Genomic DNA, 60,948 nt, shown 5'->3' with positions numbered 1-60,948 from the left:
TGGTGTATATACACAGTTTAACATCAGCAATGTTCAGTATGAGTTTCTTAAAAAAATCACCAGATATAATTCTTCTATTAGTGGATTCAGTAGACATTTTCTAATGTGTACCTTCTATTAATAGTCTTATTCAAAATTACCCTATTACCACCTGCCAGGGGATGCAGGAAATCAATTTAAGCAAACTTCAGCAGTCCTGAAGAGAGATTTTGAGGTCCCTATGTGATGAGTCCCGGAAAGACTGATGACCAGGCTAGCAGTGCTCTCGCTGTGCAGCAGTGGTCTGTCCCTCACTTTCTCAACTGCAAAGTGAGCAACATGATTGACAAGAAGTTTAACTTCTCTCAGCTCCCTTTCCGCTTCTGTTTTACCAACTTCCTTTTCCTGGATCTCAGAACATGCTTCAGCTAAGACCTTGGGTTCTTGTAACTAGAAGCTGGTACAAACCTGGGCAGGTGTAAGATTAGACCCAGGCTAAGAAAGTAGGGCTTAGTGGCTTAAAAGTTAGCTGTGGTTGCAAGGAGTAGAAGGAGAATGGAGGAAGCAAAAGAATTTAGCTCTTCTATAAATTCAGTGACAGCTTGGATGGCACCTAAGAGGCCTAAGTAACCTAATGCTCAAAGGTTTCACAGTTCAGTCTGCTGGGGATAAGGTGTCAGTACCTTGCTTATGCTGAATTATGTTCCCCTGACCAGAGATTGAACCTGGACCATGGCAGTGAAAGCCCAGAATCCTAACCGCTAGGCCAGTAGGGAACTCCCCAGGCATACCTTTTTAATCTCTTCATTTTCTTATCATGGAAGTTTCCATCAAACGTCAGTCTACCACGAACCATGCCTGATGGTCAGACACTCCACCCCCACTGTCTTTATGTCTATCCCTCCTTCTCTAAAGCTCTGGAAAAAAAAAAAAAAAGCATTTTCTCAACTTTGACCAATATGTATATTGATTCATGCAAATAAATGAAGTAAATACGTGAGCCAGAAAGGACCAGTTCTGTTTGGTGTCAGCTAGGGTCTCCTACCACCTATTTAGAGACTGTTAGAACTGTCAGAGACCTTTCAATAGTTCAGTGATTCCCAGTCATGACTATGAACCACTATCAGAATTTCAGCTTCTAAAAAGTGCAGTTTCCAGGATCCCACCGTCTGTATTTTCTAAATGCTGGCTGGGTGCTTCTGTTACCCAGACGGGATTCTGACTCACCTTTACCCATTTATAGATGAGAATAAGGTCAGTGAGGCCTGCTGCAGGCTCAAGGTCCCAAAGCCAGTGATGGCAGATGGAGGTTCCGGTTTCCTTGGTCATAGGTCATATGCTTATATAAGTTCACACGTGTGTCAAAGAAACAGAAGCCTCTACGATGCTGAATCAAAAGTAATCAAAAAGTAAAAGTTTCAGGAACATTTTGATAAGGTAGGCTTTACTTTACCAGAATTATCCCTTGACTGAAAGACGAAAAGAACCAACAAATCCCAAACATCCTTTCCCCCAGCCCCACCTTCCAGCCTGCACTCAGCAGGCACCCAAAGCCTCACTGATTTGAAGCTGGGGAGAGACTAAGAGTGCGCTATGGTTTGAACAATTTCAGTAGATTCTAAATCTAGGAAAATAATGTATCTTGGAAGCTGCCAGATTCCATTTGGGACTGAATACAAATAAAACAAAACATAAAACCAGAGCAAACAATGACCTTAGCTCAGGACTCCTGAGATGACCTTGGAAACTTTCGTGACCCTCTAATTATGGGTGAGTGGTGGGCCCTTGCTTTTCCCCCTTGGGAGCTCTTTTCCTCCCTCTAGCTCAGTACTCATCTCTAGGCATGTGACTCTCAGCACTTCCCCTGCAGCCCTGCCCTCTCCCCAGTACACACTGCCACCAGGATGTCCTGTCGCCACTGCCCTCTCTCCATGAAGTCCCAGCAGAACTCAGTCCTTTCCATCAACATGGAGCATCTCCCTCTGCCCCCTTTTGGCTAGCATTCCCACAATGCTTCTCATCTCTTAAGGCTTCAAATTAGGGGAGATTTCTGCTTACGTGCTGCGGGACCCCATCTTTGTTCTTGTTTCATGAAGGACAGGAAGAGTTATTAACAAATCTGTAGATGGCACAGAGTTGGGGAAATCAGCAGATCGGAGTGATGGGATCAGGATGAAAATGGTCACAACAAGCTGTAAGGAAAGACTGAAATCAACGTGATTAAATGCAACAGGAATAAAATTGTGCATTGAGATAAAAATATAATGTGACAATACTATATTGTTCCACCTACATGAACTTTAAAAGCAATTTTTATTTTTGCAAAACTAATCTATGGGGCTAGAAATCAGAATAGTGGTTACTTCTAGGGTTTCAGGGAGGAGATTGACTGGAAAGGGGTACAAGAGAGCTTTCTATGGTGACAGCCATGTTCTATATTACGATTGATGTGTTGGTTGTAGGGGAATACTCATTGTTAAGACGTATCAGTTTTAATATTTGATAAGACTTGAGATCTGTGCATTTTATAAGTTCCGGTCCAATATAAGATGGTGGATTTTAACAAGCAGAACTACCTAAAAATGGAATGGACTGTATCTGATATGAAACTCCCTGGAAGCCTTCAGGCAGAGACTAGAGAACCAACTGTTGGGGATGTCATAAACTTCCAGGCTGGAGAGCTATGGTTTCCTATCTGTTACTTGCCAGGCACTCTGCTAAAACCTAGAGACAAAATTAAGAGCACTAATGTTCCTCTGCCCCTTCTTTTCCCTCCTTCTCATCTTATTACTATTGGTATTATTATCATTAAATAATTAGCTAATACCAAAGAATGCTTACTTTGTACCAGACAGCATCCAAAGCAGTTTACGTGCATTATTGCATTTAATCTTCACAATAAACCTGTGAGAATGGTACTGTTATTATCCTTGATTTCAGAAATGAGACACACAACTAATGTGTTAAAGTCTGAAGTTGAACTCTGGCCCATATTACAAAAGGTGTGGGAGCAAGAGTGGGGCCAGAAGTAGAAGCCCAGGGAGCAGATGACTGAGCTCTCTTCTCCCCTGCTGCCCTCACTTCCACAGTGTGGCAATCCTTGCCCTTCTCCTCGGTTCAGTGGCAGCAGCTATGGAAGGGTCTGGAGTTGGGGACATGGAAACTCCATGCAGGAGCAGGATTCAAATAACCAGGCAGGCCCCTGGTGACTGTTAGTACACGCAGGATGGTCCTTGAAGCTCTAGAACTTTGCTGTCCAATACAGTAGTCACTAGCCACACGTGATTAGCGACTGGTTCAAATGGAGATGTGCTGTCAGTGTAAATTACACACCAGATTATGAAAAAAGAATGTAAATACATCATTAATAATTTCTATATTGATTATGTGCTGTAATGGTAATATTTTAGATCTATTGGGTTAAAAAATACATTATTTTAACAGTTTTATTGGGATAAAATTCACTCATTTAAAATGTACTTTAGGGAATTCCCTGGTGGTCCAGTGAACAGGACTTGGCGCTTTCATTGCTGAGGGTCCGAGTTCCATCCCTGGTCAGGGAACTAAGATCCCGCAAGCCTTGTAACATGTCCCCCCGCCCCCCCAAAAAAACCACGCAATACTTGACAATGGCTTTTGGTATTTTCAGAGTTGTGCATCCACCACCATGATCAGTTGTAGAACATTTTCATTACATTTCAGCAAGAAACCCTGCACCACTTAGGCATCACTCCCCAATCCTCCCATCCCCCGCAAATCTCCAGCTCTATGCAACGAATAGATTACTCTCTGTCTCTAGTATTTGCCTGTTTTAGAAATTTCACAAAAATTGAATTGTATAGTATGTGGTACTTAGTGACTAATTGCTTTCATTTAACATAAGATTTTCAAGGTTCATCCATGTTGTACGTATGATTACTTAATTTCTTTTTCTCTTGAATAATATTCCATTGTAAGGATATGTCACATGTTATTTATCCATTCACCAGCTGATGAACAGCTAGATTGTTTCCACTCTTTAGCCATTATGAATAATACTGCTATGAATGTTGGTGTGTAAGTTTTTGTGTGGACATATATATTCTGTTCTCTAAGGTATACAACTAGGAGCAGAATTGCTGGGTTATACAGTAACTTTATGTTTAATCATTTGAGGAACTGCCAAACTGTTTTCCACAGCAGCCGCACCACATTATATTACTACAAGCAGTGTATAAGGGTTTCAATTCTCTACATCGGGACAGTTGCTGTCTGTCTTTTGATGATAGTCATCCTTGTAGGTATGAAGAGGTATCTCACTGTGCTTTTGATTTGCATTTCTCTAGTAGCTAATGATGTGTTGAGACTTTGCTAATGTGTTTGCATACCTTCTTTGGCAAAACGTCTATTCAGATGCTTTTGCCCATTGTCTTGTTGTGGGGTGTAATAGTTCTTTGTATATTCTAGATACAATTATCAGCTACACGATTGTAAACATTTCGCCCATTCTGTGGATTGTCATGTCGCTTTCCTGATGGGGTCCTCTGAAGCATCGAAGTTTTTAATTTCAGTCAATAAAAAGTCCAGTTTATTTTTTCTTTTGTTGCTGGTGCTTTGGGTGTCATACCCAGGAAACCATCACCTAATCCAAGATCATAAGGATTTACACCAAAGTTCTTTTCTAAGAGTTTTATAGTTTTAGCTCTTACATTTAGATTTTCAATCCATTTTGAGCAAATTTTTGTATATGATGTGACGCAGCAGTCCAGCTTCATTTTTTGGCATATGGTTACCCAGGAATCCCAGCACTGTTTGTTGAAAAGACTCCTCTTCCCCCCCATTGAATTGTCTTAGCACGCTTGTTGAACATGAGTTTACCACAAATGAGAGGGTTTATTTCTGGACTATTATTTCTATTCCATTGATCTGTATGCCACTACCACAGTGTCTCAATTACCGTAGCTTTGTAGCAAATTTTGAAATCAAGAAGTGTGGGTCCTCCAACTTTGATCTTCTTTTTAAAGATTATTTTGGATATTCTGGGTCTCTTGAATTTCCACATAAAGTTTAGGATCACTTTGTCAATTCTGCAAAAAAAAAAAATCAGTTGGGATATTAACAGAGATTGTGTTGAATCCATAGATCAACTTGGAAAGTATTACTATCTTTTTTTTTTTTTTCCCGTGTGCCACATGGCATGCGTGGTCTTCCCTGACGAGGGTTCGAATACGTGCTCCTTGCTGCAGAAGTGTGGAGTCTTAACCACTGGCCCACCAGGTAAGCCCTGGAAAGTATTACTATCTTAACAATCTTAAACCTTTCAATTCATGAACATAGAAAGTCTTTCCATTTATTGTCTTTAGTTTTATTCAACAACGTTTTGCAGTCTTCAGGGTATAAGTTTTGCACTTCTTTTGCTAAATTTATTCCTGATGATTTATTTCTTTTATTGTTTTTTTAGTTTTATTTTTGTTTAGTAAATATTACTAAAAGTAATTTTCTCTGTTTATTTTTACTTTTTTAAGGGTGGCTACTAGAAAATTTAAAATTATGCAGGTGGCTCACATATTTCTTATGGACAGTGGTGTTCTAGAATGAAGAGGCTGAGATTAGAGGAAAAAAGGAACATAAAACAATGGACTATGTCAAAGGTACACATGACATGATGCCTCTGGAGCTGCCTTTGTGAAATCTAGTGTAGAATTTTCATCCACTATGAAAATCACAAATCTTGAAGAGCTTCTGATTGAGCTCAGAGATACAGGTGTACTTGTCCCTACTCTGCACAGAGGGGATTTAATCAGGTAGAGTCTGCAGAGTTTTCTGTGACTTCTCAGTCCTTGGGCCCATAAGGGTAGTAAAGTGACATTGTCTGAGCCCAGGCATGAAAAACAGGGAAAGGGTAAGAAAAAACAGCTTATGCTGATGGCCTGAAATCCTTTCATATTGTATGCAGGAAAAGGAGCAACAGAGCTTTGCCATTGACCCTGGTCTGAAGTTGACTCCTTTCCCACCACTTCTGCTCCTCCAATTGGCACTCCCTCGGGAAAATCTTCCTTGATCCTCCAGGATTGCTATAAATGCCCATTCTCCATGTCTCCTCAGTGTTTCTGTAACATTTATTACAAAGATTTGAAGTTGCCTGTTAACTTTTCCTTCTTCCCTATAGACTGTGAGTTTCTAAAGCAGAGACAATACCTTGTTAACCACCCATACTGAACTGATAGGAATGATAAATATCGAGTGAAGGGATGGATGCCTGAGTACTATGTTCTTTCTTTAGAAGAGAGTAATGTCACAGCATTACATTAAAAAAGGAAAGATGCTTTGTGAGTATATTTTGGTGCAGTGGATAGAATATTAAGTTTGTTGTTAGAAACTGGTGTGAAAACTAATGTTAGTTCTGGGACTTCCCTGGTGGCACAGTGGTTGAGAATCCACCAGCCAATGCAGGGGACACGGGTCCGATCCCTGGTGTGGGAAGATCCCACATGCCATGGAGCAACTAAGCCCGTGTGCCACAACTACTGAGCCTGTGCTCTAGAGTCTTCCACCACAACTACTGAGCCTGCATGCTGCAACTACTGAAGCCCGCGTGCCTAGAGCCTATGCTCCATAACAAGAGAAGCCACTGCAATGAGAAGCCCGCACACTGCAATGAAAAGTAATCCCTGCTTGCTGCAACTAGAGAAAGCCCGTGTGTAGCAACAAAGACCCAACACAGCCAAAATAGATAAATTTAAAAAAAACAAAAACAAAACAGAAAAACACTAATGTGAGTTCTAGTTCTGGCTTTGTTACTTACTGGCTGTGTGACCTCGAAGAAGTCACTTAACTTCTCTGGACTGGATCCCTCATCTGTAAGTTGAGAGGTTGAACTATTGAGCTTTAAGATTCTTTCCAGCCCTAATATTCTGTGAGATGTTGAAGACGGCAAATCTGGCTTTCAATTGTTGGCTTACTTCCAGACAAGCAATTCAACAGAACAGCTGAGATCCCCAACCTTTTGCAGGGGCCTCTGCCTTCTCCCCCTCCTCCATGTCTTAGCAAATATTAATAGCCAAGGGCCTCACTAAGTGTGGTTTTTAATAGAATCCAATTTCAGTCCATTTAGAGGGGGACTTTTCATGCTGACTTGGTAATTTGAACTCTGTCATGCCTGATGGACTGAATGCATTTTCCCTGTCTGCTGCCCGTCCTGGGCCGGTGGAGAGAGAAAGTGCAGGCATTGGGAGTGCAAAGCAGGGGCATCTTAATCTAAGCAGCTGCAGATCAGCTATTTTGGCCTCGCAGCCAGTTTTGTCTTTCCTGCTCTGAGGCACGTGATGCGGATACCACGGCATTGGAAGCAAAATGGACAATGGCTCTCCTCCTTCCTGACAACTGCCTCCTCCTTGCAGCCCAGAAGCCGCCGGCCTCTGGGAGCCACTGCAGCAAGAACACTGTGTTCATCTTTGGATGTGACTAGGAAACACTTTGTTCTGAAAACCATCAGAATTTCTCTAACCGATTGCCCTGGAGTCTGATATGCTTGGAGAAGGCATGCGATAGAGTATGGGGCTTCCTCTGCTCCCCTAAGCCCCAAGTATCTATACTTGTCCTATTTGATCAGAGAGTAACCCAGGGGCCCGCTGGAAGTTCCCTTTCTTCTAGAGCGCAGTGTGGGGAAATAAAGAAGATAAACGTACAGGTATTAGTAGCCACACTATAAATGAGGAAACTGAGGCTGAGGAGGGTGGGGGGAGGAAATGAATGTTTATACCATGCTTACTCTGTGCCAAGTACTGAGCTAGGTGACAGGTATTTCTTAGTCCTCCCAACAGCCTTTTAAGGGATATGACATCATCCCATGTGTAGGTGAGGCAAATGAGGATCAGAAAAGTCAAGCAATGACCCCAAGATCACACAGCTAGTAGACACCAAATCTGGTGTTCAAACAAAGCTCTATCTGTCCACACTGAAAGATCACGTGATTTGAAATAGCGGAGCTGGGTGTTCTGATTGTCTGCTGGTCTACCTCAGCAGTGGCTCCCTTACCTGGCTGGTCACTGGAAACCGTTCAGGACATTAACAAACTATAGTATCTTGAGCATCATCCCCTGATTCAATGGATCTGAGGCAGAGCCTGAGATTATGTATTTTTAAAAAGCTGCTTCGAGTGATTCTGATGTTTTTGGAAAGCACAGCACTGGAACATGTAGCTTTTCTTCTAACCCAGGTCTCCTAGGATTTCTTCAGTTCTCAGAAGCTCAGATCTAGTCCAGCCCTGCATTTATTTCAAGTAACATTTGCCACTGAATCCATCATTCATTGCAGGTTCAATGCTCAATGTTTATTGGCCACTTACTATGTGCCAGGCATTGTGCTAGGCATTCTAGCTGCAAAGATGAATAAACCACAGTGTCTGCCATGAGGAACAACCAGATAGTGGACCAGACAAACAGAAGTAGGAAGTTCCAATTCCCATTTGCAGCAAATGCTAGGCAGTGGTAGGCTTATGTTCTTTTAGGAATGCAGACTAAGGTCAAGGAAGGCTTTCAAGCAGTAATGACTTGGACAAGTCCTATAGGAGTTAGCAAGGCAGAGAGTGGGTTGGAGGGATGAGGCATAACCAACTAGGCAGAGGGAACAGCATGGAAAAGCCCAGAGACCCCGGAACAATGGGTTTGGGGAGTCACAAGAAGCTATGCAGTAGTGGAATGTAGGGAACCTTGAGAAGAGGACCAGGGGGTGTCAGCGGAAGAAATCACATGAAAGACCTTGTATGTTATGCTGAGTTTGGCCTTTACCCTAAAAGTGATGAGGAGCCACTACAGATTTCTAAGCTGTGGAATGACATAATCAGATTGTGTTTTAGAAGGGTCACTCTGATAGAAATGAGAGGGTGAACCGTAGGCAGAAGAAGCTGGCAACAGAGGAACAAATTAATTGCAGAATTAAGAATTTATGTATGTCAAAAAGCACCATAAACAAAATTTGAAAGCAAAGCACTTGGAAAGCATATTGGCAATGTTTCTTGCCAAAAATAATATTCTTAATAAAATTACATATTGATAATAAAGATAAACATACCAATATCAAACAAATAGAAAAATCCCAAAGAAAGAAGTACAAATGGCCAATAAGCATATGAAGATGCTATTCACTAATAAAGAAGTGTGAGTTCATATAACATTGATAAACTATTATTTTCCTATCAAATGGGTAAAGATTTGGTAAGTGATAATACCCATGAGTAGTGAGGGTGCAGGGAACAGGGCACTCTCAAGCCTGCAAATAGAAGAGTGCTTTGGTACAAACTTTCGGGAGGGCAATTGGTAACATATATCAAAATTCTTAGAGCCGAACAATTTCCTTCTTGGATTTTATCCTGAGGAAATAGTCCTAGATATGTGCAAAAGCTAGCTACATGAATGTCTGTTGCAACATTATTTACCATAAAGATTGGGAACAAACAAAATAATCACTATTAGGAGATGGGTTACCAAATGAGGGTCCACCCACATAAGGAGGAGGCTGTTGAAAAAGCTTGGGAGATGAGAAAAAACATGTTCTGTTCCTGATATGGTGAGTGAAGTAGCACAAGTGTGTCCAATATGCTCTCATTTGTGACAAAGTGGATACATACATTTGAAAATGTGTCACTGTCTCTGGAAGGATATACAAGTAGTTGGAGGGAAACTAGAGGCTGGCAGACAGGGCGGGAAGGAGATCTACTTCTGACTCTAGAGCTTTTTGTACTTCTTGAATTTTGTGCCTGTGTACACATTACATATTCTACAATATAAATACACATTTTGAAAAGTAAGTTATTAAAGAGTATGTACAGTATGATCCAGTTTTTGTTTAAAAAATGCATGTGCATGTGTACATTTATACCAAAAAGAACCAAAAGATACATCCAGAAGGATAACAATATCTGTCTCCGGCAGTAGGATTATGGGGTGGGATTTGTCTTTTTTTCCTAATATTTCTACAATATACATGTGAGGCTTTCATAACAATTACAATAAAAGTATTTTTTTTCCCCAGAAGAGTCTATCACAAAAGTCCAAGCAGGAGATGACAAAGCAGGTCAGATCCAAGATGAGCACTCCAAGTATAGCTCAGCAGTGACATCTGCAAACAAAACGTGTAATTAAACAAAAGTCCCTGTTGGGGGAGGGATGAGGAGAGAGAAGCTGGAGGTTTGGTGAGGTGAACAGGCCTGATGTTGCTCACCAGCTCTCTGAAGTGTCTGGACAAATGCACAGAAAATTCAGTCCCACCACCTCAAACATCTCCCCAGGCCGCTTTTTTCTTTGGGATCATTTAACTTGGGTCACAGTGAATGGAGTTCCCAGCATGCGTATCTACGTCACCAGACAAGCAGACGGCCTGGTCACTCGTTCTAGGAGGTCCCACCACGTTGTCCTCGCCTACTTCTGGTTTTCAACCTTTTGCTTTGGAAGGATGGCACCAATCTTATCATCCCCAACTGTCCAGCCCTGCCCCAACTCACTCAGCCGAGGCAAGACCCCTTTCCTGCTCCTCTCTGGGAATAGTTACTCTGATCCTTCCTCCTGGCACAAAGACCAAAGGGACACCCTGCCAGCTTAAACTGCTTCTGCAGGCCACCCCTACCTCATCTTCATCCTTCAGATCCTAACAAGCAGTCTGCCAACCCACAAACTTTCTTGGCTGGAAGAGGGGATTTTGCACGTTTCCCTATGCTCTGTGTGCTGCAGGGTGGTTTTGAGCTGGGGTCATGTTAAACCATTTTGGAGGAAGAGGGCAGAGAGAAGGAGATGGTAGGGGTGGGGGAGAATGTGACAGCAGTAACAGCTTTTTCCCCTTTTTCCCTTCTCCGGAGGGTAAGCTATAGGCAACCAACCAGGGGCCCCTGGATATTTCTAGCACCTTCTTGCAGCCCCTGTTGGAAGCCTTTGAGGAGCTATGTGAATCTAACCTGTGCTGCTGGCTTCTGGGCCCCTCAGCAGTGATTGGATCCTGCAGTGTTGGAGCCTCTGATTAAATAAATGACCCATAATTAACTCTGTGTTTCCTTTCAATCTCTACCTATAATTGTGACTCTTCCTCCAAAGCTGGAGACGGGGTGAGGGATGCTAGATGGATTGTTTGGATACGTAACGGCCCATCAGCAAGTAGAGTGAACAACACACAGAAATAACTGCTGGGTCTCAGCTGCCTTTTCTGCTACTAGGGAGTCAGGCATTAGGGATCATTTTTCCACCTTGGGCTAAATATGACAGGTGGCCCATTGTACCATCATTGACACAGTCAAGGCTTGTCACACACACTGTCCTGCTTTCGAATGGTTGTAACTACCCAGTATAATACTTTTTAGGGCAGCAACTAATGACAGAGTAGTTAACAGCTGAAGCTCTGGAGTCAGACAGACTTGGTTCACATCCTAGCTATGCCACTTAAGGCCATGCAACCTTGCGCTACTTTTCTGTTTTCCAGTTTTCTTATCCATCAAATGGGAATAGTAAAAAAAAAAAAAAAAAAATGGGAATAGTAGGGTAACTGCACGAAGAAATGAGATTATGCATGTAAAGATCTGAGGAGAGTGCATTTAATAAATGCTCAGTATTAACATTATTGCATTGTATATACTTTAATTTGTACAATATTGTCTCACTGATCACAAAAAATACATGAAAGTGCTTTGAAAATTTTAAAGCATCGTATAAATTAAAGGTGTCATTGGTAATAATCTCCTACGACTATTTCTCAACTCTTCCAACACCTTGAAGACTGGGACGACATCCTATGTCCCAGGGCATATTGCACAATGACAAGCAAACAAGAAGCCCTCAGTAAATATTTCTCATTTGACTGAAGCAACATGGCATCGCAAAAAGAGCATAGGTATCAGGAGACTAGGCTGGGATGAAATTAGTTTAAGGCAGGAGAGCCAGTCTGCAGTCACCATTTAGTCATTCAACAAATATTTGTTGAACACATTCTATGTGCTAGATATTGAGTCCAGATAATTTCATCAAATAAGAGGCTACAAGTTCCCACATAGCCAAGTGCCTGGGCACTCTCCATAATCCCAGCCTCCTCTAAAAGCACAAAGGTGCAGCCAGCATTGTACACCACTGGAAAAGGGCCCATTGCTTTGGGGGAAGCCCCATCCTGCCTGGCTGTAAGCAGCTCTTATTGAGGCTTGGGGGAGGGAGTAAAAGTGAGGGAGTGGGCTGCTTCCAACAGAAATGACAGGAACTGCTGCCTGTTAATTTATTTTTATTTACACTTAATTCGTCCACAGTTCATTCTCCCAGTCTATACAATGCTCTTTGCCCTAGGTGTCATCTCTCCCTCCCCTCATCCCTACGTGGTCAGCCCTTGGCCCACTATACCCTACCCTTCGGCTGTCACAGCTGCCTGCTGGGTGGGAGTCTGGGAGAATGGTATGTGTGGTCACCAGAGGGCACTGAGAGTGGGCTTCAATGGCATGTGAATCCTGGCAGAGTCTCAGATCCCCAAGGAGGAGAGGAGAAAGCACAAACCAAGACAACAAGTAAGGGAGGGAGGCAGGGGCTGAGCTTCTTGGGGGTGGGGAGTGGGTGTGTGTTCGCAGAAATCCAGTGTACAAATTCTCGGCCTCTGTTGGCTTAGCCAACGCTTCTGGTGTCTGTCTCATCCCTGGATTTGTCACAGTTGCCTTGAGATGCTCCAGTCGTCAGGAAGCTGTGGAGGGGTCCAGCCCGTGGGCTCCGTGCCTGACGCCTTTGGGATGGTACACCTGCCAGGCTCTGCCTCTGTCAGAAGCACTGGCCCAAGTCGAAGCTGCAGTGGCATTACCAACCTGTGACAGTCCTCTCCAGCTGTTCCCGCTGAAGTTAGGTATCTCTCAGCAGCTGCCCTACTGAAAAAGGATGTCTCCTTTGTCAGGGCAACCGACCAGATTCCAGGTCTGCACGTCTCCTTCTTTTCACACCAGGAGTCGACAGAGAGTTGAGAGGCAATAGGAGGAGGACGTGGGAGGAAGGAAGAGAACGCAGGGAGGGGCTCTCCACCAGGGGGTGCCTGGACATCCCGGGTCCGGCTCAGCTCTAGAAAGGTGTTCGGGTTACATAGCTTCCTTCTCTCTCTGGGAGCATCTGCTGAGCTTCATCTCCGTCAGCTGGATATATCGAATCACGTTGGTGTCTGTGAGGAGAGAAACACACCTTAGGGAACAGCTGGTGGGGGGAACTGTTGGGTCTACGAAGAATCAGATCAAAGCCGTATCTGCAGATCAGGGACAGGCCAGACTCAGTGAGCCAAGGTCCAGCGTGTGAGAGGGCAACCAGGATGTGTCTCCTCTCCCTCACCGCCTCCATGTGGTCAGGTCCTTGTGACCCTGAGAACAGATGGGAAGGAGAGGAGAGGAGGGGGAGTTTCTCCCCTTATTTCTATGGAGCAGCAGAGCCCAGTGGTCCTGAGTCAGCTCAGTTAGTTGAGGCTTAGCTGGAGTTTAAACCTCAGGCAACTTAGCAGTTTCTCTCAGCCTCCTGTCTTGTCTGCAAGAAACAACCTTTGTTTTTGAGTGCCTACTTTGTGCCACGTTTTTAACTTGCATTGTCTCATTTAACCCTCATTATAATCCTGTAAGGTATGTCTCATCATCCTCACTGTGACCAAAGTTAAAACTGGGCCCCAGAGAGATTGTCAGATGCCCAAAAAGACACAGTTGCTGCATCTGACTGCAAAGGCTGCCTCTCTCCCGGGGATCATAATACCTTCCTCATAAAATAGCTGCGAAGACCAAAATAGGTAGGTCTAAAAGTGCTTAATCCAAATGATCAAAAAAATATTAGCTGACTGTAATTTTTTTTTAATTGGAGAGTTTAAAAGGACTTTGCTTCACTGTCTTATTTTGTGTTTATAAGTAAGGTTAGGCCACCACCTTACCACAAACTGGGGAATTTCCCCCCATTTCCAGCCCTTAAATTAGTGAATAGGGAGGGACATAGAACAGCTGTTTAGCCCTGCACACACCAGAGTATGAGTTTCAGGGCTGCCTGAGATGTTTACTTCTGGAAGTAGAAATGAATGCTGTATAATATTCCAAAATGCCAGGCAGGGCATCCAGAACAGTACAGGCATACAGTAGGTACTCAAGAAAATTATGTTGAATGAGTCCCATTCTTGGTCCTCAGGTTGCTTACAGTATAGTTGGGGGAACATGATTTATATACAGAAAACAAATCAACAACACATAAAAATAAAGATATTAGTGTTCTTTAAAAAAAAAGGAGCAAAAAGTATCTTGGGTATTTGCAAATTCATCCTAACAAGACTCCTTGGAAGGAGGACTGCATTAAAAAAATCAGCCATATGAACAACCATGGCAACAGTAAGTCAAGATCATGGTTTAAATGATACCTCCTTGGAGAGGGTGTTCCTGACCACCTGGTCTGAAATAGCACCCCCTTTAGTCTTGATCCGTTGACTCTGCCTTATTTTCTTCACAGTACTTACTACTACTAAATATTACATTATCAATTTGTCTGTTTGTTTACTTCTATCTTCTTCCATTATAACATAAACTCCTTGAAGGTAGCAACTGTTTTTGGGTTCCCTGTTCTTTACCTAGCACCTAGAAGGGTTCCTGGCCCATCGTACCTGCTCAGTATCTACCTGGGGCATGAATGAAGGGCGGGGCTCGTGGCTACGATTTACGTGAATGGTACAGATAACGCCTGCTTTAAGGACTGGGATCTGATTGGAGGAATAGGAGCATGCTTTCTGGAAGATGTTGGGCTTAGCCCCCAAGTTATCCATTTGTATTTTGTCTCGTTAACCAGAATGTGAGCTCCTCACACGTGGGGACCACGTCTTCTTATCTTCATCCTTGGCACCCAGCACAAATCTTGGCACACAGTAAGAATGCAATATGTATTCATTCAATAAGTAAAGAGGGCTGGATTCTGGGCTGGAAAAATGAATAATTCCACATTCTCTTTGAAGACAATAGGTGTCCAAGCTCCCTGGGACCCAGGCCCAGGCCAAGGCATGCACTACGCGCTCTGCTTGTTGCAGGACCTGGCACACACCTGACCCTTCACGTGCCATTTCCACCCCCGCCTGGCCCTGCCAGACCCGAAAGCTGACCACGGCAATGAGACGGCCTGGGAGCTGCCCCAGGGGCCTGCCGGTAAGAAAACAGCCATTTCTGCCTTACCTGTTGGCTGTCGGGTCCTTGCTTCTTTCAGGTAGTAGAGTGCTTTGTCGTAGTCCCCAAGGTGGTAGAAGGCCACGCCGGACCGGTAAAGGGCCTTGAAATTCTCCCCTTCTTTCTTCAGGACTTTGAGGCAGTACTCCTTGACGCGCTCATAGTTCACCAGCTCGGCCTGGAGCAGGCAGGCTACAGAGGAGGGGAGACAGACGGGAAAGTGCCATCAGCACGACAGCAGCCGCCGCTGAATCTCTCTGTGGTTCTTCCTCTCTGAGCGGGGAAGGTGTACACGTGCTGGGGCTTTGTAGTGGGGCTTATGCCACGCAGTTTGCCACCAAATAATCCAAGGTTCTGAGATCCCGTTTCATTTTCAACACGCCGTGTGACCTTGAGCAAGTTACTTGGCCTTGTGTTACTCAAAAGATATGTTGGAGTCCTAATCCCCTGTGCTTTTAGAATGTGAACTTATATGGAAATAGAGTCTTTACAAAGTCTTTACAGAGTCTTTACTTTTTAACAAATCGAGTTAAAAAGAGGTCATTAGAGTGGGTTCTAATCCAATATTGCAGGTGTCCTTATAAAAAGGGTGCAATAGACGGAATGTTTGTGTCCCCCCTTCCCCCCCAAAAATTCACATGTTGAAAACTCATCCCCAGAGTGATGGGATTTGGAGGTGAGGTCTTTGAGAGGCGACTAGGTATTAAGGGCGGGGCCCTTATAACTGGGATTAGTGCTCTTATAAAAGAGACCCCAGAGAGCTCCCTCACCCCTTCTGCTATGGGAGAACACAGTGAGATGACAGCCATCTATGAACCAGGAAACGGGCCCTCACCAGACATTGAATCTGTGGCGTCTTGATCTTGGACTTTCCCAACCCCTAGAACTATGAGAAATAAATGGTTGTTGTTTGAGCCACCCAGTTTGCAATATATCTGTTATAGCAGCCCAAAGAGACTAAGACAAATGAGAAGTTTGGACATCAAGACAGACACACAGGAAAGATGATGTGGAGAGATACAGAGAGAAGACGGCCACCTACAAGCCAAGGAATGCCTGAGGCTACCAGAAGGTAGGAGAGAAGCACAGGTTTTGGAAGCAACCAACCCTACCAACACCTTGATCTTGGACACCAAACCCCCAGAACCATGAGACAGTACATTTCTATTGTTTAAGCCATCAGTTTGTGACACTTTCGTCACTGCTGCTGCAGGAACAAGCCACAAGAGGCAATGACAATACTAGCCACGGCTAATATTTGTCAAGTGCTTCCCTTGTGTTGGATGCTTGCCTCATTGCTTTACTTGTCCTACCTGATATAATGTTTGGAATATATAACGAAGGTCCTACCATTATTCCCATTTTACAGATTAGGAAGCTGAGGCCCAGAGAGGTTAAGTAATTTTCCAAGGACACACAACATGAAAGAGGCAAGGCTGAGATTTAAATCAAAACTGTCTGGCTCCAGCGCCCAAGTTCCTTCTTGAGTTGTGGAAGGAATTATATAAAATAACAGCACAGTATTTGACACAGGGCTTGGCACACAGGAAGCACCCACAGTGTCATTTCATATTATTATAATTCTCTGCAGCCCCTGCAACCCTGCAGTGACAACGGCCTCTGACTTTCCTCAAGTTCTCTCCCTTACATGTTGGTCTCTGCAGTTCCTGGGAGCAGGGGCCTCTGATGCGCCAGCGACCAGCCTTACACAGAGCATACCTCCTCTGGGCATGAGAGGCCTGGAGGCCCCAGGCAAGAGGAAGCTGAGGCTGGCAGGTGCCTATATGGGGCCCCTTCCTATCCCAGAGTCAGTCGTCTCTGAGTAAACCGTCTCCCCTTGAAGCCACAGTGCCAGGGTCAGGGCCAGGGTGAGGGTGAGCAAGCTTGTACCCTGGAGAGTGAGCCCCTCCTTATGTATTGTGCCCCAGGGGCCTCACTTGCCGCACCCTAATGCCAGCCCTGCTGAGCCCCTCAACCTCCATCCCATCCCTCAAGCATTTAGTAGGCACTGACTAAAGGCAGAGAGGTATGCTATACACATTGGAAGAATTTTTAAAAAGGGGGTGGGTGGGATGGGGCCAGAGAAGGGCACCTGCTTCTTCAAAGTGAATAAAACAGAGGCTTAGGAAGCCTGCTGCTTCCTGCCAAGACCTGGATGGTGGGGCGGGGGGAGGGCGCTGATACCCGGCTCCTTTGCACTCAGGTTTCTCCCACATTGGAAGAACCATCCTCGGGATAGAGGCAAGTCACTGATTTTAATCTTCAGCGGTCTAACTTCAGCTGTTTTGATTCCTTAAATAACTTCCCAGGGATCTGAACTGCTCATTAAGAGACTAGATCTTTCATCGGACATTTTGGGCAAAAAAAAAAACCCCCAAAACAAAACAAAAAAATCCCAAAACAAAAAACATCCTTTTGGAGACTGAGTTGGAGGTATGAGAACTAGGAAGTGGAAGAGAATCAGTCCAGATCTGGAAACTGACCCATCAGGTCCCACTAGCCACAGGGCAGAAAGCCAAACACGTCGACAGAAGCATCAGGCTGCTAACCCCGTGGGCACGGGCACGGGGTGCTGTGGTCACTGAGACCGCACATCTGCTGGCACGCTAGGCGTCCATCCTGCTGTGCTGATGCCACCAGCTCCCTCCCCTCTCCTTCTGCAGCTGTGAGGTCGAGGCCCCTCTGGCCCCTGCCCCACCCCCATGCTGCTAGAGTCTGCCTTGGTGCTTAGACAGCTCTGCAGACGGGGAGGGGTTCTGTCAAGAGGCTCCTGCCTGCCTCCTTAGGTAGGTGTATTCCTAGGTATTTTATTCTTTTTGTTGCAATGGTAAATGTGATTGTTTCCTTAATTTCTCTTTTTGATTTTTCATTGTTAAGGGACACATGTACCCCAATGTTCATTGCAGCACTATTTACAACAGCCAGGACATGGAAACAACCTAAATGTCCATCAACAGATGAATAGATAAAGATGTGGGACATATATACAATGGAATACTGCTCAGCCATAAAAAGGAACGAAACTGGGTCATTTGTAGAGATGTGGATGGACATAGAGTCTGTCATACAGAGTGAAGTAAACCAGAAAGAGGAAAACAAATATTGTATATTAACGCATATATGTGGAATCTAGAAAAATGGTACAGATGAACCTATATGCAGGGCAGGAATAGAGATGCAGACTTAGAGAACGGACATGCGGACAAAGGAGGGGAATAAGAGGGTGGGACAAATTGGGAGATTGGAATTGACATATATGCACTGCCATGCATAAAATAGCTAGCTAGCAGGGATGTGCTGTAAAGCACTGGAAGCTCACCTTGGTGCTCTGCTTGGTGCTCTATGACTGGTTGGGGGAGTGGGAGGGAGGTCCAAGAGGGAGGGGAATATAGGTATACATATAGCTGATTCACAGCATTCTACAGCAGAAACTAACAAAACATTGTACAGCAATTATATTCCAATAAAAATAAAATATTTATGATCAAGAAAAAAAAAATAATTACATTGAAAATAAAGAGGTTCCTGCCTGTGAACCTCACTGGCTCCTGCCTGTGTGGGGCTTGGCTCCGCCAGTTGCCCCCAGAACTGAAGGGTTTCCTGCCTGAAGCTTCCATGCGTGCCATCTCATGTCCTCTGTCCTCTGCTGAGAGCTCTCTTCCTGCCCAGCCCTCCATCCTCAGACACTTCTGTGTGCTGACCTGCACAGTCTAGGAAATGGACCTTTGTTTCTTTTAAAAACAGTTTTGAATGTCTAAAACTGGGGCGGGGGGGGGAGCAAAAAAGGCCTGGAAATGGGAAAGTCCCCCCCCCCCCCCCCCCACCCATACACACACACACACCTTGGGCAAAAGAAGGATAGCCATCAATTTCCAGGACTCATTCAGTGAAAACGTCTGGAATTTCCCTGCAGATCTGGTGTGAACAGTGAGACCTGGCTGTGGACCAGGGTTCAGACCATGTGGGAGGTGGGGCCAGGCAGGTTTACAGGGTGTGGAGGCCCTATTGGCACCAGAGGCAGAGCCCAGAAAGATGGAGAAATCTGGAGTTAGCTCAGGTCCAAATGGGCTGCCTTCCCAAAAGTCTGGACTGAGATGGGGAATCCAGATAAGAAACAAGGGGCGGCAGGCCAGAGGTCTTAAGAAGGGTGGAGGAGGTAAGAGACGGTCTGGGCTGCATTCAGGCCTACCTACAGGTGATTTTTAGGTACTTCTCTTGTTTGCGTGGGGAGTTATCTGGAGTACAGATAACAAACCCATAGGATAAGTAAGATGGGACGTTTTTAGGCATATTTTAGAGTTGAAGACGTTACAAAGATGTTGACCAGTAGTCTCTTGTTATCTCTTCCACGATCCTCTGCTTGCTACCCAGGGCCTGGGGGCTGCAGTAGACCCTTAGACTAGGTCATTTTGTCCCACTGCCCTTTCTTCCTCTCAGTTGTTAATCTCTTACCCTATGTCAGAGGTGGTACTCAGTACCTTACATATGTCTTTTCATCTTCACAGCAACTCTATGAAACAGGTTCTACATCATGCTTCTTTTACTGGATGATGAAACCCAGTTCCAGAGAAATTAAGTAACCTGCTGGAGGTCACTCAACTAGGAGGTGGCAGAATTATGATATCTTTCCACTTCTGCCTGGCTCCCAAGACTGTGTTTTGCCCATGGGTACCTATGGGGTCTACATGGGAAGCCCTTAGAAACCAGATCATCCTTGGTAAAAAACAGGACACCTGTGTAAACAGCCTTCCTCTGTGTCCCAGGGTCAACAAAACAATAACTGCACAGAGCACCGTGCAAGGCACTGGGATGAAGTGATGAACCAAACACTCCACACCATCCTGGAGCTGATGGACTGCTGGGGAAGGCAGATGGTACATTATCTCAAATATCCCTATGTTCCAAGGGCTATGAAAGAAAAGTGATGCGTGGGAGCCTCCGGGGGTGGGGTGGGGTGGGGAGGCTAAAGCAATGTCAGTTGTCACGGGAGGCTTCTTGGGAGAAGTGGTGTTTAAGCTGGGTTCCAAAGGTTGAGTGTTTCTCAACCTCAGCACTATAAATATTTTAGGCTGGATGATTTTTTGTTGGGGGGGGGGGGTGGGGGGGGAGGATGTCCTGTGCATTGTAGGATGTTCAGCAACAACCTTGTGTTCTATCCACTAGATTCCAATTGTGACAAGAAAAAAACGTCTCCAGATATCGCCAAATGTCCCCTGGTGGTGGTGGTGAGGAATCACCCTTGTGTGAGAACCACTGATGTAGGTGGAAAAGGAAAAAAAGCTTTCTAGGTGGAACAGAGAGAGAGAGGGAAGGAGGGAGGGAGGAAGAGAAAGAGAGAGAGAGAGGGAAAGAAAAGAAGGAAAGAAAAAAAGAAGGAAGAAGGAAGGAAGAAGAAAAGGTTGATTATGGCTTATTTGAAGAGCAGAGAGACTGAAGGGAAGAGTAAAGGGAAAAAAGCTAGAAAAGCAAGGTGAAACCAGGACACACAGACTCTTCTGACTCATTTTGAGGATCTGGGACTTTATTCTTAGGGCAAGAGTGGATTTGGATGATGAAATGATGGTGACTAGGTTGACTGAGGGGAGGCAGAAAGGCAGGAGGAAGGGATTAATTTAAGTGGCATCCAGGAGTTAGAACTGACGAGCATTAGCGACCCCCTGAAATATGTTCCCTCTGCTGTTACACTCATGTGCTTAGAGCCCTTTATCCCAGAAGATCTTAGATTGCCATTTTGGATTCATTGATGATCCAAGAGTTTTCTGCCACATGGTAGCAACCTGGTCTCTGTTTGAACTGAGATTTAAAATGCGAGCCTCTGTGCTCTACTGTACAGCACGGGTCAATATTCTAAAGAGTACTGGGCTGGGAATCAGAACGGCTGGATTCCAGTCCCACCTTTGCCACCAGCCAACATTATGAAAATCACTTTCCCTTTCTGGGCCTCCGTTTCCTACCTGTAAAACGAGGGGCCCACAGTCCACTGAGTAATCTCTACCATCCGTTTCAATCTAACAGCCTATGAACATAAACGTTTGCCACTTGAAAGAAGAATAAAATCGTTTCACTGGTTCCTCTTCAAAAAGAAATCTGTTCCGTTACTTTCGGTAAGGCATCTTCCATTGGGGAGGACAGTCAGAAGTGGTGGGGTAGCGCTGAAAGGGCTTGTCTACAACAACTCCGCTATGTGGAGATTTGTTTTGGCACAGAGATTGGATTATGTTCCGATGTGGTCTGCCCGAGCCCAGGCTCTGGGACAGGACCTGCCCTGCTGGGAGTAAGCTCTGCCACTGTTGGCCACTCTCAGCAGAGGAGCCCGTGGACTTGGGAAGGCAGGTCTCAGGCTGGATGGAAAGGGAGCTTGTTCTTGTCTGTGGCCTCGGCTCTGAGTACATATTTGGATTCAAAGATGCAGTTATTAGGCAGCAGATGCCCGATGGGGAGACACGTCCACAGTGGACATGTGGAGACAGGCCTGGGCTCCCAGACCACCATATCTAGAAGCTCTTTTCAAAGAAATATTATGAACTTTCTGGTCTCTGGGTGTTCTGACAAGTTTGAATAAACGCTGCATCCTGGAATCAGTCAAGCTGCGGAGAATTAAGACGAACTTCCATTCATACCCGGAAAGGAGCGCTGGAAGGGAAACTGCCTTCCCGGAGCCTAACGTGGAGACAGCAGTGGTGGCCAGGGCAACTTACAAGAGAAAGGTAAATTTTGGAGGACAAGAACTGGGGCTGTAAATCCCCAGTCACTCCTCCCATGTGGAGATTCCTCTTTCATTGACAACCTTGGGTGCTTAGGGTATGATTTTATGCGAAGAGCTTGGCAGGCTTTCTTAGCTCCACAGAGGAGACAGCAGTAGGAGAAAGAGAATCAGCAACTTGAAGAATCCCATTGTACAAGCACGCCCACACCCAGATGGAGGAAATCATAAGTTTGCTGTTCCCCAAGGCAACCAAGCTGAGACCTCAGGCTAAAACATGTCAGGCTCTCCTGGCTCTGGCACCTGTTTTATTTCTGTTTTTCCTGGTGCATGCAGGGCCTGGTGACAGCCTGGGCAAACTGCCACTTGTTGGCACGAGATGAAGGGGAACCGGATGAGAGGAGGAAGACCAAGTTCATGTAGCCGTTGGTTGAATTCTGACAGCTGATTCACTATCATTTGCCTTTACCTGCTGGACAGGGGGGAGGCACGGGCTGGATGGGAGGGAAGGAAAGACCCATCTGGGGCCAGGAGTGAGGAGTAGGAACCCACTCCATGAGGCTGCCTCACTGTTAGGCGTTGAACTGTGTCCTCTCAAAAAAGCATGTTGGAGTCCTAATCCTCAACACCTCAGAGTGTGACCCCATACGGAGAGGGGGTCTTTACAGAGGTAATCAAGTCAAAATGAGGTCAGTAGGATGGACCCTAATTCAATATGACTGGTGTCCTTATAAAAAGGAGAAATTTGGACACAGAGTCAGACACAGGAAAGATGATGTGAAGAGACACAGGGAGAAGATGGCCTGTAAGCCAAGGAATGCCAGAGGCTACCAGAAGCTAGGAGAGAGGCCTGGGACAGATTGTCCCTCACAGCTCTGGGAAGGAACCGACTCTACCAACACCTTGATCTTGGATTCCTAACCTCCAGGACTGTGAGACAACGCATCTCTGTTATTTTAAGCCAACAGTTTGTGCTGCCTTATGATGGTGGCCTTAGGAAACTAATACACCTTGCTGGTCATTCCTTTGGGAAGTGGCCCCAGGAAGTGGCTATTACATTCCTGGGAGAAATTTTCCCAAACCAATTATTTGATCCATTTTCAAATTGATTTCAAGGGGCATTGGCATAGTAGCCGAGTGGAAAGAGCTTGGATCTGGATAGAGGTGACATTCAGGATATTTAATAGCTGGTATAGGTCATTACCACACTGAATAGGCATATGGGATTGTGCCAGTTCTGGGGTGTTCTGGCTACACATCAGTGCTGGATCTGGAGATACAGTCCCAGGCTGGAATCCAAGCTCTGCCACTGACTAGCCCAGGCCCTTGGGTAGGTTACTTCATCTCCCTCGGTCTCCTTCTCCTCACGTGTTAAATGAAGATAAGAATACCTATTTTGTAGGGACTCTTGTGATGATAAAATGAGGTAATTAATGTATGTTACATGCCTCACACAGTGCTGGGCACAGAAAGTGATTCTCATAAACGCTAATTCTTTAGGAAATCACTGGTCAAATGTGATTTCCCCAGCTACGGGTATGTTAATCAGAGGAAATTTCCATTTTGAATCCTACCCACAGTGCAGGAAACTGCAGCTTAATTTAAAGCAAATTTTCAAGACTAGGACAGATACATTTTGGAGGGTAATTTAGAGGGTCTTTCTTTTTTAGCATCTTGATTCTTTTTCTAAAAAAAAAAACTGAGGTAGGGGGACTTCCCTGGTGGTGCAGTGGATAAGAGACCATGCTCCCAATGCAGGGGGCCCAGGTTCAATCCCTGGTCAGGGAACTAGATCTCACATGCATGCTGCAACTAAGAGTTTGCATGCTGCAACTAAGGAGCTGGCAAGCCGCAACTGAGGAGCCCGCCTGCTGCAACTAAGACCCAGTGCAACGAAATAAATAAATAAATATGTTTTAAAAAAAATGAAGTAGGGACTTCCCTGGTGATCCAGTGGTTAACACTCCGTGCTTCTACTGCAGAGGGTTTGATCCCTGGTTGGGGAACTAAGATCCTGCATGCCATGCAGTGAGGCCATAAAAAAAAAAAAAAGAAAAAAAGAAAAAATTGAGGTAAAGTCGACATAACACTATGTTCATTTGGGGTGTACAACATGGTGATTTGATATTTGTACATATTGCAAAATGATAGAGGGTCCTTCTGTGGCAGACCAATGGGACTGTAGTGTGTGCCATGAAATGATGGGTATTTTTACTTATTAGGCTCCAAATCCAGGGCTGCTATGACCCACCCAATTTCACCTTTCCGTAAAAGTGCTGATTTTCCTCTCTGTGTACACAAATGCTTTCACTCAGAGTTCTGAAAGCTACTTTCTCCTCTTGATTTCTGCCTTTTTTCTTTTTCAGACATTTATGTTGCCTCTGCACTTTAGATAGTGAAGTAGCTTTATGATAAATATACTCAGGGAGGTTTTGTTTATGTTAAATATAAACTAGAATCCCAGGGTTACAATTACTGGGTCAGGGTGTGTGACTGTCTGCGTGGCCTTTGCCACATAACACACGGATCTTTCCCCTTGACAGTGGCTGTTTAAAGCCTTGGGTCCTCCCAAATGCCTAGGAATCTTCATTTCAGAAATAATCTATATTTGGCTCGCTTTTATTTTACTGGGTTGTGGGGAGGGCACAGAAGACAGCTGGGAGGAGACGGGCAAACTCCAGTCTGCACAAAGAGATGTCTACTTTCTAAGGGGCATGAAGGATTTAGGAGTAAGGCAGACCTGAGTTCTAATCCTGACTACCCCTGGTCGGTTATGCAACCTTAGAAAGTGACTGGCCCTCTCTAAGACTCAGTTTCCTTGTCTCTGAAATAAACATAGCCACTCGATCTACCTCGCCGGTCTGTTCTGAGGAGGAAGTGAGAAAGTGCACCACAGTGCTGGACGCAGTGCTGGGCCCCCGGCAAGTGCTCCGTGGACAGGAGCTGACGCAAAGATGGGCAAAATTGCTCCGCCCACAAACCTGTGCAGCAGGGGCAGAGCCCAGCCCCGATTTCTCATTTTTCATTTCATGGTCTCGGATGTACGTGAACTCACACTTGCCCCAAATGTTTCCCACACCTAGGTCTGATGCGTGGTTTTCCTTACCAGTTTTCCTTTTAAAAGTGTGTTCAAAGGCATATTCTCCTGTTGGGGCTGAGTGGGTATATGCAGAGAACATGACAAAAGCAGCTTTTCAGCCAGAAAAGGGGGCTTGGGGAAAGAATGGGGTAGGGTTCTGGAACTATCTTCTTTTCACTTATAGGTGAGACAGCCTCTGAGTCAATTGCTGGTTGTACCCCTCCTCCCCCCGCCTGTCTAGCATCCCTAAACTGCCGTCGTGAACGCTGCCTTCTGCCTGCTCTCAGCCTTTCTCTCATTGCGAGAGGATGATTGGGTACCACCGCTGGTATTTCACTGATGGCTTTATGGGTGGGGTGGCAGACAGACCCAAAGCTGCTGGACTCCTCTGGAGTCCTGATAATTCAGGAGAGCTAGGAGCTCTAAAAGCCAGCTGTGGCAGGAAAATGAATAGGCCTGGTTCCTGACTCTTTAGGGCATGAGAAAGCCTTCAAGGGAAGAGGAAATATTCTTATAGAGAAGTTGCCGGACAGTTTCCATGCCTCTGAGTTAGCTGATTCAAGACAATGCCCCCAGCACCGGCATTCACCTGGTGTCCTTGGGTTAAAACAGCTTGCCTCTCAGAGTTTCAGTTTTGAAGTGGGTAAAAATGAAGGTAATGATGGCTGCTCTCCACCTTGAAGGCTGGTGGGCAGGATGAGAAAAGTCAGGGTTTCCCAAGTGCCAGACCCTGACATCTGATGAGAATCCCACAGTGTTTCTCACTAAATCATTCACGCTAACTAGTCATCATCAGTTAACATGGAGATTTTCAAACCCCATGTCCAGTGATGCAGCTTCTAAAGGGCTAGGGTGGAACCCTGTAATCCACATTAAAAAAAAAATCTGTATTTTTTTTGGCTGCACTGTGCGGCATGTGGGATATTAGTTCCCCCACCAGGCATTGAACCTACGCCCCCTGCGTCAGAAGCATGAAGTCCCAAGCACTGGACTGCCAGGGAAGTCCTTGTAATCCACATTTTTATTAAGTCCCCTGTGGGTGCCTGCAGATGGGCTGCCTCACCTGGGCTACTAGTTTACATTCTAGCATTTTTGATGTGTGTTTCTTAAGGAACATCCACTGGTTAAACCACGAGAGTCCAGGATAGACATGAGGACCCCCAGGGTTACCCCCAAGGGCAAACAGGTCCCAGAAGGCCATACGCTAGAGCTGGGAAATCGGCACATGTAGGCAAACAATTGTTCTCTGAGAGTCAACAGGTGACATTTTGGGTTGTTTGCTTCTTAGCGATTAGAGGCTTCTGACTGGCAAACAGGAGCCCAGGCCAAGGAAACGAAGAAACAGGGTAGAAGGCTGAGATGCTTCACGATGAGCTCAGGAGAATCTAGCCGGCACCAGTAGGCAATACTCAGGTATCCTCCCAGAAGGGTAACAAGAGTAAGAGCTGGTAAACTTCATCAAGCATGAATGGGCCAGGCAGTGTTCTAAGCATTAACTCATTTAATCTTGACAACAGCCTATGAGGTAGGTTCTAGTATTTTGCCCATTTTCCAGATGGGAAAACTGAGGCCCAAGGAAGTTCAGTCACTTGCCAAAGGATGTAAAGCTAATAAATGTCAGGGCCGGGACTTGATTCTAAGCCATCTGTCACCTGAGACCGTGCTCTTAAGCATTACCCACAGTGCTCTTCTAGAATGTTCAACTGCCTATAATGAATTTTAATTCAGTTCCTTCATGGCACAGCTTTGAGGCTTGAGTTCTGCTTCTTGCCAGGGGTAACTGTGAGACCCTGTTGGTTGGTACCAAACTGTGCTCATTTTATTTGCATATTTTATCTGTATACATCTCATCTGGAAGCTTCCTATATAACTCTCCAGGACCTTCTACCCCTCTTGTTTCTCTGCATTCAAAGACAAAAACAAACAAACAAAACCAAGTGCAGAGCTTCCACAAAGGCTTCTCACTTTTAAGTCCTAAAACCACCTGCATCTCCAATTCCAATGAGAGTCGACTGCGATCCTAACAGGGCTGAGGTGACACATCTCTGGTTTCTTCCTGAAACAATACCTATCTCAGCTGCTGCTGGCCAGGCGAACCCCAACAATATTATTTTTGAATTGAGATTTTTATTGAGGTAATTTGAGATTCACATACAGTTGTAAGAAATAATACAGAAGTAATACAGAGAGATCCCTTGCACCCTTTACCCAGTTTCCCCAATGATAACATCTTATAAAACCATAGTATTGACTATATAGACTATTATATTGACACAGATACAATCCACAGATCTTATTCAGATTTTCCAGCTTCACTTGTATTGATGTGTACTCTTCACTTCACAACACTCATTTGTGTGTGTGTGTGTGTGTGTGTGTTAGTTCTATATCATTTATCACATACATAATTTCCTGTGTCTATCCCCAAAGTTAAGTTACAGAACAGTTCCATCAAAGGATCCCTCCTGTTGCCTTTTTATAACTACATCCATGTCTCTTCTGTATCCCCACCTCTTTTTTCACCCCTGACAACCACTAATCTGTTCTCTACTGCTAAAATTTTGTCATTTCAAAGTGTTATATAAATGGAATCATATAGTAGGAAGTTGTTGGGAATTGGCTTTTTTTCACTCAGCAAAGTCCCCCTGAGACGCATCCAGGCTGTTGCAAGTATCCATAGTTCATTCCTTTTCATTGCTGAGTAGTATTCCATGGTACGAGTGTACTAGAGTTTGTTTGACTGCTCATCCGTTGAAGGATATCTGGGCCATTTCCAGTGTTTGGTTATTATGAACGATGCTGCTATGAAGAGTTGTGGACAGCATTTAGTCTCTTACCATTCAGTATGATATTAGCTTTAGTTTTTTTGATAGATGCTCTTTATCAAGATCTGGTAATTTCCCTCTATTTCTAACTTGCTGAGAAATTACTATTTTTCTAATACCTGTGAATTATAGCTCACCCCTGCCTAATGGCAACACTTTCACAGAACACGGAGGATGGTCTTTTTCTAATGAGGCCAGATCTACAGGTGCAATCATCAAGGGGACCCTTTTGTTTTCTAAAGAATAAAATCACTATTTACAGCCACAGACTCCACTCACGCCCATCACTGCAGTTATTTATAACACATATCTTCTTTGCCTTCCAGACAAGCATCTGTAAGGTCTCTTTAAACCCCCACACAGCAAAATACATCATACTGGTTTGCACATATCGTATGTTCAGTAAGTAGCAATACCACACGTTTATACAGTGTTTCATCACTCACTTGACCTTGACAGTGACTGTGGGAAAACAGGTCTTATTAGTCCTGCATCCAAGAGCTGAGGCTTAAACAAGTTAAGTGATTTGTTAAGGACATCTGAGTTTTAAGAAAAGAACCAGGATTGTCTAAGCCCAAGCCCATGTTGGTTCTGCTCCAGCAGAGCTGGTGGGTAAAGACACTTGGACTCACTGATCCCTGAAGATCTTTTCCAAGTCTAAGGCACTGAGAAGCTATGACAATGGGAGGCTGGCGGATTCAGGGAGCCAGCACCCTTCAGGTGGCAGTATCTTCATTCACATCATACCTGCCCTGCCTGGCACCTAGATAGGGCTCTCCCACTACTGCTGACACCGCTCCCACGATCAGGAGTCATTTGGCTTTCTCTCATGGGCTAACTCTCCTCTGATTCCATTCACATTAATTCCTGACCTTCTATTTTTCCAACCTAGCCCGTGCTTGCACTGGATTCAGATAAACACTGCCAAGCGTTTCTTTCATTTTGTTTTAGCAACATTATCTTTGGCGGTCTCTTCTTTTCACCATCCCCAAGCTGCCCTTTGTTTCCCGCCCTTTGAATTCTTCACATGGATGCCCTCAGCGTTCAAGGGCTGCTTGAACAATGGCTGCTGCATCCCTCTCACCATCACCAAACGTTCCTGGGCACGGGCTCTTCATAAGCTTATCTGATGAAGATTTATTCATCACGGGCTGTGCCGGGGCTTTGTAAGGAAATGGAGAGTATTCAAAAGATACGGATATCTTCAGGGAGTTTACATTCTTCTTATTCACCCTTTCTTGCCTGTTACTTGGCTGCCAAAGTTTTCAGATGAAAGAGCCAAAGTGAAAAACCAGGCTAAAAATCTTATAAGCTAAAAGCTTATGTTGACAGTCCTTTAAGGGATATCAGAATCTGCTTAAGGGAGTTGTAACACTAAAGCCTGAGGTCAGCTCAGCCTTCTGTTGCCTGTCACACGCTCCTGTTCATGAGGGAAGCAGTCGACTGGGTGCTATGGCCGCATACTTACAAGTTACCCCATCCACAGCCCCCAACTCTTACTCGACCTTATTGCGGTATATACACCGAGAGAAGTGAGCAGTAGGAATAAGGTAGAACAGGATTACCGTTTGTCTTCATTAACACCCTTTCTTGGGTTAGAAGTGGGACTTTGGAAGGGCCAGCTGGGCCCTTTGGAATATGACGATAAGTATATACCCAGAAATATTCAGAAGAAACCCAATTGCCTGATATTATCTTTATCTTGTTGGCTCTGGCCCAGGACACGTGTCATGCCCATTGGCAGGAATTCTGAGCCAGGATGGGGGAAAATCTCAGAAGCCAAAATGCCATCCTGTTCTCTTTTTAGACTTTAAAAAAATACCTCTCCTGTTCTGATCACCTCTCCCGCCACCCTTCCGTGACCCCAGCAACATCTCTCCTGTTCCTGTTGCCTCTCCCGCCATCTTTCCATAACACAAGGGCAAACACCATGTAACCAGATGTGTTTGGGGATAAGTTAGTTAACAGGTACACAGAAAGAGTACTTTTGTGGCCTCACTGTGGCAGCACTGTGTGTATTAGCAAAGTGTTGGAAATAACTTAAAGATCCATCAGTAGGAGACTGGTTACATAAATAACAGGGCATTGGTATAATGGAACATGGCACGGACATTAAAATCATGCTGTAGAAAAATACTTAGTAACACTGAAAAATGTTTTTAGTGGAAAATATTGGTGGAAAACATTGTGAACATTTGTGCAGTACCAACCTGAACCTTGTAAAAAATGTGTGTGTGTGTGCGTGCGCGCATCAGGGTGAAGAATTTGCACGCGCATCAGGGTGAAGAATTTGTAACAGCAGGTATCAGAGTTCCTCTTAGGGAAGAAACGATCTTTTTTTAGAATAACCTCATCAGCTGTGATTTTATTTTTTAAAAAATCACTTATGCCCGTTATGTCTTCAAAGAGAGCAGAGGGGAAACCTGGCAGGAGAGAGGTAGCAAAGGCTTCTGAAGGGTTTCCCGAGCAGAAAGCACTTCCTGTTCATGAAGCTCCAATTTGGAGAGACCCAGGGTCGTGAGAGGACCGCGGGCATAATGGCGGAGGAGTGTCTGTACAGCGGGATTAAAAGGAGACGCCAAGGGACATGCCTGCTAGTGGTTTTATTCCCAGGACACCTGATCAAGCCAGGGGCTTTCCTCATCCGACACGAGGAAGGCAGCTCAGTAAGCTGGCACCAGCATAAGACACAAGGGAACAGGCAGAGCGGGCGTGAGGCTGCCAGCTTAGCAGCTTCTCCCTCTCGCAGAGGCTTTGACTTCCTCCACAGCCTCCTTTCCCCGGCTGGCTGGCCGGCACACCAGTCAGCTTTCCTCCTCGTGAAGGTCCCCAGGGAACCCAGCTGATCACAGCATGTGTCTTCTCTTCTTGGCACATCCTTGTTCTCTGCTCTCAGACTCTGAACTGGTCTAACCTGTGAGAGAGTCTGAGGTTCTTCCCCTGCTAGTTCAGTTCAAAGAACGGGTCAGAGAATCCTGGGGCAAAGGATGGAAAGTGGCAGAGAACAGACCCCGTCTAACTGAGGCTTATCCGCTTGCAGTCTCAGGCCAGAGACATGTCTGCCTACAACCCAGCAGTTTCTAAGTGTTTTCTGGACCTGAGAAGCTGGAAGCAGGCACAGACCTCAGGGCCCAAAGGCCCTTGGTTCTGCTGGAGCTCAGTTGCCCTTCAGAAGAAGCCTGATGGGTTACTTGTTCACCTAGTCTCACGGGCAGGTAGGAAACACCCACATCAAAGGCAGTTTGTTCACACCTTGCTCCTCTCCTCTGCACTGTAGCCACTTAAGAGCTGAAACTTGCCACGACCCCTCTTTTGCTCACTTGCTTCCCATATTTCCCATAGCCTCCTTTGCTAAGTCCTTTTTCCTCCCCTCTTGCACACTCTCCCGCCATAGTACCTACTGGAGCAGGAGTTAGAATTACACACAGCCATCATCTATTAAGCATCTGTTATGTGCCAGGCACTGTGCTAGGCAAGGATGCATGTATCCTTTAATTTCAATCACCATCACAATCTTGTTTGGTGCGTATCATTACTTCCATGCTATAATGGAAACAAAAGCTCATAGAGATTGGGACCATCCCAAGTTTAATGGAGGAGTCAATGGGAAGTCAGGAGTCAAACCCAGATCCTCTTACGATAAGTAAAGTTCTTTTCCATTAGGCCACCGTGTCCTGCAGGTTTTCTGGGATCCAGGTCTGCTGCCTGTCCGTTCCTCTGTGTTCCCTTTCTGCCCTCCCATCTGCATTGGCACACAGAGGGACACAACCCTTCTCTCTCTCTCTCCAGGTATCAGGGGAAATTCCACACAAGTTCCAAAGACCCAGTGGCATCTACAGCCTGAGGTTCAAGTCCATTCGAGAAAGGAGCTCAGTTCTGACTCAGCATGAGCAATAGGCCCAGAATCACATCCCCCAAATTCTCAGATCTGGCCCAGACTCCTCAGGGCTCTCCAGTCTGGAGCCAATGGTGGCAACTCTCTGAGATGCTATAGCTTAGCCAGCAACTGTTGCCTGGAACTCTTGGCCCTGCCAGTTCATTTCTTAAAAGCTTTTTTTTTTTTTTCCCTCTTCCATCAGCGCTTCCTTGCCTGATACAGCTAGTTTTGCCCGATTTCTTATGGTGAATGACTGCCTGCTTAGAATCAAAGTTTGAAGTTTGGAATAATCTGAGAAGGTCTAGCAGCAATAGGTAATCTCCGGTGCCATCAATTTAGATTCCAGGGCCCAGGTAATATTTTATAGAGGCTTCCAACCCCCACTCTGGTTTCTCTCCGAGACCCTCTGTCTGACTGTCATCCTGGCAGACTGCAGTTTCCTTTATTTTGGTTTACCCTCCAATTTGGAAGGTTACCTTGGAAATCTTAGTTGAGATCTTTTATGGTTATTTGTCAGCACATGTCAGTAAACTGGAACAAAAGAGAGCTTGTTTCCTGTTTCCTTCCTAACTCTGGTTGCTTCCAGAGAGAGATGGGGGGAGGGGAGCTAGATGGTCTTCAAAGTCCTAGACAGTTCCACACTTCTGAAAGGGGACTTGGAGGGCATCTGACCCAACACCCGCTCTTTACATATGAGGAAACTGAGGCTCAGAGTAAGGTGACTTTTCCAAAGTCATAGAGCAAGTTAACAGCAGAGTCTGGATTAGAATCCTGTTCCCACAACCCCATGCCATGTTTCGAGGAGAACACAGTGGATTTGAGATTTGGGCTGTGAAGAGCCATGGCAGGCATCCAATAAAGATTTGATGAGTGAGTGAGCTTCCTTCCGGGTGCTGTGTCTGAGCTGCCGGTGGGCAGGATTTCCTAGACTCTGGGGCCAACAAGAATCTTGGACATGGACCACCAAATGGTCCCTTCCTCCACACTAGAGGCACATCACTAATGCTCAGGACCAGCCTGTATCACAAGCTCTGACCCAGCTTTCTTCCCTGACTCACCAGCAGATTCAAACCATCACTCATGTGCTACTGAGTCCAGAGGGGCGTCCCTCTGCTATGAGGTACCATGTGTCAGGATCTAGCTCTGTGTGTGCATTGGGGTGGTGGATACTGCAGAAAAGATAAGTCATATTATAGGTTATGAAGAGAAAGTTTGGGGCTTGGGATAATTTTGCTTGACATCTTTGGTGTTACAGTCTGACAGGCTTAGACAAGGCACAGGTAATATCCAGAAAGGCATTAAAAATTATGTGTATATGATAAGTTTTCTTTGGGAACATAAAAGAAGAAAGCAAAACTACCCAAACTCTTTCTACACAGATAATCCTGTCATCATTTTTCTTAAAAATAAAAGTAATAATGCATATATTTAGAGAAGTCATACACTATAGAAAGATTTAGAATAAAAAGTTAAAAAAGGACATGGAGGAAACTTAAATGCATGTGACTAAGTGAAAGAAGCCAGTATGAAAAGGCTACACACTGTATGATTCCAACTATCGGACATTCTGGAAAAGGTAAACTATGGAGACAGTAAAAAGATCAGTGGTTGCCGGGGCAGGGGTTAAGAGATGAAGAGGCAGAACACAGAGGATTTTTAGGGCAGTGAAAGCACTCCGTTTGGTACCGCAGTGATAGGTACACATCATTATACATTTGTCTAAACCCACAGAATGTGCAACACAAGAGTGAACCCCGAAGAACTTTTGGTGATCATGTGTCAATATAGATTTACCAACTGTAACAAATGTACCACTCTCGTCTTAATCATTAAAGAAAAGTCTCTCCCCAGTTTCTCTGCCCAGTCCCTTATTCAAATGAAGTGAACAGCTTCACCTGCATAATTTCAGATAATCTTCTCAAAAGCATATACTATACTAGCATATATGTTGATGCGAGTTTATATCCTTTTTGTTTTTTTTAACACAAAGCAAATAAACACTGTTCTGCATTCTGCCTTTTCATGTAATAACAGATTTTGGAGACTGTTCTCTATCAATCCACACAGAACTCTCCCATTCTGGGTAATGGCCACCCTGTTCCGAAACAATGAAGAATTATTCTTTTCAGAGCTGGAAAGGACCTTCGAGAGCCTGGACTCCAACCCTTGGTTTTTAGACATCAGAAAACTACAGCCCAAGAGGTAAAACTCCTTGACCCACAGCAGCGGGCAAGTTAGCGGCAGAACTTGCTATCCGTGTCACTCTTCGCCAAGTCACACTTCCACTGTGTTCCTGATGGCAATGTCCGAAGACAAGCGGGGGACACTTGGCCTTCAAAGAATACCCCTCACATTCTCCTCATCAGAAACTCTTTTGTTTTACTGTATTAGCAAGTGCTTTTTTTTTTTTGTGGACTACATGCACTTGGGGGACCGTTTCAGTGTGTGTGTTTGAAACAAAATGCGAGTGTCACAGTCAATAGATATGTAATGCAGAAACCTCGCATCAAGAGAGTTCTCCTAGTAGATACTACTCAACTATCCCTCTTATCTTAAAATTGTTAGAAGCAGAGGTGGGAATTTCCTTCACTGGGCAGTTACCACTTCTTATTTCTATTCTTTTTGCCTCCTAAATATCCCCGTCCACTTAAAAGGATAACTTCCACTTCCAATACTTTGTAGTTTATAAAGTACATTCATACGTTACCTCCTTGCTTCTCACCCTGACACTGTGAGTCAGGCTGGCATGATTATACCCATTTAATAAGTGAGGAAACTCAAGACCAGAGGTCTTGTGACAGGATTAAGTTCACATATGTAGCAAATGTGCCACCAGCTGTCACATGAGTCTCCCTCAGTTCCTGCCCAGCTAGACACAGGGCCAACTCTTCTGTTTACTGCTGGCTTTGGGGGAGGGGCTGCTTTTGTTTCTTGGGAGATGAGGTTTTGGCTCACAAAGTTAGAACTTATCAGCCAGTCATAAAAACACAAACTAAAAAAATAAATACTACTTTACAGGGTGTTAGGAGAGCAAATGTTCCAGGCCACACAGAAGAATACTGCATCCCATCTCATTTAGAACCTTAAACCGGAACATATTTTTAAATGATGGTGTCATCACTCTCATGACATTAAAACTGACCAGTTCTGGAGTAATGCATTTGGACAAGTCCAGATGTTATTCTTCCAGTGGGTCATTTCCCCTCATTGTATCCACAAACTGGTTACTGAAAAGTAATGGCTGAAATGAATTCCTACTCTTCACACATCCACTTAAATTTCTCAAGACCTCTTAACTGGAATTCACACACTCTGGAGCAAGGGGGATAAAAATGAGTGGGAGGGGGCTTCCTAGGTGGTGCAGTGGTTAAGAATCTGCCTGCCAATGCAGGGGACATGGCTTCGATCCCTGCTCTAGGAATATCCCACATGCCATGGAACAACTAAGCCCATGTGCCACAACTATTGAGCCCATGTGCCACAACTACAGAAGCCCGCCTGCCTAGAGCCCATGCTCTGCAACAAGAGAAGCCACCACAATGAGGAGCCCATATAATGAGGAGCCCCTGATTGCCACAACTAGAGAAAGCCCATGTGCAGCAACGAAGACCCAACGCAATCAATCAATCAATCAATAAATTTTTTTAAAAAAAGAGGGGGAGGTATGGGTGGGGCTTCTGCAAGCTTCTAGGCTTATTAGAAATTATGACTCATCAAATTCTCATTCCTCTCTGTCCGTACAAATTCAGGTCACCTTCCTAGTGACACAGAACCTGGTTACAGAGAGCAGGACACTTTCCCCTTAACCACCCAGGATGGTCACAGAATGGGAATCTTAACCACACAAAGCACAATCACGGTAAAAGGAATAACTTACAGAAGACAAGACTGGAGGATGGGCAAGCGCGTTGCCCTAAAAATGTCAAGGCTTTTCCTTGTTACAGTGATTAGATGTATTTTTTGTTGCTTCAAAAGGTGGATAGAATATGGATGGATCGATAGAAATTTCAAGGAGGCAAATTTTAGTATCTAAGGAAGAAACTTCTAAAGATGGAGGCTGTGGGGTGAATGGTTAAGACCATAGGCTTTGGAATTCTAGATCCTGGCAGATGAGAAATCCCAGTTTGCCACTACTACCATGTGACTATGGGCAAGAGACTTAACTCTTCCAAGACTGAGTTTTCTTTCTCACAGTTATAACGGTATACAGGGAAGTTCATGAAAGGCAGTGACCTTGTCCTTTATGTTTACTCCTGTGTACCCAGTCCTCAAGCCCAGCGTCTAGCACCTATTAGTTGCTCAATTAATATTAATGAAATGATTGAATTTCTTGGATCCTTAATATGAGACAAAGGCTGGGATAAGCCTTTTCATTCCTTTCAAACACATTCATGGAATGTCTACTGGGGGCCAGAAACTGGGCTCCTCACAGGAGTCTTTACTGCCATTATTGTTACTGTTATTATTATTATAGCTGTTCTTTTGTGGTGGTGGTTGTGAAATAAGTCACTTCAGGTAGTGGTGATTATCCCCATTTTTGGAAGTCCCTAAGCTCATGCTGAGGACAAGGTGGTAATATTGACAAGGGAATTCACACACCTCTGTAAGGAATGGGGTCATAACCAAATTGAAATCATACTTCTGGTTTTACATAACTCTGGAGCTAGCTAGTTAGCACTTTCGTTCTTTACACACAGACACACTGTGGAAGGGAGACCTTTGCTCCACAAGCTTCCTCTGTGTAAACCTCGTTTGTAATTGCAGCGCTGTTTTAAATTCCTTTCCCCGGAAAGAGAAGGTCCACTTGGATACATTTCAACCCAGGATTCTTCTAGTTCAAGTCAACTCTCCTTCGCATTACACATCCTGCTTCCTTTTTTTTTTTTCTTCATACTTGAAGTATAGTTGATTTACACATGTCGTGTTACTTTCAGGTGTACAACAAAGTGATTCAGATATATATATAGATATATCATACTTTTTCAGATTCTTTTCCCTTATAGTTTATTACAAAATATTGACTACAGTTCCTACATCCTGCTTCCTTTTAAAAAATAGTTGGGAATTGTTGGTTTTGAGTCCTACAAGGCATGGCATCATTTCATTGCTGATATGAAAATGTGTATGTATGTTTAAAACAAAGATAATGAGCTTTACGCTGCTAATGATCATTTCAAGGCCATATGAATACCTTGAGGAAGACTAAACTCTTTTAATTTTCTGTAGTATTATCTTTGGCTTTTTTTTAAGGTTCCCCCCACCCCCACACTGAGCAGCTTGTGGAATCTTAGTTCCCTGACCTGGGATCGAACCCGGGGCCTGGCAGTGATAGCACCAAGTCCTAGACTGCCAGGGAATTCCCCATCTTTGGCTTTTTAAATGTCTGGTACCATTGTCCGTGCTAGAGCTGTGGTTGCTGCCATGTAATTGGGAATGGACCGCACGAACTGTCTTGGTGATAACGGGAAACTCTGGTCCCAGCATGGACATCTGATTTCCTAAAGTCAAATACTCGGGAATTAGGAAATTGCTGGTTGGTTGGTTGGTTGGTTGAAACATTTGGTTTTCACCCCAGCTGTTTGGAAGAGCTGTTCTTCACAACCTGGTGATGAACAAGAACAGTTGGCAGGAGAGAATGTCCCATCTGGAGGTTACTCCCAACCTGTGAAGCTCTGGGAACAGCTTTCGGCTGCCCCACACCTTGGTCTCCCTGTCCTCCCTGCAGCCAAGTTCCCTTGCCTTGGATGGGGCATCCCCATGCCTTTTGGCTGTAGGAACTCTTACTTCAAGATATCCTAGAGAGTTTCTGGCTACGAGTCACCCAACTCATTACTTTTGCAGGTAAACTAAGGAACTTCAGAATGCACTTTAGAAACTCAGCCCAAAGTCTACATTCAGAATATTCTTTCCTTGAAAGCATTCTACAAGTTTCAATTCTCACATCCTTTCTTAGAAGATGATCTTTGAAGCCACATTTACAGGCTTAAGATTTATTGGCCACGGGGCTGCCTGAGGAACAGCCTTAGGTCAACAATGGCTTGGCCAGTCAAACTCTCCTATCCAGATGGCAGGATCTTGGCTGAGCATCTTAGCATGAAGCCCCTCTTCTTTTCCCTTCCTTTGCCAGTTTTTATCCCAACAACTCATCTTCTGGCTACTAGGCTACTGCTTGTCCCTAGTTCTTGACCTCTTTTTTTTCTTTTAAATCACTGAGTTCTTGCATTTGTAATTTATCCATCTTCATGCTTGGTTCTTTGGTTCCCACACCAATTTCTGTGGGGTACCTTTTGTCTCAGAATCTGCCTTAGAGTCTATATCTAATTCTCTCCACCTCAGATGTACAAGCTCAGTCATCTTCTGGTGTCCCATTGGGGGGTGGCTTCAACGGTGCAGTTACATAGGACCCATGCTCAGAAGGGCCTTGTATTTGGTTTAATGCTCTGCTGTTGACTTCTTGAAATTCTTAATTATTTTATCTTTGAAACTGTGTTTTGTAAGTGAAGCCCAATGAGATAATGAAGCAAGAATGTGAGCAGAAGAGAGAGGTACAACTATTCTTTTAGCTCCTTTTCCTTTCCTTACTCACCAGAAAGCCAAGATTGGTAGAAAGTGCACATATAAAGTATGCATATAAAAAGTGAAATAAAAGCAGTTGAGTTCATTTTGTCAGCATTTCCATGGTTCCAGTAAGAATAAACTTCATATATATGTACAGGCTACAAAACGTGAATTGTGTAACTTACATAATTTCATATACAAGTTAAGTGCTCTTATATTTCCACTTAAAACTGGCACTGCACACTATAAAGATGAACAGTAAATCCATGCCAATAATTTAAAATTGTAATTTTCTTGAAATGACATCATAAAAGCAGATAAAAACACCACATCAAAAGAGAGAGACAATGAAAGGGAAAAAAATTCTTTTAAAATATTTAATGACAATTTTCTCCTGCTTTTTGAACAAGGAGCCCCACATTTTCATTTTGCACTGGGCCCCCCAAATTATGTCGCTGGCCCCTGATCCCATGGCTTCAAGGCACGTCCACAAGCACTGATAAAGCTGGCTTCCATCCAGGCCTTTTTCTTGCGCGGCTTCTTTAGGCCTTGTCACTCCCCTGTCCTGGGACTTTCAATTGGGATCAATGGCTATTATCTGCCCCTTTGGCAAAATAAACAAAACAAAGAAACCCTCCCAAACACAGTTCTAAATGGGTGGGAAAATGGAGGTAAAATGATGTGGTAGGGACTTATACAAAAAGTCACAGTGTATGCTGAGAATAGAGGCATAAAACTGACTCTCACCTAGCCTTCAGATCCAATGCCATGGCCTGTCAGCACCCATCTCCACTGTGGGCATTTGAGTCTTGAACATCATTTGCAAATACCAACAAAGCATTGCAACCTTTTGATCACACCCCAGCTGGGGCCACTACGGCCCCACAGGAACAGATGTAAAGCAAAAGGCTCTGTCCTTCAAGAGGTTTTGCACAGAACATTCCAAGGCCCCAGGGGAGTCCTGTGTCTTGTTCAAGGTCAGTGGGTGTTGATCAACAGGCCAGTACGTGCTTCTTTTGCAGCTTTGGTAAGAATTACACGTCTACATCTCCCCAGGCAGATCAGAGTATCTTTTCTAATCATTGTATCAAAGTCATTAGAAATTCTGAAGGAAGAAGATGCTTCTCATCTCCTTCCTTGAATTTCTTAGAAAATAAGACATGCACAATCAAATCTAGGAGTCTTGCACCACCAGTTAGATCCCTACTAATCAGAAGGAACTCCAAGCCAGAACAGACCACGACCACAGGCACTTTGCAAATTTCCTGCACACTCTTGAAGCGGTCACCTCAAGTCATCCAAATGGATTTTTAGGCTTACATCTCTTAGCAGATTCTAGTTGCCCCCTTGCTGTTCTCTTGGAGCCTTCCATGCAGAGTTCAAGGGTCCACTGAACCTAGGTTTCCTCCAGAAGCCTCACAACAGTCTTTTGTTTGGTGCTGAGATGCCCTTAGCAACCCAGCCTAATCCTCCAGGTATTTCTGGGCTAGTCCCTATTGCTTCTAAACCCCAAGCCTCTCCCTCTATGCACAGCTGTGTAGAAGGACAGATTCTTGAGAGAACCAACATCTTCAGACTGCTCTCACCTGGAGCCCACTGAGTTGCTCAACCAGCACTGCAGCCCTGATGGAAGGGCCAGTTGTCTTTTTGCCAGAACAAACTTGCAGTTGCTGTCTCCTCCCTTTAATCAGGCACAGGGGAAAAGATTATTTTATGGGCCATGCTGCACTGTTCTGCTTCTAACAGTAACAACAGTGATCATCTTTCTTTCTCTCTCCATCAAATGATCATTGTAAACGCACATGTAAAAAATTTAGGTTGCCATTTAAAATAATCTTCACAAAAATGTTTCCGTGAAGTGTAAAAATGCTGTGACATAATGGTAAGCAGGAATAAAACCAGGATACAGGAGGTCCTGAGCTTTGCAAATAATTTATGTTTAAGTATAGAAAAAAATATAGGAAGCAACTATATCACAGTGGATTTCTTTAGGTTGGTGGGATTAAAGGTAATTTTGTACTTTCTGAAAGAAAATATATTTTATAGGTATGCATTACTGTGTAACCCATAAATTATTAATATTAATAAGTGGTGAGCGCTGGAGAAGGCAGCAGAGGGGGAAATCTGCCGTTGCTACTTTCCATTCTCTCACCACTAAAGTTTTCCAAAGTGTGTGGGGGATGGGTATGGAACTGGAGGAACTGTCCAGATCTCAGCCCCACCCTGACTGGGCTGGCCTGACCAAGGACACAGCTTTGGTTTCACCATGGAAATGTAACCACTGCTGGGGTAGAAGGTAGGCGGTGCTGGCCATAAGCTGGCAGCCAAAAAGTATGGGGTGAGGGGCAACCCTAGAATGCCCATGGAAAATACTAAATATGAGACTGTACTACCACTCTGAAATCACTGCATTAGTGATCCAGAGTGCCTCTTCCTCCACCCATGGCCACTCTGCCCTTTATATCCACCAGGCAGTAGTGAATATGCCAGAGACTTTTGATGAATGGAAATAGTCCGTCTATGCTGTATTACTACCACCTTATCTGCTGCCGTTACTACCAGCACTGCTATCAGCACCACCACTTCCACAACTGCTACTACTGCTATTAGTATTAATCCTATAAGTTTGCAAACAACTTAACAATTTACAGAGCGCCTGGGCTTTACCTGATTAAAGATGACATCTGACATGGCGTTATGGGAAGGCAGAGGCAGGCTGGCACTAGAGATCTCAAAGGGAACAGAACTGACTGGCACTTAGGAACAGAGCAGAATTATTCATATATTTTTTTTCATCCCCCAACAGTCTGGGCCCCAGACAAATCCACCATCCCCAGCCACACCCATTCTCCCAACCCGACTCTGCTCCAACTGTCCAGAGCTAGTTTAGGCAACTTCAAGGGTTAGGCACTAGGAGTGATGGCTTTATTTGGTCAGAGGGGCTGGATCTTGCCCAAATCCCACCAAATGGGGTCGGAGAAGAGGAGAGAGTGTTTTTCAAATATAAAGCCATTGCTTCTGCCAACATCGTCCACCTTCTCTCAGGAAGGCCCTGGAATGACCCAGACTCCTCCGTTTTTAAAGACTTTAAAATTTCCTGTGCCAAAGTTAATTTTTTTAAAACGCCCGCCTTTAACCTTAATCCCCAAAGTGTACTCGGGAATGTATACCTCACATTCTTATCCCAATAAAAGGGCTCCCTTTTCCTCAAGCCTAGCAGCTAGCTGGTGTGAGAACCAGTGCTACACGGAGGGTGGCAGGGAGGAGAGCGAGAATGTAGCACAGCTCAAGCCCAATCTTGAACTAGCTTCCCTTTGAGATCGCTCTCTTCACCTGGCAACCGGAGCCCCAGCAGAGCTCAGAGAGAAGAAAGTGCATTTTGGAATCCATTTTGCTTGAGATGCTGAAGGCGCCGTAGCAAACTGCCCTCTGCTACTGGGGCCAGAGGAACTTGGGAAGGACTTTACTCATAGGGATGCGGTCAGGCGGGGAGGGGGAGGTGGAGGTGAGGGCGAGCCCCGACGCCAACGATCCCTGAGGCAAAGCAGCGACTGGGCACGCGGTGGGCGCGGGTGGCCCACCCTGGGTGCTGCTTCCCGCATTTGGACCCAGGTCCACCGGTGAGAGCAGTAGCAGCAGCAGTCGCCGCCAGGCCGGCCGGGTCCCCATCTGTCTGTTCAGTTATTTATAGGCGAGATTTACAAGGACGCGGGAGAGGAATGCGGGGTGACAACGAGTTTCGGAAGGTACAATCCTGGAAGTCACACTTTTTCCAAAGCGCCCCCCTCCCAGGTTCTCCTTCGCGGAGCGGCACGGTCCCGGCGGGGAAGTGTGCGTGGCGGGCGCGCCGCGGTGGCCGGCTGTGACCCTGGGGGCCGGGGCCGGGGCACGGGGACCGGCGCCGGGCGGGAGACCCGGAGGGCAGGGGGAGGAGGGGTCGGGGGCGCGGCGCGGCGCGGCGCGGCTCACCTGCCAGGCTGTTGTAGCAGTCGATCTCGATGGCTTCCACCGTCTTGCTCTGCTCCTCCGAGAGGCCGCCGGGGTTGGGGGCCCCGGCGGGGGAGGCCGCGCGCGAGTCCCGCTCCCGTTCCCCGGCGGCCGGCAGCAGCCCCTTCAGCTCCAGCAACGCCCTGTGGTATTTGCCGATGGCTTCGCGGAATTTCTTATCCTTGTAGCACTGCGCCCCTTGGCTCTTGAACTCATGCGCGCGCCGGATGAACTCGGCGGGCTCAGCCGCCGCCCCAGCCTGGCCGCGCGCTGGGGTCCCTCCGCCGCCGCCTCCGCCCGGGACGCACAGCGGCAGCTGTGGCCGCTGCGCCTCGCCGGCCGCGGGCGGGCTCGGGTTCCCCTTGGCCCCGGCCGCCGAGCCTTTCCTCTCCATTCGGCCGCCGCCCGGCGCCCCGCGCGCGCCGCGATCCGCCCGCCGCCGCCGCCGCGCCCTCCCGGGTTTAAACGCGGCGGGTGCCGGCCCCGCGCCTGGCAAGCTCGGCCGCGGCCGTGACACCCCGCGGCGGGCGGTCGTCCCGCACTCCCATTCTCCTCGCCAGCTGCGGGAGGCTGCTCTCTCCTCCTCCTCCTCGGATCGCCTTCCCCTCCTTCCCTGCGCCCTCCCTCCCCCACTCCAGCGCCGCCCGCCCTCCTCCTCGCCCTGCTCCCCGCCCGCAACCTGCGGGCGGTGGCGACCTGGCCCTCGAGCGCTCCGGGGCTAGCGGCGCGGGGGACCGCGGGCCCGAGGGGGTTGGCGGTGATTATCGCTGACCCGGAAGGAGCTTGGCTCGCCTGAAGGAGGGGAGGATTAATGACAAAGACGGGCCCGTTCTTTCCCATTCAATCCAGCCCTCGGAGACACTCCTAGTGTGCAAGAGAGACAAGGGGGAGGGTGTGTGTGCGTGTGCGTGTGTGTGTGTGTGTGTGTGTGTGTGTGTGTGCGCCTAGCGACGAAGCGCATGCAGACTCACCCTCAATAGATTTCTTATAAACTAAAAAGAAAGGTGCGGCGGGTAGCAAGGGGCGTAGAGGCACAAGCCACAGCTTCTGGTTCTTTGCAGCAGGGCGTTAATATTTTTAAGGTGGCAGGGCCTTTTTTTTTTTTTTTTCTCCTGTGGATGCTGGTTGTCGCTGAGATGTGTCTCCATGTGTGGCCGCCCGGGCGCCCAGAATACAGTGGGCACTTCAGCGTGTAGGGCGTTGTTTGCAGAGCCGCCGTGTGCTAACGCCTGGGTGTGCAGGCAGTGGTGCAGAATGCATCACAGACATCGGAGATGGAAAACACCTGTTACTGTTGGTCCTCAGGGCTGGGCGTGCGTTCTGATTTCCTTTTACAGGACAGTTCTGCCCTGCCTCGAGAGGTTACGTCCCTTACTTCATTCATTCTTTCCGTCTGCCCTGAGTGGCGGCTGTCTGCTGGGGATGTGCTGAGGTCAGGTGGCAGACAAAGATTGTCAAGGAAGGGACGGCCCTGCTCTCAAGTAACTAACTCCCATTCTACTGGGGGAGATACACCACTCACTGGGAGAGTCTTTCTGCCAGGTAGAGATTGGTTAAGTGTCACCAGGGAGGAACAGAAAGTCCTGTGCAGCCCCAACGAAGGGAAGCTTTATGCAGGAAATGGCATTTGACAGCCTTGAAGGATGGGTAAGTTATGGGCATGAGGAAACAGAAGGAAATGACAGCTCAACCAGAGTGAGGAAACAGCAGAGGTCATGATGTTGGAAATCTTGGATGTGTTTAGGGCATTCGTGTTTTGATTTTTATGGTCTAAACAGAAGTAACTGGAAATGATTGGATTAGATTACAGAGGCATTTGGATGGAGGGGTTGCATTTAATTTTGTAAACAATAGAGAAGAAGGGCCTGATTTTTTATTGCTCCCCCCTCCTTTATGATGCTGAGAAATATATATATATATATATTTATATTATACAGCATATATATATATATATATTCATATTATACAGCAGTGGTTTTTGAAGCATGGTTGCCAGACCTGCAGCATCAGTGTCACCTGGAAAACAGTTAGAAATGCAATTTCTAGGGTCCCACTCCAGACCTACTAAAATCAGAAACTTTAGACACGGGATCCAGGAACCTTGTTTCAGATGTACACAAGTTTGAGGACCTCTACTCCAAAACCTTGCCACTCAAAGTGGAGGCCTTGGGCCAGTAGCATCAACATCACCCAAGAGCCTGCTAGAGATGGAGAATCTGCAAAGTCCCAGACCTACTGACCTAGAATCTGCATTTTAACAAGATCATCGGGTGATTCATATGCCTGTGAAGAGTATGGAAAGCACTGCTCTGGAGAATTTGCAAAGTACAGAAAAAGATAAAGAAACCCGAAACGCTGCACCATCACCCAGATATATTCTTTATTAATATTTTGATGTAATTCCTACTGGTTTTTTCTACACATCTATGTTTATTCAAAGTGCTCTTTTAACGAATGCGAGTGGCATGGGAAAATATATACAATTTTCTGCCTTTTTTACTTTACATTATGTGTGATTAAATAGTCTTTTAAAGCCTTATTTTTAATGGCTTCATAATATTCCTTTTGTGTCTGTAGCATAGTGTACGTAACCACTGTTCTGTTGTCAGATAGATTGATTCCAATTGTTTGCTGTTATAAAGAACACCAACATAATAAAAATAATAGATACCACTTATAACAATCCAGGGAAATAGGTGCTATTATTATCTCTATTTTGGACACCAGGTCCCAGAGACTTGCCCAAGGTCACACTGATAATAAGTAGAGCTGGGATTTAAATCCAAGCAATCTGGCTTTAGTATCTGTGCTCTTAACTAACTATATTTATACTTACATTTTTGTTCTTATTTGTTTTTCCTTGTAAGAAATTATGTTAATGTCTAAAACTGTCTTGGAACATACTTTCAATTTGCTTTTTAGAAAGATGTACTAACTCGACATCCCACCAGCAAAGTACTAGCTTCCCAACATCACTGCCAACGTGGAGGATTAAACTTTAAAGAATATTTTCTAATTTGGTAAATAAGAACTGTGTATTGACCGAACTGGGATATCTCTAATTTCAAGGGTGAACATTTTTCACATGTGTACTTGCCGTTTGTATAGTACTGAGGGTTTTTATTTGGACACAGCCTTAATGTACTAAATTACACCTTATATGTTACAGCCCCTTACTTTTCTAAGTGCTTGAACATCTTTCATCTCATCTAATCCCCCCCGTAGCCCCAGAGAAGGAAAATGATTTTCTGCTCACACAGTGAGTTTGTAGTAGTTTCTGATCCGTGAGAAAACATACTAGTTCAGTGGTTAAGAGGCTTTGGACTTAGATGTGGACTGGAATTCTATCTCTGCTGCTTCCTGGGCAAGTTGTGCAACTTCTGAAAACTTCAAATTTCCTCACTCGTTGAATGGGGATACTACCTACTTCATAGAGTTGTTGTGAAGTACATTGTGAATGCTTAACAGATTATGACTTTAATTATGACTCATTAAATCTCCTCATTATTGGACTCCATTATAATGTTACGGCAGAGTCAGTCCATATTTGCCTACCCCTGGCCCTTTTCACTGTAAGGTATTGTGTCAGGTAGAGCAAAGAGAAGAAATTGGGAGCTGGGTGCTCTGAATTTTTTATTGTTAACTTCCTACTTAGGGAGGAAGAGCTACTGAGGCAAATATTAAATGAAGATCCAGGCCTGGGGTTTGGCTGCGGTCAGAAATAAGATGTGAATGTGGTCATGGTGGTCACAATATTTAAATGTGAAAAGTATTATTGTGCCCAAATGTTTTTTGTTTTCCTATTGTGTCCTGGCTTAATGGTCCAGGGTCTCATTCTTCAGTGTTGGGTTTGAGGACAGAGCTGCAAAAGACATGGAATACATGTGGTACTATCCTGTGTAGGAAACAGCTCAACAGAAGAGCTTCAGACTAGCTTGGATGAAGGAGAACATGAGTGAGGAAGGGAGGGAATATTATGGGCGGAGGGGATGGTGTGAGAGGAAACTTACTATGCCCATCTGTCCTGCTCTGCAGAGCTGTGTGTGTATGTCTAGAAATGTTTTGTTTGCCTGTTTTTAGTATGCTTCCGTCTCTGTCTAAGCCACTCATTGGTAAATGTGGCTGGTTTCTCAGAAATGGTCTCCTCCCTTCAAATGGAAATAAGTAGGTGCCAAAGAGAATTTCTCAAACATCCTTTTCATTAACTATTGTCTGTATGCAGAGGACTATTTTAGGAAATGAGTGAAGATCCAAATGACCGACAATTTGGGTGTGGATTTAGGACTCACAAACTCAGGGCTTCTCAGACTTTAACATGCATGTGACTCCATAGGAGATCTTATTAAAAAGCAATTCCTTGATTCTCCTAATTTAGGGTGGGGCCCAAGATTGTGTATTTCTAACAAACTACCAGGAGATGATGATACTGCTGGTCCATGGCCCACATTTTGGGGAGCAAGTATTTAAAGGAAAGGGACTTTCTCTCTCTCCCCTTCTCTCCTGGCCTTGGCTTTCTCCCAGGGAAGGCTTGTTCAATAGATTCCAGGAAATTAATTGGTCCACATTTCACAAGGGCAGGGTTCTGGACCTCCATGCAGTTTTCTATTTCATGCAGCAGGAATAGATAAGCTGAGCTAGAGCCTCCTCTTGGGAGCTGGCCATCTTATTATCTCTTCCTCAAACGCATAGACAAGCATACCTTCTCTTCCTTCCATTTCTGGTCCAGTATGGCAGGACAGAGAGTGAGAAGATTTTGGTGGATAATGGGGAGGGAAAGGTTCATGTAGGCCTATTGGCCTTTACTTTGCTCCAGTCTTGTTTTTACAAGAGAACTCTGCACCAGGAAATGGGGCACCTATTCAGGTGAAAATAAAGTAATATTTTGACTTCTCATCTGTAGATGGTCCTTGAATGTATTGCTTGCTCATGAACCTCACGGGGGAGAACAATGATTGAATCATAGTAGGTTTCTACTACATAGTTGGTTTCATTGGTTCTTTGGCCCAATGTCATTAAAACCTCTCCCTTCAGGAAAACATAAGCAGAACACTCTATGACATAAATCAAAGCAAGATCCTTTTTGATCCAACTCCTAGAATAATGGAAATAAAATCAAAAATAAATAAATGGGACCTAATGAAACTTTTTTTTTGCATAGCAAAAAAAAAAAAAAAAAAAAAGCCATAAACAAGACAAGAAGACAACCCTCAGAATGGGAGAAAATATTTGCCAACCAAGCAATGGACAAAGGATTAATCTCCAAAATATACAAGCATCTCACGCAGCTTAATACCAAAAAAGCAAATAACCCAATCCACAAATGGGCAGAAGATCTAAACAGACATTTCTCCAAGAAAGACATGCAGATGGCCAACAAACACATGAAAAGATGCTCAGCATCACTAATCATTAGAGAAATGCAAGTCAAAGCCACAATGAGGTATCACCTCACACCGGTTAGAATGGCCATCATCAAAAAATCTAGAAACAATAAATGCTGGAGAGGCTGCAGAGAAAAGGGAACCCTCCTGCACTGTTGGTGTGAATGTAAGTTGCTACAGTCACTATGGAGAGCAATATAGAGAGGTTCCTTAAAAAACTAAAAATAGAACTACCATATGACCCAGCAATCCCACTACTGGGCATATACCCAGAGAAAACCACAATCCAAAAAGAAACATGTACCATAATTGTTCATTGCAGCGCTATTTATAATAGCCAGGACATGGAAGCAACCTAAATGCCCATCAGCAGATGAATGGATGAAGAAGATGTGGCACATACATACAATGGAATATTACTCAGCCATAAAAAGGAATGAAATTGAGTTATTTGTAATGAGGTGGATAGACCTAGAGACTGTCATACAAAGCGAAGTAAGCCAGAAAGAGGAAAACAAATACCGTATGCTAACTCATATATATGGAATCTAAAAAAATGGTACTGATGAAGCCAGTGAGAGGGCAAGAATAAAGATGCAGATGTAGAGAATGGACTTGAGGACACGGGGTTGGAAGGGGGCAAAGGGGAAGCTGGGACGAAGTGAGAGAGTAGCTCTGACATATATACACTACCAACTGTAAAATAGATAGCTAGTGGGAAGCTGCTGCATAACATAGCAAAAAAACTCCATGATGGGTGATGCCTTAGAGGGCCAGGACAGGGAGGGTGGGAGGGAGTCATGGGGAGGAGGGGATATGAGGATATATGTATATATACAGCTGATTCACTTTGGTGTACCTCAAAAGCTGGTACAAGAGTGTAAAGCAATTATATTCCAATAAAGAGCTTAAAAAAAAAAAAAAAGAAACCTCTCCATTCCTAACAGGCAAGCACTGGGCATAGGCCAGTGAATTCTGTGGATGATCACACTACTAATGTAGTAGCTCATTACTGCTGGGATATGTTGCAAGAGTTCTTAGAGACGTACGTGAATTGTTTTAATGGGAGGAATTTGGTGTGGTACACAGCAGAAGGCACAGTGCTCCTGCTGGCTTTATGGGCCTCAGGCTCTGTATCTGCCCTTGGTCCTGACCTTGTTTCTGTTTCTTTGCCTCTCTGCCTTTCTCACTGCCTACTGTTCTTAGAAGATTGAAGCCTCCCTTTCTTTGCAGACTCTCTCTGGAGCTTTCATACCTCCTAAACAGATGGCATGTGCTGCTTTTTTCTCTTCCTTCAGCTCAGTTTCTTAAGCATATGTGAAAGACATATACTTGAATCTCTTTTATACTAATCTAAGCTGTTCAGAGTTTGGTCACGTGCCAATGCTATTTTGGGGATGTTTTTCTAATTGCATTCAACTTCACAATATACCTGAGAAAATTACAACATTTCCATCACCAGTTTTTAATCCATTTTCAGCCTTCAAAAATCCCTTTATGGACAAGTGGGAGATTTTTAACTATTTCATGCCCAGATGTAGCGTTTACCATATGAGGCTAATGTGAGTTTCATATTTTCATCCCCCCCCACCCCCACCCCAACAAGAAATTTCTCTATAATTCCAAAGCCTGGTTCAGTCTGGTCTTATTTAGAAAAACAAGCCCCCTCTGCCTATCCTTATACTCCTACTACTCGATCTATTCTGCGCCCCTCAATCTTTCCATCTCCAATATCAATTGTAGCCCTCCATGGTGGCTGTGATGTCAGTTATTTGGAACTGCTAGCATGTCTTCCTTAGGGGAGTCTTCCTACCCCTATTCCACGTGGTTCTGGTAGAGCTGTCAATCATGGTGTCTGTGATATTATGATTTATAATAAGAAATATATAGTTGATCTTTATCTCTGTTTCTGGCACAGAGCTCCTAAAACCCTTGGAATTTCCTGAATGATGAGAAGCAACAAAGGTGTCTTTTCTTATGTTAATGAAATGGCTTTTGAAACTCACCTAAGGATGGAGGCTGATTGCTAGTGGAGCCAACCGTGTGATTAGAGGGTTGGAATTTTCAGTCCTCTGGACCTCCAACTTCAGGGGAAGAGGAGAGGAGCTGGAGCTGGACTCCAATCACCAATGGTCAATTATTTAATCATTCATGCCTATATAATGAGGCCCCCATAAAAAACCAAGAGGACAGGGTTCAGAGAGCTTCCGGGTTGTAGGACACATGGAGATTTGGGGAGAATGGGGCGCCTTGAGAGAGTATGGAAGCTCCGTGCCACTTCCCACATACCTTACCCTACGCATCTCTACCATTTGGCTGTTCCTGAGTTGTATCCTTTTATAATAAATCAGTAACCTAGTGAGTAAATGGATTCCTGAGTTCTGTGAGCCTCTCTGGCAAAGTAATCAAATGTGAGGGGCAGGGTGGGAGGAGATCATGGGAACCTCTGATTTATAGCCAGTTGGTCAGAAGCACAGGTAACAACCTGGACTTGAGACCGGTATGTGAAGTAGGAGGGGTGTGCTAGTCTTGTAAGACCTGTGGAACCTGATGCTATCTCTGGGGAGACAGGGTCAGAATTGAGTTTAATTGTAGGACACCCAGCTGGTGTTCCAAGAATTTTTTGGTGTGGAGGGAGCTCCCTCTCCCCCACGCTGGAGTTGGATGCTCAGAACACTGAAAAGAGTGTTTGAGCCTCCATCCTCTCCTGTTAGTACCTATTCCAGGCTTGGCCAATCATATTATTCCATCTCTCTGCCCCATAGTGATTGGTCAGGGAGGAGAATATGACCCAAGTAGAGAATTAGAATTTTCCTTGAGAATGATATACAGACATTGGGAGAGTGTGGTTCTTTTAAGCTGGGCGGATTTGAGGTGGGAGCTATTGATGGCCATCTTGCTTACCATCTAGGGAAGGCCTATCTGAAAACCGAAGTTGAACAGAGGCAAAAAGGATATGAGGGAGAGACAAAGCTCTAGTGGTACCCGTTAGATCCAGCAGTTTCTTGTTGTTGTTTTTGTTATTTGTTTGTTTTTGTTTTGTTTTGTTGTTATTGGAGTATAGGTGTTTTACAACATTGTGTTAGTTACTGCTGTACAGCAAAGTGAATCATTCATACATATACATGTATCCACTATTTTTTAGGTTTCTTTCCCATTTAGGTCATCACAGAGCACTGAGTAGTGTTCCCTGTGCTATAGATCCAGAAGTTTTTAACGCCCAGTTACTTCCCTGGACGTCCTAGTATGTGAACCAATGGTGATACCCTTTTACACTTGAGCTTGCTGGAGTTATCATTTACAGTTGAAAAACTATGGACTTATATGTTCCTTCTCAGGTATTTACCCCTTTCCCCTACCAGCTACTGCCACCCTAGTTTGGCTGCTGTTACTTCTAGCTGGTAACCATAGCCATGTTCCCTAGCCTAGAAAAGATTTTTTAAAGTTCTTTTACACTCTCCAAAAGTGGTTTACTTATTCATTTCTTCTTTTTTTAAACAAAGGTTTATTTTAAACAATTAATTAATTAATTAATTAATTAATTTAGGTCGCCACATGCAGCATGCAGGATCTTTGTGGGATCTTCGTTCCCCAACCAGGAATCAAACCTGTACCTCTTGCACTGGGAGTGAGGAGTCTTAACCACTGGACCACCAGGGAAGCCGTTTATTCATTTATTCTTAACTTCGTATTATGGAAAAATTTTAAACATACATAGAAGAAAGAACAATATAACAAATCTTCAAGAACCCATCACCCCACCAACATAGACAATTAACAGCAATACATACTTGTTGCCCTATGTTCAGTTTTCCATATGTTCCGTTCTCTCATATCTTTATACCTTGACTTTCAGTTCCCTGTGTGTTTCATCTTTTTATATTTCTCAATTACTTGCTCTTATAGCATTAGGCCTTTCAGCCAAAGTTACTCAGATTTGCTTTGACTTAGCACAAATGTCACTTCTACTGTGAAGCCTTACTGACCTCCATGCACACTTTTAAATTTCCTTCTGCTGTGTTCCGATAGCTCCTTTCTCATATTTTTATATTACATAACATTTATTCATTCAACATTTGTTCAACAAACATGCACTGAAAATTTTTACCATTTCAGGCATTGGAGATCTATCAATGAACAAGATAGGCAAAAATTTTCACCTTCATGGAATGGAAGGAGACTGACAATAAATTTCACACAGAAATAAATTATATAGGATGTTAGAGTGTGGTAACTGCAGTGACAAAAACAAAGGGAGTTTAAGGGGCAATTGGTGCATATGTGTGTGTGTCTTCAAGTTTTAAATAAGGAAAATCAGATAGGCCACACATTACACTGCATAATAGTTATCTACTTGCTTTTTTGTCAACTAGACTAGAGCTACTTGAAAGTAGGGATTGTGTCTTTTTTTTTTGTAGTCCCAGCACCTAGTATAGTAGTAGGCATTTTGTAAAGGTTGTGGAAAAAATGGAATAAACAGAAGAATATAAGACACTGACTCAAAAAAGACTTTTAGTATCAAGACTATATAATAAAAATTAAAATTTCCAGCCTCTCATCTTCCAAGATGGCCCACACTCTGTGTATGGAGTATGTATCTCCCTGAATAAACTTCCTTTCTCTTTAAAAAAAAAAAAAGAAAAGAAAAGAGAAAAAAAGAAAAAAGAAAATTTCCTCTACCCCTGGACTCAGTCCTCCCAAATCCTTCCCAGTGGTATCTGCTGTTACTTGTTTCTTGTGAATCACTCCAGAGGTAATCTATCATCTATCTATCTATCTATCTATCTATCTATCTATCTATCTATCTATCATCTCTCTATCTTAAATTTATAAGTATTATCTTGGAAATCATTGTATTTCAGTATATAAAAACTACCACATTTTAAAATATACAGTATTTTTTATATGGATATATCAGAATGTTTTCACCAGGCATCAGTTGATGGGTGTTTAAGTAAAAAGGAAGGTTTTTTTTTTTTTTAAGTTATATCTTTTCTTTTTTTAATATTTATTATTATTATTTTTGACTGTGTCAGGTCTTTGTTGTGGCACATGGGCTCTTTGTTGCAGCATGCGGGCTTCTCTCTAGTCGTGGCGTGTGGGCTCAGCAGTTGCAGGGCGCCGGCTTCTCTCTCTAGCTGTGGTCTGCGGGCTCCAGAGCACGTGGACTTTGTAGTTTCTGCACGTGGGCTCTCTAGTTGTGGCTCGTGTGCTCACTAGCTATGGCACTGGGCTTAGTTGCCCCTCGGCATGTGGGAATCTTAGTTTCCCGACCAGGGATCAAACCTGCATCCCCTGCATTGGAGGGTGGACTCTTAAGCACTGGACCACTGGGGAAGTCCTGGAAATGAAGATGTTCTGATGAATCACTCAACTAGTTGGGAAGTCAGGCAGCACTGTGAATCCGGTGATTAAATCTTTCATGCTTAACTAGGTCAACAGCTCCCTGTCTGGGAGGAGCCCAGTCTCCTCACTAATTATTTAATTTCGCCACAACCTCATGAGGTTGTTATTATAACGCTTGCTTTACAAAGACGAAACCTGAGTTTTCAGAGGTTAGGTAATTTGCCCAAGGTCACACAGCTTGGAAGTGGGGAGCAGGCCTGCCTGCCTCCAGGGGCCATGCTTTTTGCTACCATTGGAGGTTTTGGTGCGTCTACTAGAGGTAAAGTAAAGAGGATTTACATAGGCTGTCTGGTGGACTGTCTTAGATGACCTTAAAAATTCTTTAAGCATCTAGAAATTCTCTAATACTATGCCATGCCTCACCTTCCATTCTCGGTCCTTTTCTGTCTTGCTTTGTCCTGGGGTACTGATCCCTGCACGAACTGGGCTCCTTTGCCCTCTTGCTGCTGGTCAGCTTTGCCCAAAGGAAAGCCCCAACATGAGACTGGAGGATGGGGGAAAAGAAAGATGAATGAATTTCTTTCCCACTTTATCCCTCCCTGGGGCACCATGGCTTTTGGGGTGGTTGTGTCCTAACCTTATGGTAGTTCTGATTAAGTGCCCTTTCTCTTTGGGTCCATTTGTCAATGGACTCTGGTAACAGAGTTTCTGCCTTTTGCCCAAATATCTTCCCTCTCTTGATGGTCTCTTGATGCTTCAACGTTCTTTCTTGGTTCCAATAACCATGACCACACTTTTGTAAGTAGTCTCCATATTAAAAGTCTTCTCAGATGAACCATTAGAGTTAGATTTTGTTTTCTGTCTTGACCCTATTATAAATACTGTTTTAAGATGTTATGCCTTCTGGGAGACCCTTAAAGACCTGATACTACAAGACCCAATGAAATTTGTCTTTAATGGTAAAATATCACATTAATAGGGCAAGCTATTTGGAGCTAATCACAACCTTTTTACTTTCAAATTCTATCTGCTTGGCAGCAGCCTATTTGGGCAAGTGTCAAGACCTTTTTTTGTCATTGTCCTGTTCTGCATAATTTTATGTGTGCATTGGGAGTCATTTAGCATTTTAATAGCCTTTTCTGAACCACACACTGGTAACTTTTTTCCCCTACAGAATTGCTGGAGAGGTGTATTAGTTATCCATAGCTGTGTAACAAATAATCTCAAAATTTAGCAGCTTAAAATGTCATGTATTGTTCTTAAACAATCCCCCAGTTTCTATGAGAGCATCTTAGTTAGGTAATTCTGGCTCAAGGTCTTTCAGGAAGTTCCAGTCAAGCTGATGGCCAGCACTGAAGTTATCTGAAGGCTCTACTGGAGGAGATTCCAGTCCCAAACTCATTCACATCATTGCTGAGAGGCCCATGTCCATTGCTGGCTAGACATCTTAGTTTTTCTCTAGGAGGTCTCTCCACAGGCTTCTTGAATGTCCGCATGACATGCTACCTGGCTTCTTCCCAGGTGAGAGATGTAAGAGATCCATAGTCTTTTAAAACCTAATCTCGAAAGTGATTTATCATCACTTCTGCCATATTCTATTGGTCACACAGACTAATCTTGGTACAAAGTGGTAGGAGACTACACAGGGTGTAAATACTAGGGGGTAGGGAATATTGGGAGAACATTTTTGGAGGCTGGCTACCTCAAGAGAGAAGTAGGTATTTGTTTTTTTTTAATTGTACCTATCTACTTGCTAGAGCTAAAGGGGGCATTTGTGTAATATCAAAAGAAAAATAAAATGAGATAAGCTGACCGTTGCTCATAATATATGTAAAAGCATGCATTTTTATAACAAGGGCCAGATGAAATTCAGGATCTTGAAAGGAATTTAGAACTCAAAGCTCTTTTGGTTTTTTGTCTTTCTGCAAATTTAACATCCTAATTTTAAACCTGGAAAATATTATCAATGCATTTTTAAGATGTTAAAATATCATTGGTTCCTGGAACATTGCTTTAAAGCTACTCTGCTGATAGGAGGTTGTTTTCCATAACATTATTCTGTCAATAGCTACCATATGGTCCATTGGTTCTTAATCCTCTGCTTGGAGGAGTCATGGATTGACAGGTGTTGCCAGTGATAGAATCTGGTGATAGTGCATGCTGCACGCACTGCAGACTTATTTAGTGGCATGATTTAGAGGCACTGTTCTTGCCTACATAACCCTGAGTCTAGCCCTGGTAATTCTGCGAGCTACCCCATGGCATTTTTTTTTTTGAAGTATTTTGCTTGTTTCTGTTGGCAAATTTGGGGGAATATTTATGTAATGGATATGAAGGTGCTATGCCAGAGAGAATAGAACACAATTTAGATAGAAGTGAATTCATTGATATGGTCATTTACTGGTTATTTTGGATTCGGTGCTTTAAAAAGATTGGGGTAAAATACATATAACATAAAATAGACCATCGTATCCATTTTTAAGTGCACAGTTCAATGACATTAAGTACATGCATATTGTTATGCAACCATCACCACTATCCATCTCTCAAATTCTTTTCATCTTGCAAAAGTGAAACTCTGTACCCATGAAACACGAACTTTCCCTTCACCCCCATAGCCTTTTTTCTATTGTGGTAAAAAGCATAAAATTTACCAACTTAATCATTTTTTAAATGTATGGTTCAGATGTGTTGAGTGTATTCACGTGGTTCTGAAACAGGTCTCCAGAACTTACTCATCTTGTAAATCTATACCCATTAAACAATTCACCTCCCCCTTCTCCCAGCCCCTGTTGTAACCACCATTCCATTTTTGGTTTTATAAATTCGGCTAGGTATCTCACATGACATTTTCCTGTGGTTACCATTGCAATTACATAGAACATCTTAAAGTGATAACCTTTTATTTTAAACTGACAATAACTTCAGTTGCACACAAAAATTCCACTCTTAAGACCCCACCACTTCACTTTATGTTATTGATATCACAAACTATATTTTACATATCATATACCTTTTAATGTAGACTTATAGTTATTTTTTAAATGTTTTTGCCCTTTAAATTCTATGTACCAAAATGACAATAGTACAAGTCACTATATCTGTCCATGTACTTACCTTTACTGGAGAAGCTTATATTTTCATACATCTTTGTGCTGCTGTCTACTCTCATTTTGTTTCAACTTGAAGGACCTTTAATAATTCTTGTAGAGCAGGTCTAGTGGTAATAAACTTCCTCAGCTTTACTTTATCTGGGAGAGTCTTAATTTCTCCTTAATTTTTGAGGGGCAGTTTTAATGCATATGGTGTTCTTGGTCGTCAATTTTTTTTTGCTTTCAGCATTTTGAGTATATGATGCCACTCTCTTCTGGCCTGCAAAGTGTCTGCTGAGAAATCTGCAGGTAATCTTAAGGAAGCTCTCTCTCTCTTTTTTTTGTTTTAAGCTCTTTATTGGAATATAATTGCTTTACACTCTTGTACCAGCTTTTGAGGTACACCAAAGTGAATCAGCTGTATGTATTCATATATCCCCATATTCCCTCCCTCCCACGACTCCCTCACATCCTCCCTGTCCTGGCCCTCTAAGGCATCACCCATCATCAAATTGATCTCCCTTTGTTACACAGCAACTACCCACTAGCTATCTATTTTACAGTTGGTAGTGTATATATGTCTATGCTACTCTCTCACTTCGTCCCAGCTTCCCCTTCGCCGCCCCCCCCCACCCCCCTGCAAACCCTGTGTCCTCCAGTCCATCCTCTGCATCTACAAGGGATGCTCTCTTGTATGTTACAAATCATCTTTTGTTGCTGCTTCAAGATTCTCTCTTTATCTTAGACTTTAGACAGTTTGATTGTAATGTATCTCAGGATGGTTTTTCTTTGGATTTATACTAGCTGAATTCCTTCAGCTTCTTGAATCTGTATGTCCATTTATTTCCTCAGGTTTGGGAAGTTCTGCCATTATTTCTTCAAGTAAACTTTCAGTTACTGCTCTCTCTTGTTCTGGGAATCCCTAATATGTATATTAGTCCTCTAGATGGTGTCCAATAAGTACCTTATGTTCTCTTTGCTTTTCTTCCTTCTTTTTTTTCTTCTTTTTTACTCCTCTGACTCAGTGATTTCAAATGACTTATCTTCAAGTTCACTGATTCTTTCTTCTGCCTTATCAAATCTGCTGTTGAACTCCTCTAATGAATTTCAGTACTTTTGGATTTTTGAGCTCCAGAATTTCTGTTTGGTTCTTTTTTGTAGTTTCTAACTCTTTGTTGATATTCTCATATTGTTTATGCATCATTTTCCTGATTTCATTTAGTTTTCTATTTGTGTTCTCTTTTACCTCATTGAGCATCTTTACGACAGTTAAATTCCTGGCAGACAGCTCATAATTCTGTGTTTCTTTAGAGTCAGCTTCCGGAGTTTTATTTTGGTCCCTTGATTGGTGCATGTTTCCAATGTTCTTTGTGTGCTTTATAATATTTTGCTAGGATTTGGGATTTGAAAAAAATAACCACCTCTCCCAGTCTTTGTGTGCTAATCAATCAGCTCAACTGCAAATTCTAGGGCATCGCAAACCTTTTCTGATCTATTGCTCCCCCTAGTGCCTACCTGTGGTTCTGCAGCTCTAACACGCTGCTTGCCTCTGTTTTCAGCAGTTTTGCAAACTCTGGTACCAGTGCCTTCAGTGGTCCAAGTTGGGCAAGATAGAAACCAGCCCGCAGGCAACCCTCAAGACAAGCTAGAATGCTGGACACATGTCTACTTTTTTGTTTTCATAGTAAGAGGGAGCCCTGGTCTGAGGGATTTCCTCCCAGTGGCTTGGCACTGTGCTACACAGAGAAAGGGCAGGCACGGGAGTGCCAAATGCTGCAAGTTTACCTACCGCTGGCGTTGGAAGCTCTTGGTTTTACAATGACCTGGGTGCTGTGGCTTCTTGACTGGTCTCTAGAGTCCTCATGGAGGGAGTCTAGTCCATGCATTGTTAACCTGGTGTCTCTGTGGGGAAGGAGGGCCTGAAGCTTCTTAGTCCACCATCATGCCGACATTACTCTTCCCCCCCATAGCCTTTTAATCAATCTCTTTTCTACTCAAATCCCTCAAATTTGAGTACCTGACTGGTACAATGTGGTTGCCCTGGTATTGTGATATTGGAACTGGGAAACCATCAAGGTTTGATGAATGAATGGTAGATTTCAGGACCAGTAAGTGAGCTTTTCCTGAGCAAGTAACTGTTCTCATGCAACTCAAATCACACTATTGACCATCACAAATGTTTGGATTGTATGAGACTACCTGTTGCTTTGTGACAACCACATATGAAGTGTGGGTGTGTAAGGAGCTGCTGAAGATAGCCAGATTTTCTTTCCCTTCTCTTCTACTCAAGATCTCTTCAGATCTGCAGAATTGCATCTAAACTCCTGCAGATTCTGCCGCTGTGGCAACAATCTGTCACCAGCCAAGCTTATCATCCATTATTTATTTCCTTTCCTTACACTGTTCCTCAGCCCTCCCACTCACAGGCTGCAATGTCTTTGTGGGTAAATTCAGGGCTGAGGTGTGGGCCTGGGAGGGAGGTATTTGGACAGAAATGTTGGTAGGGCAGAGAAAAAGAATTAGGATGAACATAAAGCTTCGTTTATACTTCCTTCTCTTATGTGTACCAGATAATCTTATACTGGGGTTGTAAAATATCTGACCTATTAAGACCAGAAATCCAGGGTTCTCCGAACTTTCTCAATAGATCAAATTTCAGGCTCACTGGTGGGGTTTAAGAAGGCTGCTTAAGGCTAATATTAAAGAGAGACATGAGAAAGCATACGTTATACCACACAGAGAAAGTTTATTAACAATTTCCCTTTTTTCTTTATATTTTTCCTTTTTCTCTCCTTCCAGTTTTTCTTTACTTCTATTTTGCAGCAACCAAGTTGTACTGTAGTTGATAGATTTGTTCTGTATTCATCAAGTACTTGTCAGTGCTGAGAAGGTAAAGTACTATGTTGTTTTGAGTTGGCTGTTATTTAATTCACAAAATACTAGCATTATCAAGGACACCTTTGCCTATGGGAGAAGAAGGGAGGTCTAGAGAAGAGTTCAGAATCAGAATGGATAGACCTGAATGGGGGGCTGGAAGGGCAGTGCAAGGTATTATGTGGGCTATCATGATATGAGTTGAGGACTACCGGACTGCTAGGGGACAAGTACAAAAAAGCAAGCCAAGTGTTCATTTCTAAGTCTTGCACATTAGCTTGAAGACCTTGGGTAGCACTATGCTCAGGATTTTTTTGAAAAAATCTTGAAAAAAGTATAGTTGCTTATCGCACCAATCCTCTTGCAGTTAAAAAAAAAAAAGCCAGAGAAAGACGAAGTGCTGTTTTATTTTGTTGTTCTGGTAAATCTGGGCTCTAGAGTTCCTCCTATGAGAAGGTAATCCAGCCATCCTCATATTTCTGGAGCCAGAGGAGCCAAGTAGAATATTTGCTTTGTGAAGTAGAGACTCCTGCTGGCAAAGGTGGCTTCTCCTATACAGACAGGCACTAGGCTCTCCCAAGCTGTGGAGTGGGAAGCCAAGACTCAGCCCTTTCCTTGTACCTTCAGGGTTGAAAAATAAATCACTTGGCCTCAACTTCGACTTGGGCCAACCTGTGACTGGCTCTACCTGCTTATTCTTCCTTAGCTCCTTCTAGTCCATAAGCTAGACAAAAACTTGTTAAACCAGATAAACTCAACATAACCATTCAGAACCCATAATTTTAATGATGTAGCATGTGAAATATTGGGTGGGTCAAAAGTTTCATTCGTTTTTTTCCATAAGATGGCTCTAGTAGCTCTTAGTTGTCTTTAACTTCATTTGAAACAATTTTGTTATATTGTATGTGACAGCTGTCATATCAGCGTGAACTTAAAAATATTAAAATTATTAATATTTAAATATTAATTAAAAATTTAAATGTAGACATTTAATATTGAAGATGGAAGAAAAAAGCAACATTTTCAGCATATTATGCTTTATTATTTCAAGAAAGGTAAAAACGCAACTGAAATGCACAAAAAGATTTGTGCAGTGTATGGAGAAGGTGCTGTGACTAATCAAACATGTCAAAAGTGGTTTGTGAAGTTTTGTGCTGGAGATTTCTCACTGGACGATGCTCCATGGTTGGGTAGACCAGTTGAAGTTGATAGTGATCAAATTGAGACATTAATTTAGAACAATCAGTGTTATACGTCACGGGAGATAGCCGGCGTATTAACAATATCCAAATCAAGCGTTGATAATCATTTGCACCAGCTTGGTTATGTGAATCGCCTTGATGTTTGGGTTCCACATAAGTTAAGTGAAAAAAACCTTCTTGACCGAAGTATTTCCACCTGCGATTCTCTACTGAAATGTAATGAAAAACTTCCAGTTTTAGAACAAATTGTGACAGGCAGTGAAAAGTGGATACTGTACAACAATGTGGAACAGAAAAGATCATGGGCAAGAGAAATGAACCACCACCAACCACACCAAAGGCCAGTCTTCATCGAAAGAAGGTGATGTTGTGTATGTGGTGGGATTGGAAGGGAGTCCTCTATTATGAGTTCCTTCTGGAAAACCAAATGATTAATTCCAACAAGTATTACTCCCAATTAGACCAACTGAAAGTGGCACTCAGTGAAAAGCGTCCAGAATTAGTCAACAGAAAATGCATAATCTTCCATCAAGATAACACAAGACCACATGTTTTTTGATGACTAGGCAAAAACTGTTGCAGCTTGGCTGGGAGATTCTGATTCATCCACCGTAGTCACCAGGCATTGCACCTTTGGATTTCCATTTATTTCAGTCTTTACAAAATTCTCGTAATGGGAAAAATTTCAATTCCTTGGAAGACTGTAAAAGGCATATGGAACAGTTCTTTGCTCAAAAAGACGAAAAGTTTTGGGAAGATGGAATTATGAAGTTGCCTGAAAAATGGCAGAAGGTAGTGGAACAAAAGGGGGAATATGTTGTTCAATAAAGTTCTTAGTGAAAATGAAAAATGTTTCTTTTATTTTTACTTAAAAAAACCAAAGGCATTTTTTGGCCA

The 60,948-nt window shown here is 44.0% G+C and overlaps 2 protein-coding genes across 2 annotated transcripts; both read right to left on the bottom strand.

Moving 5' to 3' along the window:
• Positions 1-11,520: 11,520 nt before the first annotated feature.
• Positions 11,521-42,759, bottom strand: TTC9 (tetratricopeptide repeat domain 9). The gene is made up of 3 exons (XM_057730400.1): positions 42,139-42,759; positions 15,137-15,319; positions 11,521-13,119 (listed from the first exon to the last, which is right to left on the bottom strand). The coding sequence occupies exons 1-3, from the start codon at positions 42,548-42,550 to the stop codon at positions 13,040-13,042; spliced, it is 675 nt and encodes a 224-aa protein (XP_057586383.1). The 5' UTR covers positions 42,551-42,759; the 3' UTR covers positions 11,521-13,039.
• On the bottom strand, positions 42,553-43,420 carry LOC130851976 (circumsporozoite protein-like; the record flags this gene model as incomplete). The annotated part of the gene is made up of 1 exon (XM_057732627.1): positions 42,553-43,420. A coding segment is annotated over exon 1 (444 nt), but the record flags the coding sequence as incomplete, so codon positions are not given.
• Between the last annotated feature and the right edge of the window lie 17,528 nt (positions 43,421-60,948).

This window comes from Hippopotamus amphibius, chromosome 4 (assembly GCF_030028045.1).
Source record: "Hippopotamus amphibius kiboko isolate mHipAmp2 chromosome 4, mHipAmp2.hap2, whole genome shotgun sequence".
Classification (NCBI taxonomy): domain Eukaryota; kingdom Metazoa; phylum Chordata; class Mammalia; order Artiodactyla; family Hippopotamidae; genus Hippopotamus; species Hippopotamus amphibius.
The sequence above is the reverse complement of the archived record's forward strand: the minus strand, read 5'-3'. Positions and strand labels throughout refer to the sequence as shown.

Excerpts from the sequence above, each read along its gene's own strand:
- TTC9 (XM_057730400.1), bottom strand. The coding sequence starts at position 42,550 with ATGGAGAGGAAAGGCTCGGCGGCCGGGGCCAAGGGGAACCCGAGCCCG. Across the intron at positions 15,320-42,138 it reads CTGCTACAACAGCCTGGCAG|CCTGCCTGCTCCAGGCCGAG; the intron begins GTGAGCCGCGCC and ends CCTCCTCTGTAG. Across the intron at positions 13,120-15,136 it reads AAGGACCCGACAGCCAACAG|ACACCAACGTGATTCGATAT; the intron begins GTAAGGCAGAAA and ends CTCTCCTCACAG.